General features: G+C 44.2%; 1 protein-coding gene and 1 pseudogene across 2 annotated transcripts in view; both read right to left on the minus strand.

Moving 5' to 3' along the window:
- Positions 1–12,302: 12,302 nt before the first annotated feature.
- LOC311128820 (interleukin-1 receptor type 1-like) lies at positions 12,303–36,921 on the minus strand (the record flags this gene model as incomplete). Its single annotated transcript, XM_084161051.1, has 10 exons — positions 12,303–13,106; positions 13,359–13,532; positions 15,594–15,638; positions 15,845–15,996; positions 20,151–20,286; positions 20,457–20,519; positions 26,279–26,468; positions 27,615–27,795; positions 27,924–28,176; positions 36,861–36,921. 10 exons carry the CDS (start codon positions 36,919–36,921, stop codon positions 12,655–12,657), a joined length of 1,707 nt encoding a protein of 568 aa, XP_084017177.1. The 3' UTR covers positions 12,303–12,654.
- A 6,995-nt stretch (positions 36,922–43,916) lies between these two features.
- Positions 43,917–72,089, minus strand: part of LOC311128821 (interleukin-1 receptor type 1-like) — a 35,115-nt pseudogene continuing 6,942 nt past the window's right edge. The window contains exons 2-11 of the transcript in view: positions 60,580–60,657; positions 55,841–56,093; positions 55,578–55,758; positions 54,244–54,433; positions 51,260–51,322; positions 51,002–51,137; positions 47,215–47,366; positions 46,905–47,048; positions 44,670–44,843; positions 43,917–44,398 (exon numbers count right to left, since the gene is read on the minus strand). The product of the transcript in view is annotated as an interleukin-1 receptor type 1-like (transcript). The remainder of the gene's footprint in view (positions 44,399–44,669; positions 44,844–46,904; positions 47,049–47,214; positions 47,367–51,001; positions 51,138–51,259; positions 51,323–54,243; positions 54,434–55,577; positions 55,759–55,840; positions 56,094–60,579; positions 60,658–72,089) is intronic.

A 72,089-nucleotide genomic window follows, 5' to 3' on the forward strand; every position in this document is an offset into this window, starting at 1 on the left:
GTATGACTTGTTTGTGTGACGTTTGTGTAGGTGTGTGTTTTCACTAACCTCCCAGTTTGAGAGTCACCACTGCAGATATGCATTTCTGGTCGTTTATGGCCACACACTTGATCTCTGACTGGAGGTCTTTGATAGTCACTGTGTCTATGTTCAGGATAGCCTTGAATATACTGCACCTTGAAGATACCTCCACATGTCTACAGTTACAAATACACACAAAACATTCACACAGGGAATTCTCAACTGTAAATCTGAGGTCTTGTTTTCAAGGAATTGTGTAATTTATGTTGCCTTGTTCTCAAAAACAAGTATGTGTGTACCTGGTGAGGTTCACTGAGTAGCCTTGCTGCTGCGAGTGCACATTCACGCTTCACACCTCAACTTCTTAGTGGTGTCTATGATGAACAAAATATATTATGAAGACAGATATACCAGGCAAAAAAAAACATCAAGCACAACACAAGTATTTGAAAGTATTTGAGCCCTACTCAGCTCAGAAATATATTTTTTGATACATAAAAAAAGTTATTATTGATGTTATTGATGATTGTTGCTGCCACAAAGGTCACACGTGATATGAGGGTTTCTTTTGATGTTGCTTTTGATCCTGTTTGTTTTAGATATCAAACACACACACAGACACATAGACACACACACACACACCAGACAAAAGTATATCCCCTACATCACAACATTTACATTTACATTTTACATTTTAGTCATTTAGCAGACGCTCTTATCCAGAGCGACTTACAGGAGCAATTAGGGTTAAGTGCCTTGCTCAAGGGCACATTTACGTCATTTAGCAGACGCTCTTATCCAGAGCGACTCACCAATTGGTGCGTTCACCCTATAGCCAGTGGGATAACCACGTTACAATTTTTGGGGGAGGGGGGGGGGGGGGGGGTAGAAGGATTACTTTATCCTATCCCAGGTATTCCTTAAAGAGGTGGGGTTTCAAATGTCTCCGGAAGGTGGTGAGTGACTCCGCTGTCCTGGCGTCGTGAGGGAGCTTGTTCCACCATTGGGGTGCCAGAGCAGCGAACAGTTTTGCACACACACACATAGTCTCCATCCTCCATCTCGATATTCAAAATCCAGTGTCTTACCCCACAGCAGAGTCTTTCCTGTCTCCCTGGTCAGCTCTATCCCAGTCCTTGGGTCATACCATGAGATGTTATAGGGGAACATGTTGAGGGCCACCAGGGAGGATGTTAACATGGCAGCATCACCGGAAACTGAAAACACCCGCTCAAACTCTCGTCCTTTGTCCTCACAAAGCTCTGCACACAAAGAGTATATAGAGTAAAGACAAACATGCAGCACAGGGACTGTTTGCGGACCACTATCTTATTTAATGAGGCCCCCTCTTAAAGAAAAAAATATGTTGGGGAAATGACGCACGCAAAATTAATGTGGTTTCATAAATTATGCTATTATTACGCTGTGTGTAAAAGACAGAGTTTTTACAGAGATGGTCCTTTAATCTTTATTTAAAAATCTCTCCTAAAACTTTCAGAACACCAATAAACATGCACACAGATAAGTGAAGGGTTGCTGTATCAAATACTGTAATTCCATCAACACCCAACAGAGGTAAGAGTTAAGTAATGACAAAGTGAAGGACAATGTTTCTGGTTATAGTTCAATTCAATCAGTACTTATAGCTGTCCTCATAACATGATTGATTGATTGATTGATTGATTACTGACTGGAAGTCCATGGTAAAGTTAAGCCTACTTACCTCCTACAGCCTTGGAGCAACCAGTGAGACAGAGGAATGAGAAGAGGAAGATCTGGCTCCAACCTAACAAAGAGACACAGAGAAACACTTGTGAGTTTAAGTCACACATTGCCATAGCAACACTGCATGATAGGCTCAAACAAACTATCAGAATCTGACCATCCACTGAATCACTCACTTGTCAACTGAATGACTGTTTCCCACACAAACACACCACAGAGCTAGAGGCAATCTGGGGCAGGCCTTTACGGAAACCCAATAATATTTGACTACAGGAGTCACCACGGTCGTCAACAACCACAGCCCGTGGCAGGCAGGCAGGCAGGCTAATACCTCATGCCTCATACCTGGAACAGGGCCAGACACATTCCCCATTCCACCACAGAAAGACTGACTGACATCTCCAGGGCTCTGATGTTAACTGGATGACTAAAGGTAATACATAAAACAACTGTAACGGAGAGAGAAAATGATCACCAGGGGTGAGCAACCCTAACCCTGGAGAACAACCCTGCTTCACTCAAACCCTTAACAAGTACACCTGATTCTACTAGCTCCTCACGAGGAATCAAAAATCGAATCAAAGTTTATTGGTCGCATATACAGTTTAGCAAATGTTACAGAGTCATGAGGTCAGGGTTGTGAAAGCTACGTTTCCTGTTTCCAGCTAGTCTGCATTGACTTGAGTCTAGGACTTTTCAATTCCCTCCTTCAATACAAGCTTGACGCTTTATCAAGGGGGGATGTTTGGTTGACTGGCCAGTTTATACTAATTCTGACAGACACACTTCACAGTGGAGGTGTATACCTGTTTAACTGTATAACAGCTGTTATTACAACTAAGTTATCAACTGTGAGGTGTCAAACTGTCACACGTATGTCCCCTTGTAATGAGAGTGATATCAAATGTACATTCTGCTACTACATGGAGTTTGTCTGAAGTTTAGTTCGATATCTTTGCTTTATATTATGTAACAGCATAGTGTCTATTTCTGGATGGTGTACCATTGGCGATACGCATTTACATTTCTGTCATTTAGCAGACACTCTTATCCAGAGCGATTTACAGGAGCAATTAGAGTTAATTGCCTTGCTCAAGGGAACAAATAGATTTTTCACCTAGTCGCCTCAGGGATTCGAACCAGCAATCTTTCAGTTACTGGCCCAACGCTATTAACTGCTAGGCTACAGTGATAAGGCTGTGCCTTGACAGAATCACTACAGGAGGTGGAAACAAGAATGCTAGTAGGCGCCAGAATCTAATCTACAGTGGGGGAAAAAAGTATTTAGTCAGCCACCAATTGTGCAAGTTCTCCCACTTAAAAAGATGAGAGAGGCCTGTAATTTTCATCATAGGTACACGTCAACTATGACAGACAAATTGAGAATTTTTTTTCCAGAAAATCACATTGTAGGATTTTTTATGAATTTATTTGCAAATTATGGTGGAAAATAAGTATTTGGTCAATAACAAAAGTTTCTCAATACTTTGTTATATACCCTTTGTAGGCAATGACACAGGTCAAACGTTTTCTGTAAGTCTTCAAAAGGTTTTCACACACTGTTGCTGGTATTTTGGCCCATTCCTCCATGCAGATCTCCTCTAGAGCAGTGATGTTTTGGGGCTGTCGCTGGGCAACACGGACTTTCAACTCCCTCCAAAGATTTTCTATGGGGTTGAGATCTGGAGACTGGCTAGGCCACTCAAGGACCTTGAAATGCTTCTTACGAAGCCACTCCTTCGTTGCCCGGGCGGTGTGTTTGGGATCATTGTCATGCTGAAAGACCCAGCCACGTTTCATCTTCAATGCCCTTGCTGATGGAAGGAGGTTTTCACTCAAAATCTCATGATACATGGCCCCATTCATTCTTTCCTTTACACGGATCAGTCGTCCTGGTCCCTTTGCAGAAAAACAGCCCCAAAGCATGATGTTTCCACCCCCATGCTTCACAGTAGGTATGGTGTTCTTTGGATGCAACTCAGCATTCTTTGTCCTCCAAACACGACAAGTTGAGTTTTTACCAAAAAGTTATATTTTGGTTTCATCTGACCATATGACATTCTCCCAATCCTCTTCTGGATCATCCAAATGCACTCTAGCAAACTTCAGACGGGCCTGTACATGTACTGGCTTAAGCAGGGGGACACGTCTGGCACTGCAGGATTTGAGTCCCTGGCGGCGTAGTGTGTTACTGATGGTAGGCTTTGTTACTTTGGTCCCAGCTCTCTGCAGGTCATTCACTAGGTCCCCCCGTGTGGTTCTGGGATTTTTGCTCACCGTTCTTGTGATCATTTTGACCCCACGGGGTGAGATCTTGCGTGGAGCCCCAGATCGAGGGAGATTATCAGTGGTCTTGTATGTCTTCCATTTCCTAATAATTGCTCCCACGGTTGATTTCTTCAAACCAAGCTGCTTACCTATTGCAGATTCAGTCTTCCCAGCCTGGTGCAGGTCTACAATTTTGTTTCTGGTGTCCTTTGACAGCTCTTTGGTCTTGGCCATAGTGGAGTTTGGAGTGTGACTGTTTGAGGTTGTGGACAGGTGTCTTTTATACTGATAACAAGTTCAAACAGGTGCCATTAATACAGGTAACGAGTGGAGGACAGAGGAGCCTCTTAAAGAAGAAGTTACAGGTCTGTGAGAGCCAGAAATCTTGCTTGTTTGTAGGTGACCAAATACTTATTTTCCACCATAATTTGCAAATAAATTCATAAAAAATCCTACAATGTGATTTTCTGGATTCTTTTTTCTCAATTTGTCTGTCATAGTTGACCTGTACCTATGATGAAAATTACAGGCCTCTCTCATCTTTTTAAGTGGGAGAACTTGCACAATTGGTGGCTGACTAAATACTTTTTTCCCCCACTGTACATCTGTGCTCTCATTTGTCCATGTTACTTAGAGATCATTTGAATGGTAACCTTTTGTGATACTCAACTCATCCTGTGGTATAAGCACATTCATACAGTAACTGTTTCATAACACCTAAAATTAATGTCAATATACTGAAGGTGTCTGTGCACACTTTATAAAGCCATATGACATGGTTATGCCGCTCATTATTCAATTAAATAATGGGACACAGAGGTTGGTAAATGACATAACATGTTATAACATCTGGTATGTAGACTCTTTTGTAGCATGTAATAACATATGATATAAGTTGTCATGCAGACTGTATAATAGCAGTTGTTATTAACAGTTGACATTAGAGAATATGACAACAGGATGAACATTTATCTATAAAACCCATTATAACTCGTTTTATAACATCTTATGCCGTTACTCATTACTATTTATATAACTACTTATGACAGCTTATGACAAATGGTATAATGTGTAATATAGCTGTTATAAAGGCTTTATGAATAAGGACACCTACAGTAAAGTGTTGACCGAAATGGCCACTTAACGGTTTTAGTCAACCAGCTACAGTAACAATGTCGACCCATTGAAATGGATGGTGGAAAAGCTCTCTGGTGAGAGAAGTAGATTATTAAGATGGTTATAGTAAGTAATTGAATTAGTGGACGATCGCCACACATAGGGGAAAATGAATGAGTTACTTTCCCACACTGTGTCAATGTAATTACTGATATCTGACATAATAATAATTGACCTCTCACAATGAACCTGATAACTGATGTTAGAGACGTGAATGATTGAGCCAAAACAAAGAGAAGATTTGGAGTGAAAAACTCTGCAGAGTGCAAAACAAGATAATGCAACTCACAAAAGAACGTAACAGAGAAGAACATCAAGACAGTACAAAATATACAATTCAAAAAACTCAAAATGTCAACTAACTGAATGAACCTTTGTCAACACTTTACTCCGAAGTCAACACCACACAACACTACACAAGACTGGAAATTCCACTCCTGGGGTCAACAGTTGACCTTTTAGCAGGTTACTCTTTAGTCATCATGCAAGGCCACAGCTCTGCACGCTCTCTCTGTAACACGTGCATGGCCCATGCATTTTACACCATGATGTGGTCCTCTGTAGCTCAGCTGGTAGAGCACGGCGCTTGTAACGCCAAGGTAGTGTGTTCAATCCCCGGGACCACCCATACACAAAAATGTATGCACGCATGACTGTAAGTCGCTTTGGATAAAAGCGTCTGCTAAATGGCTTATTATTATTATTATTACTAACCAGCAACAACTAACACATTCTTAGCACTACAGCAACGCACATGGTAAGACAGATAAGGTTAATCTTTCTGTCACTTGCACACATAGCACAACCTCCTGACTGAGAAAAATAGGAATTAATTTGTCGGTGGTTTCCAAGCCTTCAACACAATTCTCTCCAAGCATATAAATGACAACAGGAAGTGTGCTGTTTGTGATAAGAGTTACAACACCAGGAGAGGGAGTTCCTCAAAATCCTGAAACCTCAAAGAATGGATATTACAAGAAGCTAAAGGTTAAACCTGGAACCTTTAGTTGCTACATCCATTTTTACATTAGTGATATACTGTATACCCATTGATTCTTAAAGAATATAACTTATAAATGCCTAATGAGCTTAGTTCAACAGTCGTACCCCATCAAAACCCAAAATATAAGCTTGTTTTACTCCAATGTTTGTAAACAATGTAAATGTAAACAAACACTTCATAGCCTCAAAACATGGATGGTCAGTGCTTGCATCCATAGCGCTGTCTATGAATTTGAGTGCTTACATTTCTCTAGGCCCATCCCTCAGGCGGGGTGACCACTTTGATATTGTTTCAAATAAGGATTCTAGCTTTAAAGTTACTTCTCTAGTTATCACTGGTTAAAGGTGCAACACATAGGATTTTTTTGTATTTTAATTTGAGAAAATGTCCATAATATATCTACTGTAATAGTGGAATGATAGTGTTTCACAGTATTACTTACCCGCCAGTGTTGTGATTAGCTGTGAAATTCGCCTATTGTTTTCTCCCGCCGGAGTGGCATCCGTTGTCAAATTGGGAAAGCTGTTCTGACTTGGAGCCTGTCTTATCTAGTGGAAATCCCTCTGTCATTTCCTGGTTGCAAAAATCATACACTGTTCGCTCAATTTCTGTTCATGTGAGAAAACAAGCACTCAATAGTGTAGGGAATCTATAGGTATCTACTAGCATGCTAGCAGATACCCATAGACTTCCAGTCATTGCGCTAACGTAAGTTAGCATTGGCTTGCGAAACTACCTCTTAACTTCCTTCATACTGGACACATAAAAATGGTATCCAAGAGTTCATCTAACTCTGAGGAAGTAGATAAAGGGCCTCATTGCCAAAATCGCGAAGTATCCTTTTAAGGCCTGCAGTGTGAACAAGGCTTTAGAGATCCTTCAGGCAGAGCTGCATGGTGGGGACTAGTTAATGAGCCAGTGCAATTGAGACACAACATCAAATCAAATCAAATTCTATTTGCCACATGCGCCAAATACAACAGGTGTAGACCTTACAGTGAAATGCCCTTAACCAACAATGCAGTTTTAAGAAAAAAAGTGTTAAGTGAAAAATAAGTAAGTAAAAAAACAATTATAATAATAATTTAAGCAGCAGTAAAATCAAATAACAGTAGGGAGGCTATATACAGGGGATACCGGGACAGAGTCAATGTGCGGGGGCACCGGTTAGTCGAGGTAATTGAGGTAATATGTACATGTGGGTAGAGTTAAAGTGACTATGCATAGATAATAAACAGAGTAGCAGCAGCGGAAAAGAGGGGGTGGGGTGGGGTGGTGACAATGCAAATAGTCCGGATGGCCATGACTAGCTGTTCAGGAGTCTTATGGCTTTGGGGTAGAAGCTGTTAAGAAGCCTTTTGGACCTAGACTTGGTGCCCGGTACCGCTTGCCGTGCGGTAACAGAGAGAACAGTCTATGACTAGGGTGGCTGGAGTCTTTGACAATTTTTAGGGCCTTCCTCTGACACCTCCTGGTATAGAGGTCCTGGATGGCAGGAAGCTTGGCCCCAGTGATGTACTGGGCCGTACGCACTACCCTCTGTAGTGCCTTGCGGTCAGAGGCCGAGCAATTGCCATACCAGGCTGTGATGCAACCAGTCAGAATGCTCTCGATGGTGCAGCTGTAGAACTTATTTAGGATATGAGGACCCATGCCAAATCTTTTCAGTCTCCTGAGGGGGAATGGACTCTGTCGTGCCCTCTTCAAATCAAATAAAATCAAATCAAATGTTATTGGCCACATGCGCCGAATACAACAGGTGCAGACATTACAGTGAAGGGTGGGTGGAGTCTTTGACAATTTTGAGGGCCTTCCTCTGACACCACCTGGTATAGAGGTCCTGGATGGCAGAAAGCTTGGCCCCAGTGATGTACTGGGCCGTACGCACTACCCTCTGTAGTGCCTTGCGGTCGGAGGCCGAGCAGTTGCCATACCAGGCGGTGATGCAACCAGTCGGGATGCTCTCGATGGTGCAGCTGTAGAATGTTTTGAGGATCTGAGGACCCATGCCAAATCTTTTCAGTCTCCTGAGGGGGAATAGGCTTTGTCGTGCCCTCTTCACGACTGTCTTGGTGTGTTTGGACCATGATAGTTCGTTGGTGATGTGGACACTCTCAACCTGTTCCACTACAGCCCCGTCGATGAGAATGGGGGCGTGCTCAGTCCTCGTTCTTTTCCTGTAGTCCACAATCATCTCCTTTGTCTTGGTCACGTTGAGGGAGAGGTTGTTATCCTGGCACCACACGGCCAGGTCTCTGACCTCCTCCCTATAGGCTGTCTCATCGTTGTCGGTGATCAGGCCTACCACTGTTGTGTCGTCGGCAAACTTAATGATGGTGTTGGAGTCGTGCCTGGCCATGCAGTCATGGGTGAACAGGGAGTACAGGAGGGGAAAGAGCACGCACTCCTGAGGGGCCCCCGTGTTGAGGATCAGTGTGGCAGATGTGTTGTTACCTACCCTTATCACCTGGGGGCGGCCCGTCAGGATGTCCAGGATCCAGTTGCAGAGGGAGGTGTTTAGTCCCAGGATCCTTAGCTTAGTGATGAGCTTTGAGGGCACTATGGTGTTGAATGCTGAGCTGTAGTCAATGAATAGCATTCTCACGTAGGTGTTCCTCTTGTCCAGGTGGGAAAGGGCAGTGTGGAGTGCAATAGAGATTGCATCATCTGTGGATCTGTTGGGGCGGTATGCAAATTGGAGTGGGTCTAGGATTTCTGGGATAATGGTGTTGATGTGAGCCATGACCAGCCTTTCAAAGCACTTCATGGCTACAGACGTCAGTGCTACGGGTCGGTAGTCATTTAGGCAGGTTATCTTAGAGTCCTTGGGCACGGGGACTATGGTGGTCTGTTTGAAACATGTTGGTATTACAGACTCAGTCAGGGACATGTTGAAAATGTCAGTGAAGACACTTGCCAGTTGGTCAGCACATGCTCGGAGTACACGTCCTGGTAATCCGTCTGGCCCTGCGGCCTTGTGAATGTTGACCTGCTTAAAAGTCTTACTCACATCGGCTACGGAGAGCGTGATCACATAGTCATCCGGAACAGCTGGTGCTCTCATGCATGCTTCAGTGTTGCTTGCCTCGAAGCGAGCATAGAAGTGGTTTAGCTCGTCTGGAAGTCTTGTGTCACTGGGCAGCATGCGGCTGTGCTTCCCTTTGTAGTCTGTAATAGTTTTCAAGCCCTGCCACATCCGGCGAGCATCAGAGCCGGTGTAGTACGATTCAATCTTAGTGCTGTATTGACTTTTTGCCTGTGTGATGGTTCGTCGGAGGGCATAGCGGGATTTCTTATAAGCGTCCGGGTTAGAGTCCCGCTCCTTGAAAGCGGCAGCTCTACCCTTTAGCTCAGTGCGGATGTTGCCTGTAATCCATGGCTTCTGGTTGGGGTATGTACGTACGGTCACTGTGGGGACGACATCATCGATGCACTTATTGACGAAGCCAGTGACTGATGTGGTGTACTCCTCAATGCTATCTGAAGAATCCCGGAACATGTTCCAGTCTGTGTTAGCAAAACAGTCCTGTAGCTTAGCATCTGCGTCATCTGACCACTTTTTTATTAACCGAGTCTGGTGCTTCCTGCTTTAGTTTTTGCTTATATGCAGGAATCAGGAGGATAGAGTTATGGTCAGATTTGCCAAATGGAGGGCGAGGGAGAGCTTTGTATGCGTCTCTGTGTGTGGAGTAAAGGTGGTCTAGAGTTTTTTTTTCCTCTGGTTGCACATTTAACATGCTGGTAGAAATGAGGTAGAACGGATGTAAGTTTCCCTGCATTAAAGTCCCCAGCCACTAGGAGCGCCACCTCTGGATGAGCGTTTTCCTGTTGACTTATGGCCTTATACAGCTCATTCAGTGCAATCTTAATGCCAGCATTGGTTTGTGGTGGTAAATAGACAGCTATGAAAAATACTCTCTTGGTAAATTGTGTGGTCTACAGTTTATCATAAGATACTCTACCTCAGGCGAGCAAAACCTTGAGACTTCCTTAGTATTTGATTTTGTGCACCAGCTGTTGTTTACAAATATACATAGACCGCCACCCCTTGTCTTACCGGAGTCAGCCGTTCTATCCTGCCGATGTAGCGTATAGCCCGCTAGCTGTATGTTGTCCATGTCGTCGTTCAACCGCGACTCGTGAAACATAAGATATTACAGTTTTTAATGTCCTGTTGGTAGGATAACCGTAATCTTAGGTCATCCAATTTATTCTCAAATGATTGAACATTGGCTAATAGGATTGATGGAAGAGGCAGTTTACTCGCTCGCCGTCGGATCCTTACAAGGCACCCCGACCTACGTCCACGATATCTCCGTCTCTTTCTCATGCGAATGACGGGGATTTGGGCCTTGTCGGGTGTCTGTCGGATATCCTTCGCGTCTGACTTGTTGAAGAAAAGATCTTTGTCCAATACGAGGTGAGTAATAGCTGTCCTGATATCCAGAAGCTCTTTTTGGTTATAAGAGACGATGGCAGAAACATTATGTACAGACTAAATTACAAATAACGCGTAATATTATTAATACACACATAATATTACAATTGGTTAGAGGGCTGTAAAATGGCAGCCATCTTCTCCGGCGCCATTCTGGTGTTCACGACTGTCTTGGTGTGTTTGGACCATGATAGTTTGTTGGTGATGTGGACACGAAGGAACTTGAAGCTCTCATCCAGTTCCACTACAGCCCCAACCACACTTTATTTTAATCTCTGACCATTTCTTCCCATTTTCGCCTAAAATGACATACCCAAATCTAACTGCCTGTAGCTCTGTACCTGGAGCAAGGATATGCATATTATTGATACCATTCGAAAGGAAACACTTTGACGTTTTTTTAAATTTGAAATTAATGTAGAAGAATATAACACATTAGATCTGGTAAAAGATAATACAAACAATAAAACATAGAACGGCCTTCTTTTTTTATTTTTTTGGTTCCATCATCTTTGAAATGCAAGAGAAAAGCTACAATATAACATTGCAGTTTAGGCGCAATTTAGCTTTTGGCCACTAGATGGCAGCAGTGTGTGCGCAAAGTTTTAGATTGATCCAGTGAAGCATTGCAATACTGGACTATTTTGTATCAAGTCTGCCCAAATGTGCTGAATTGGTCAATTGATACATTTTCAAGTACATAACTATAGAGAACATACAAAAATGATATGGTAATACAAAATGTAAGTTAACACACTCCCAGGAATGTCATACATGATGGATCATTAGCTTATACACTAACTTTCACACATCTAGATGGCCAGGCGGGGTGGGTGTGGAGCCAGAGACACCAAGGGTTCAAACTGTAGAACCCAGTTCCTACATTTGAATATAAAAATGGATTTTATCAAACAAAACTATGCTACATTTGATCTCTGGGACCCTTAGGATGACAAATCAGAGCAAGATTACTGAATGTAAGTACAGTATTTACCTTCAGAGGTGAATGTATCAAACCAGTTGACATGATATGTTTTTTGTTGTTATGCACTCTCCTCAAACAATAGCATGGTATTTTTACACTGTAATAGCTACTGTAAATTGGACAGTGCAGTTAGATTAACAGGAATTTAAGCTTTCCGCCCATATAAGACATGTGTATGTCCTGGAAAGTTGCTGTTACTTACAACAGCCATGCTAATCCCATTAGCGCACGTTAGCTCAACCATCCCGTATACGGGACACCAATCCCGTAGAGATTAAATGTATTATTTTATTATCATATTGGATTACAGTAAAGCAGGTTACCAGTCACAGCAATAGTCCTATCTGTATGTAAGCTAGCCAAAACAAAAGAGCTAGCAAGCAACCACCTTCTGGAATGTGCTTTAATAAATAATATAAGGTATTTGTTAATAGCCAGCTCACCACTTATAAAACATTTTAATATCAAATGTCAGAAAGCTGTTCATAAATACTTTGGCCTATTAATTAATAACTGCGTTCATAAATATTAGTTTAAACACTTATAGTTTATCTCAATGTATGATTAACAAATCGAATAAAAACATTATATCAACAATCCTGAATAAATAAAGGAACATTTTGGAGGGATTTTTTAGAAAGTAGACAAACAAAGACAACAAATACATTGTATAGAATGTACTGGGCACTCTTTATTAAAGCTCTTTCACAGATGTGGTGTGTATGTACAACATGGTGGTAAATTGTGTGTGTGTGTGTGTGTGTGTGTGTGTGTGTGTGCGTGCGTGTGTGTGTGAGTGGCTCTGCCAATATGTTCAGAATGAATACACTGTTTACTGTGCATTTTCCCACCTCAAATCAATCTCACCCCAGAAGATCAGTCCTCCAAAGTCTGATTCAATAATTTTTCATGAAAATGTGTTGAGAGAGTCAGGTACCAGAAGTCCTTTCATTCAACAGATTTCCTCGTTATGTCTAACACTGTCCTCTCCAAAGCCCATCCATCCCATCACAACTTCATCAGGCTGTTCTTCTCTGGTCACCTCGTCCTCGTGCCCCTCACTGGCATATAATACCTCAGTTCCTTCCAGAAGCGTGTGGACAAGGAAAGAGAGGGTGAGGAGAGAGGGGACGAAGCCAGCTTCCCTCTCTTCTCCTCCACCTCCTCCTCTTCTCCCCACCTCCCACACCTCAACCCTCTGCTACTCTTCCACCAGCAGACGGCGCCCTGGCGCTCCCGGAGGTGGCGCACCGACTCGGGGAAGAGGGTCAGCTGTGTGGGGGAGACCTCCTCCAGCTCCACAAGGACCACCTTAAGGGAGCCCTCCAACAGGGCACGGTGCATGGCCGTCTGCCTCTCGAAAATCTGCCAGGCCTCCAGGACACCACTGCTGCTGTCACTGTGGCTTCCACTGCAGAACGTAGAGCCAGAGTAGACCAGGAGGAGACGCCGGCTTGCCAGCATGCTCTCCTCCACTGCATCTACTATGGCTAGAGAGGGAGGAGGGAGGAGAAGAGGGGGAAAGGGAGGAGAGAGGAGGGAGGAGAAGTGGGGGAAAGGGAGGAGGGAGGAGAAGAGGGGGTCAGGGAGCAGGGAAAATTGTTATTAAAACATTGTTCTACCATTGAAATGGTTTCAGAAAGGTTTCACATATTTCATCATCATGCTACTTATGTACTAATGCCAAGGCTAACTTAGTCTTCTGGAACCTGGAGCCTCAGGGTCGAGCTGAGATGTCATACCTTCCCCTGGTAGGCTGTCCCGGCCCAGTATGAACAGCCTGTAGCCACACCTCCCCTCCAGAACCTGGGGCAACATGTGGAGGGCAAACATCTCTGCCTCCCCACAGGCTCCGCCCCCATCCCCAAACAGACGGGGGTATGCCACGTACGCATCATACAACTTCCCATCAGAGTCTGCCACATGCAGGATAGGGACAGGTAAAACAAAATAGATGTGTTAGTGCTGGGCTAGAGCAAAAGCCTCCACAAACCTGCCTAACAGAGGAGGCTTGGTTATTTATGACACCATAGTTGCTTGTGTTTTATGGTTACATGGCCTATTTAGTGCCTTGTATCAAACTTCCTCTCTGTTTCCTCTGAGTCATGGAAAATGCTGTGCTTGCATAGCTGTGGGATGTGCTACAATACATTGCTACACTTGCTACTGATTTTACTTGTGGTCAGGTGGGGAGTGGGAAACAAGTGTTGGATTCTAGCTTGGAATATACTTATTCATGTTACCATATTAGAACCGGGTGTATGGAAAGTTACTGAGTGAGAAAGGGGAGTGCAGAGCTTACATTCTGTTGGAAAATGTTATTCTTAAATCTCATGTACCCTATGGAGAGAGGCAAAGGGCAACAGTCTGGTTTCAGTCACTGCTAAGGTAGGACAGCCGTGGAGTAGGGAGGAGTGAGGAATTCGGCCCGAGGTCAGGTCAGATGAAGTGAGGAGGAACAGTCAGTCCTGTCACACACATACAGTTGAAGTCGGAAGTTTACATACCCCTTAGCCAAATACATTTAAACTCAGTTTTTCACAATTCCTGACATTTAATCCTAGTAAAAATTCCCTGTCTTAGGTCAGTTAGGATCACCACTTTATTTTAAGAATGTGAAATGTCAGAATAATAGTAAAGAGAATGATTTATTCAGCTTTTATTTATTTCATCACATTCCCAGTGGGTCAGAAGTTTACATACACTCAATTCGTATTTGGTAGCATTGCCTTTAAATTGTTTAACTTGGGTCAAACGTTTCGGGTAGCCTTCCACAAGCTTCCCACAATAAGTTGGATGACTTTTGGTCCATTCCTCCTGACAGAGCTGGTGTAAGAGGCCTCCTTGCTCGCACACGCTTTTTCAGTTCTGCCCATAATGTTCTATAGGATTGAGGTCAGGGCTTTGTGGTGGCCACTCCAATTCCTTGACGTTGTTGTCCTTAAGCCATTTTGCCACAACTTTGGAAGTATGCTTGGGGTCATTGTCCATTTGGAAGACCCATTTGCGACCAAGCTTAAACTTCCTGACTGATGTCTTAAGATGTTGCTTCAATACATTCACATAATTTTCCTTCCTCATGATGCTATCTACTTTGTGAAGTGCACCAGTCCCTCCTGCAGCAAAGCACCCTCACAGCATGATGCTGCCACCCCCGTGCTTCACAGTTGGGATGGTGTTCTTCAGCTTGCAAGCCAACTTTAAAGGCACAGTCAACTTAGTGTATGTAGACTTCTGACCCACTGGAATTGCTGTGAATTATATGTGAAATAATCTGTCTGTAAACAATTGTTGGAAAAATTACTTGTGTCATGCACAAAGTAGATGTCCTAACCGACTTGCCAAAACTATAGTTTGTTAAAAAGAAATTTGTGGAGTGGTTGAAAAACAAGTTTTAATAACTGTATGTAAACTTCCAACTTCAACTGTATATTTCCATGCCCATGAAGGTTCTAGCAGGAGGCTACACCAATGAGAGGAACCAAATACGTTCCTGACTAGCAACAGAGATGTATTGGCTGTCTAGATATGCAAGGGGTTGACTCCGCCTAGTAGGAAGGTATAAATATATGTGATTGTGTAAACATCTTTGTCTTTGCAGCTGTATGACCCAGTGGGTGAATAAACTTTGTTTGAGCTTTTTCTAGTTGTCCATTTGAGTTTTTACTCAGTTTGTTCAGAACCTAACACAAGCAATGCAACATGCGTGTGTGTGTGGGTTTAAGTGTGGGCCTGGGGGTTTGTGGGGAGACATGCTGTATGTGCATTTCTGTCTGTATCTGGTGTAGGAATGTATATTTATGTTAGTGCGAGTTTCCATTTCGTGAAAGCACAGTATGCAATGAGTCTGCAGATAGTGTGTGTGTGTGCATGAGTGTGTGCATGTCTGCGTGTGCGCGCTCAGGCATGTTTCTATTAATGTTTCCATGAGTGTGCTTGCGCAGTATATGTGCGGTAAAGTGTCTCTCATTGCGTACCTGTGTTTGTGTAGAGAAGCGGGAACATCCTCCTGAGCGACAGCACTGGTCAGTAGTACCCCAATAGGGAGCAGGTAGTTTGGATCTGTGCAGAAAAAGAGAGAAGATAGCATTTATAACAGTTTTTTCAAAAGTGGTGAGGTTGCAGTTGTTATAAAACACTATCAAAACAAGGGTAAAGGGACAGGATAATATGTGTGTGATCTCTTTTGAAACACCTTTATGTTATCCTCCAGACAGTATTGTCTAACCTGTAGGCTGTAGTATGAAGAAGGCTAAAGAAATGCCTCTTTCACTGGAAACCAAACACGTGTAGTTGATGTAAAAGTCTTCCTCTTCCACCATCAAGAAATTCAAATGACGCTCCAACCATACACCCTCCTCCTCTTCTTCTCTCCACTCCCTGCTCTGGGGGGGAGACAGACAAGTTCCCCCTTGTGAACGCACAATCAAACCATCATGGCAACAGTTAACATAACATACACTGTTATTGGCGCCTGAGGGGATGGGTGCCGTTTTACAGGCTCCTAACCAACTGTGCTATTTTGTGTGGTTTTTTCCATTGTTTGTAACCTTTTTTGTACATAATGTTGCTGCTACCGTCTCTTATGACCGAAAATAGTTTCTGGATATCAGAACAGTGATTATTCACCTCGAACTGCACAAAGATTTTTTTATTTAATGAGTCTTACAGAAGGGATATACTGTTTCTCCGAGACCAGGCCCAAATCCCGTCATTCGTGTGAAGAAAAGACAGAGGTACAGGGGGCGGAGATCGGGTGCCTTGTGAGAATTATTCGGCGAGTGGGGAACCCGCCTCTACCTTCCGTTCTATTGGCCAACGTGCAATCACTGGAGAATAAACTGGATGAGCTCCGTTCTAGACTATCCTACCAACGGGACATTAATAACTGTAATAGCTTATGTTTCACCAAGTCGTGGCTGAACGACGACACGGATAATATACAGTTGGCTGGATTTCCGTGCATCGGCAGGACAGAAGCGGCGCTCCTAGTGGCCAGGAACTTTAATGCAGGCAAACTTAAATCCATTTTACCTCATTTCTACCAGCATATCACATCTGCAACCAGAGGGAAAAAAAACCCTAGACCACATTTACTCCACACACAGTGACGCATACAAAGCTCTCCTTCGCCCTCCATTTGGCAAATCTGACCATAATTCTATCCTGCTGATTCCTGCTTTCAAGCAAAAACTAAAGCAGGAAGCACCAGTGACTCTGTCAATAAAAAAGTGGTCAGATGAAGCAGATGCTAAGCTACAGGACTATTTTGCTAGCACAGACTGGAATGTCTTCCGGGATTCTTCCGATGGCATTGAGGAGTACACCACATCAGTCACTGGCTGTCACTGTTTTGCTAGCACAGACTGGAAGAAATCCCGCTATGCCATCAGACTAACCATCAAACAGGCAAAGCGTCAATACAGGACTAGGATTGAATCCTACTACACCGGCTCTGATACTCGTCAGATGTGGCAGGGCTTGCAAACTATTACGGATTACAAAGGGAAACCCAGCAGCGAGCTGCCCAGTGACGCGAGCCTATTAGATGGGCTAAATGCCTTTTATTCTCGCTTCGGGGCAAGCAACACTGAAGCATGCATGAGAGCACCAGCTGTTCCAGACGACTGTGTGATCACGCTCTCCGTAGCCTTTAAACAGGTCAACATTCACAAGGCCGCGGGGCCAGACGGATTACCAGGACGTGTACTCAGATCCTGCATGGACAAACTGGCAAGTGTCTTCACTGACATTTTCAACCTTTCCCTGAGCAAGTCTGTAACACCTACATGTTTCAAGCAGGCCACCATAGTCCCTGTGCCCAGAAAAGCGAAGGTAACCTGCCTAAATGACTACCGTCCCGTAGCACGTCGGTAGCCATGAAGTTCTTTGAAAGGCTGGTCATGGCTCACATCAACACCATCATCCCGGAAACCCTAGACCCACTCCAATTTGCATACCGCCCCCATGGATCAACAGATGACGCAATCTCAATCGCACTCCACACTGCCCTTTCCCACCTGGACAAAAGGAACACCTATGTGAGAATGCTGTTCATTGACTACAGTTCAGCGTTCAACACCATAGTGCCTACAAAGTTCATCACTAAGCTAAGGACCCTGGGACTAAACACCTCCCTCTGCAACTGGATCTTGGACTTCCTGACGGGCCGCCCCCAGGTGGTAAGGGTAGGCAACAACACATCTGCCAAGCTGATCCTCAACACTGGGGCCCCTCAGGGGTGCATGCTTAGTCCCCTCCTGTACTCCCTGTTCACCCATGACTGCGTGGCCAAGCACGACTCCAACACCATCATTAAGTTTGCTGACGACACAACAGTGGTAGGCCTGATCACCGACAACGATGAGACAGCCTAAAGGGAGGAGGTCAGAGACCTGGCAGTGTGGTGCCAGGACAACAACCTCTCCCTCAACGTGATCAAGACAAAGGAGCTATCGTGGACTACAGGAAAAGGAGGGCCAAACACGCTCCTATTCACATCGACAGGGCTGTAGTGGAGCTGGTCGAGAGTTTCAAGTTCCTTTGTGTCAACATTAATCAAATGGCCACCTGGACTATCTACATTGACACCCCGCCCTCCCTTTGTTTTTACACTGCTGCTACTCGCTGTTTATTATCTATGCATAGTCACTTTACCCCTACCTACATGTACAAATTACTTCGACTAACCTGTACCCCCGCTGATTGACCTGGTACTGGTACACCCTGTATTTAGCCTCGTTATTGTTATTTTATTGTTACTTTTTATTTGATTTTTTACTTTATTTTATTTAGTAAATATTTTCTTAACTCTATTTCTTGAACTGCATTGTTGGTTAAGGGCTTGTAAGTAAGCATTTCACGGTAAGGTCTACACCTGTTGTATTCGACGCATGTGACAAATAAAATGTGATTTGATTTGATTTTGTGAAGTTCCAAAGTTTCAAAGCAAGCACTATGTATTAAGGTATATGGAGCCTATCTTAATCTCAGTGGTATACCTGATACGATACCAACAGTTTAGATACTATACAGTAGAACATCCATCTGGATGACACAGAATACAGGCATATACAGTGCCGTGAAAAAGTATTTTCTCCTTTCTGATTTTCTCTATTTTTGCATATTTTTTATACTGAATGTTATCAGATCTTCAACCAAAACCTAATATTAGATAAAGGAACCTGAGTGTACAAATAACAAACCCAAAAATTATACTTATTTTATTTATTTAATTAACAAAGTTATGCAAGTGTGAAAAAGTAACTGCCCCCTTACACTCAATAACTGGTTGTGCCACCTTTAGCTGCAATGACTGCAACCAAATGCTTCCTGTAGTTGTTGATCAGTCTCTCACATCACTGTGGAGGAATTTGGCCCACTCTTGCATGCAACATTTTTGGGTTTTCAAGCATGAACTGCTAGTTTCAAGTCCTACCACAACATCTCAATTGGAATTAGGTCTGGACTTTGACTAGTAAATTACAAAACTTCAAATGTGTTGCTTTTTAACCATTTTCAAGTAAACTTGAATATGTGTTTTGGATCATTGTCTTGCTGCATGACCCAGCTGTGCTTCAGCTTCAGCTCACAGACAGATGGCCTTACATTCTCCTGTAGAACGTAATGGGACCCATGTCGTCCAAAAAGTTATACTTTTGACTCATCTGTCCATAGAACATTCTTCAAAGAGTCTTGATGATTCAGGTGCTTTTTGGCAAACTTGAGTCAACTTTTTGGATGAGATGGGTCCCATTATGTCTGGCGAAAAGCAAACACTGCATTACACAGTAAGAACCTCATACTGTAAGTCAAGCATGGTGGTGGTATTGTGATGGTTTGGGGATGCTTTGCTGCCTCAGGACCTGGACGACTTGACTTAATAGAAGGAACCATGAATTCTGCTCTGTATCAGAGAATTCTACAGGAGAATGTCATGCCATCCGTCTGTGAGCTGAAGCTGAAGCGCAGCTGGGTCATGCAGCAAGACAATGATCCAAAACACACTTATCTCCCTCACTAACTTTAAGCATCAGTTGTCAGAGCACCTTACCGATCACTGCACCTGTACACAACCCATCTGAAATTAGCCCGCCCAACTACCTCATCCCTATATTGTTATTTATTTTGCTCATTTGTACCCCAGTATCTCTATTTGCACATCATCTCTTGCACATCTATCATTCCAGTGTTAATACTAATTGTAATTATTTTGCACTATAGCCTATTTATTGCCTTACCTCCATAACTTGCTACATTTGCACACACTGTATATGTATTTATTTCTGTTGTATTTTTGACTTTGTTTTGTTTTACCCCATATGTAACTCTGTGTTGTTGTTTTTATCGCACTGCTTTGCTTTATCTTGGCCAGGTCGCAGTTGTAAATGAGAACTTGTTCTCAACTGGTTTACCTGGTTAAATAAAGGTGAAAAAAAAACACAATCAAGTCTACATGAAAATGGTTAAAAAGCAACACATTTGTAGAATTCTTACAGTGTGTATTGCGATACTGTTGTGTTGTCTCAACCTACCTTTGTGATTCCTGAAAGATGCGCTCTGAGACAATTTTGGAAATGGAGTTATTGCTAGCTTTCCAATTCAAATCCGTGCAACATTTATTCCCCACACTCGGCACAAACACCCGACACATCTTACTGAAGGAAGAACCTAGGGGGCAAACATTGAATTCTTTATTTGGATCATGAATGAAAATAAATAATAAACTCACGCACGCACGCACGCACGCGCACACACACACACACACACACACACACACACAAACACACACACAAACACACACACAAACACACACACACGTTCTCTAGTGGTTTACTCACCCAGATCTGCTTTGATGATCTCATTGGCAGGTTCAACCACTTTGGGCTCCAGGCAATACTGCACTGAAATTATGACAATGATTCATAAACATCATAGAAAGACACAGAAATATTCAGTCACCTGACCCTATAGAAAACAACCCTTTCTAAGCTCTCAAAGAGCAAAGTTTCAAAGCAGCCTCTATGAACTCATAACCTCTGATTCAGGGTCATATACGGTGCCTTCAGAAAGTATTCACACACCTTGACTTTTTCCACGTTTTGTTGTGTTACAGCTTGAATTTGAAATTGATGCAATTTAGATTTTTGTATCAATGGCCTACACACAATACCCCATAATGTCAAAGTGGAATGTTTTTAGAAATGTTTACAAATTAATTAAAAATGATGAAATGTCTTGAGTCAAGAAGTATTCAATGCCTTAGTAATGGCAGGCCTAAACAAGTTCAGGAGTAAAATGTTGCTTACAGTTTTTCTCAGTCGCTTTGGTGCATTTCTTAGATCAAAAGTGCAATTCTTGATACTACTTGTACAAATTCCAAATCATCTAGTCACTTGTGCACATCATTAAAGCAATTTCTTATTCCTTTGAACAAATTGCAATTGCTTTTGTACATATTGCAATTGATAATGTACAAGTGTCAGCTTTTTTCCACATTTTCAATTGCTCATGTCATGTTGATCAAAATATAGTAGATGGTTCTCTGTTGAATAGTCTTACCCCTCAAAACATCTAGGCATTAGTTCCTTGCATAAGCCATTACATGCAAAATTGTTGAACTATTTGTCATAAACTGTCAAGCATAGTTTTACACATTTCTATTAGACCTTTTGTACAAAAACGTAAATTGCTGAATCGTGCAGGTGAAATTAACCCTCACTCATGAAGGAATGTAAAGTGTTAGTTCAACCAACAATCAACCAGTTGTCTAAATTGCTCAAAGGTGCATCTCATGAAGAATCAATTGGCAAGCATATATAGACAGACCACAACACAGAGTTGCAATTTTCCAATAATGGATGGACCAGGAAACGAACAGGGTCAACAGCCAAGAGGAGGAAGAAGAGGAGCAAGGATGCGTGGTGGAAGGCAAAACAGAGGAAGAGGCAGAAGAGGACATAGGCGCATATCTGATGACATAAGGGCCACTATTGTAGACCATGTTGTCAATCATGGCCTTACAATGGCTGAGGCGGGTCGAAGGGTGCAGCCGAATATTGGGAGATCAACCGTGTCCTCAATAGTACAAACGTTTCGAAGAGAGAACAGGTATGTCCACCAATGTACAGTGCACTGTTACTGTATATAAGCAGTATACTGTATACTTCCTACAATGCTTCATATTACAGTAGTCCACTTGTATTTCACAGCATACAGAAATATACTCTATACAGATACATACTGCACCTTACATGCACCCACCTGTATGTTTTACAGTAAAATGTGTGTTCGCATAGTTTTTGTCTATGTGAAAGTGTGCGATGCATCACTGCATTTTTCCACACATAGGACTGCAAGATTACCTCAAACCGGTGGCAGAGGACGCCTTTTCACACCTCAACAGGAGGAGGCTATTTTCACCATGGTCCGAGCAAACAATGCCATGAGACTCAGGGAAATACAAAGGACCATTATAGAAGACAACGATGTCTTTGAAAACATCCATACGGTTAGCATCTCAACCATCGACAGGGTGCTGCATAGAAACCAGATGAGTATGAAACAGCTGTACCGTGTACCATTCCAAAGGAATGAGGACAGAGTTAAGGAGCTACGGTACCAGTATGTACAGGTAAAACATATATCTATGTAACTACTTTACAGCAACATTTTATAGTGTTACATAGTACAGTAAGCATAAACTGCACACATTTCCATTGCTGTGGAAGGAACATGCAATATATGTACATTTTATGTCACTCTTCCTTACCAAAACAAATTCAACTGTGTGTTCTGGGATATAGCGTATAATGAAGTTGGAATCAAGTGAACCCTCTCACAACTTTGTATACGTGGATGAGGCTGGCTTCAAACTGACCAAATGCAGAAGGCGGGGTCGGAATATCATCGGTCACAGAGCTACTGTGGATTTGCCAGGCCAACGGGGAGGAAATATCACCATGTGTGCTGCTATTTCGGAGCATGGTGTCCTAACCCATATCCCCCTTTTAGGGCCATACAACACCCAGCATCTACTCAACTTTTTAGAGACTCTCTACAGGGCTCTCATCCCTGATGATGAGAGGGGTCTGTTTAGAGAGGATTTGCCAAAGTATGTGGTCATTTGTGATAATGTGAGTTTCCATCGATCAAACATCATAAGGCAATGGTTTGTGACCCACCCGAGGATGCTCATAGAATTCCTCCCACCTTATTCACCATTCCTTAACCCAATTGAGGAGTTCTTTTCAGCATGGAGGTGGAAGGTGTACGATCGTCAGCCACACACACAGATGACCCTGCTGGCTGCAATGGATGCAGCATGTGAGGACACCACAGTAGACGCCTGCAGAGGATGGATAAGGCATTCCAAAAGATTCTTTCCACGTTGCATTGGAAGGGAAAATATCCGGTGTGATGTGGATGAGAATATGTGGGCTGACAGACAGGAACGTCTGGATGTGTAGAGACAGCACTAGAACAGTGCTGTGGGCAAAGTTGTGCCTTAGGGGTGGTTTCCTGTGTTTCTTTCTAATTTAGTTTTTTTTCCTTTGTGCCCCTTGGGTTGTCCAGTCTCTTTCAATCAATAACCCACATACAGTAATATGTAAATAGTACTGTTGAAATTGATATATGCCATAGAAGTGCAGCCTTGTGCATTTTCAATACAGTAACTGTCATCCAAACTGTAGCCTAAGTTTACATCAGGTAATACTGTCAAAGTACACAGTTCCATTGACAACATGCCTAAACATTTTGACAACCTTGTTCGTGAACAATGACTCAATGACTTATCATTCTGATGACACTGACATGATCATTGGCATGAATATTTACTTTTGAGAGATGTACTAAGGATTTTTAGTGACTGACTAGCTTTAGAAACATATCTATTGTATATTGCAGTTTGTACAAATTGTTCTGAGAAATGCACTTATTATTTTGCACATGTTAGGGATGATGTGAAAAATGCACCAAAGCGACTGAGAAAAACTGTAACAAGTCACATTATAAGTTGCATGGACTCACTCTGTGTCACGCCCTGGCTCTAGGGACTCTTTTATGTTGAGCCAGGGTGTGTAGAGTCTATGTTTTGTGTTCATTGTTTCAGTATCTAGTTCATGTGTTTCTGTGTTGGCCGGGGTGGTTCTCAATCAGAGGCAACGAGAATCAGCTGTTGCTTGTTGTCTCTGATTGGGAACCATACTTAGGCAGCCGTTTGGCAGTTGTGTTTTGTGGGATCTTGTTCCGTGTTGGTTTGTGTTTGTTACCAAGGACTTCACGTATCGTTTTGTTGTTTTTGTTCGTGTGGTGAATATAAATAAAGTATGATTGCCTTCCACGCTGCGCCTTGGTCCGCTCCTTTTGACGATCGTGACAGAAAATCCCACCATAACAGGACCAAGCAGCGTGTCCAGGAGCAGACAGCCTGGACTTGGGAGGAGATATTGGACGGGAAAGGGTCCTGGACTTGGGAGGAGATCCAGGCCGGTATGGATCGCCGTCCGTGGGAGGAGACGGTGGAGGCGCGCCGTAGAGAGGAGCAGCGGCGCCAACCGGGCCGACGTCGGACACGCAAGAGGCAACCCCAATACATTTTTAGGGGGGGGCACACGGCATGGACAACGGAGCTGCTGGAGGCAGCTACAGGGCGAGGTTGGGGATTAGGAGAGTAGGCCACCGGGTTTGGGGGGCCGGAAGGGAGGTTGGCGGAGCCTAGAGGTAGAGCAGAGCCAACTCCCCGTACTCAGGCTAGGCAGCGTGAGACTGGGCAGGTTCCGAGATATGCGGAGCTGCGTACAGTCCGGTACGTCCTGTGCGAGCACCACGCACGTGTCGTGCTAAGGTGGGCATGCAGCCAGGACGGAGTGTGCCGGCTCAACGCTCGTGGCCTCCAGTACCACTCCTCGGTCCCGGATATCCTGCGCCAGTGTCACGTGCTGTTGTGCCAGTACGTGTACACAGCCCTGTACGTCCTGTGCTGATGCCTCACACAGAGTGTGTTAAGATAGGCATTCAGCCAGGACGGGTTGTGTCAGCTCTTCGTTCCAGACCTCCAGTCCGTCTCCACAGCCCGGTCCGGCCTGTTCCTGCCCCTCGTACCAAGACTGTGGTGCGTGTCGCCAGCCCGGCCCGGCCCATTCCTGCTCCCCGCACCAAGTCAGTGGTGCGCGTCGTCAGCCCGGCCCGGCCCGTTCCTGCTCCCCGCACCAAGCCAATGGTGCGCGTTGCCAGCCCGGCCCGGCCTGTTCCTGCCCCTCGCACTAAGCCTATGGTGCGCGTCGCCAGCCCGGTCCGACCTGTTCCTGCTCCCCGCACCAAGCCTATGGTGCGCGTCGCCAGCCCGGCCCGGCCCATTCCTGCTCCCCGCACCAAGTCAGTGGTGCGCTTCGTCAGCCCGGCCCGGCCCGTTCCTGCTCCCCGCACCAAGCCAGGGGTGCGCGTCTTCAGCCCGGTCCGGCCCGTTCCTGCTCCCCGCACCAAGTCAGGGGGGGGGGGGGGGTACTGTCACGCCCTGGCTCTAGGGACTCTTTTATGTTGAGCCAGGGTGTGTAGAGTCTATGTTTTGTGTTCATTATTTCAGTATCTAGTTCATGTGTTTCTGTGATGGCCGGGGTGGTTCTCAATCAGAGGCAACGAGAATCAGCTGTTGCTTGTTGTCTCTGATTGGGACCCATACTTAGGCAGACGTTTGGCAGTTGTGTTTTGTGGGATCTTGTTCCGTGTTGGTTTGTGTTTGTTACCAAGGACTTCACGTATCGTTTTGTTGTTTTTGTTCGTGTGGTGAATATAAATAAAGTATGTTCGCATTCCACGCTGCACCTTGGTCCGCTCCTTTTGACGATCGTGACACTCTGTGTGCAATAACAGTGTTTCAAATGATTTTTGAATGACTACCTCATGTCTGTACCCCACACATACAGTACAATTATATGTAAGGTCCCTAAGTCAAGCAGTGAATTTCAAACACAGATTCAACAACGAAGACCAGGGAGGAAAACCTGGTTCCGTCTGCTTTCCACCAGGTACTGGGAGATGAATTCACCATTCAGCAGGTCAATAACCTTAAACACAAGGCCAAATCTACACTGAAGTTGCTTACGAAGAATACAGTGAATGTTCCTGAGTGGCCGAGTTACAGTTTAGACTTAAATCTGCTTGAAAATCTATGGCAAGACCTGAAAATGGTTGTCTAGCAATGATCAACAACCAACTTGACAGACCTTGAAGAATTTTGAAAAGAATAATGGGGAAATGTTGCACAATCCAGGTGTGGAAAGCTCTTAGACACTTACCCAGAAATACTCACAGCTGTAATCTCTGCCAAAGGTGATTCTAACATATATTGACTCAGGGAGTTGAATACTTATGTAATCAGATATATTAGTGTTCTATTTTTCTATTTTTTTCTTTTTTTAATGTTAGACTTTTTCTTACACTTTGACATTACAGGGTATTTTGTGTAGATTGTTAACAAAAAATGACTATTAAATCCCTTTTAATCCCACTATGTAACACAACAAGATGTGGAGAAAGTCAACGGGTGTGAATACTTTCTGAAGGCACTGTATCTCTGTAATGGCTGTGGTAAGGATTGGGGGTATATGGTAATAATCTGTGGTTAGGGACAACCTTTATGAGCTGTGCCAACAAAACTCACCGTCCACCATACCGTTGATGGTCTCTGAGATCCTGCCGCTGAGCCCTTCCAAGTTAAAGGTCATGGTGCAGGTGTAGAACGCATGGTCCTCAGGAATGACCGCTTCTTCTCGGAGTAACTCCGTAACACTGTTATTGACATAGCTAAACCTGTTCCACAATGGGTCATCTTTCACAATGGGTTCACAGCCCTGAAAGGTTTAAAGTAGAAATCCACACTGAAAGGTAGTGGTAATGGAATGGAATATCATAGTAATGGAATATGGCTAATAAAACAAAATGAATACACAATTACAGATAAGTTGTGATAATGTCTTACCTTAGAATACCTACTCTCAGAACTATTCAATGCAGTACAATGTGTGAGAGCAATGAACAATGTCAAGAGTATATACCGTATCTGATGGAACATTGTTCAAATGTAGTCACTAGTAGTAATAACCCCACATTCCTATAGTTTTAAACACAAATTAAGAATACATAGAGACAGACTGAATGACTGAAAAGAAAGAGTTCAAACAGGCTTTCCAGCACTGTCAGGCAGGGGCAGACTGGGACCAGAAATCCGCCATGGCATTTCTGACACACCAGACCATTTTTCCCTTGAGGACCCGACATTGGCCCATTTTCTTTCCTTGAGGCCCCCAAAAGGCCCATTTTTGTCACTGTGGACCCCGTTATTACATTTAAATTTTTTACATTTTAGTCATTTAGCAGATGCTCTTATCCAGAGTGACTTACAGTTAGTGAGTGCATACATTTTCATACTGGCCCCCCGTGGGAAACGAACCCACAACCCTGGCGTTGCAAGCGCCATGCTCTACCAACTGAGCTACAGGGGACTACATCATGTCCAAATGTATCTCAAATTGATTTGAACATGATTACATTTTACGTTTTAGTCATTTAGCAGACGCTCTTATCCAGAGCGACTTACAGTTAGTGAGTGCATAAATGTTTCATACTGATGCGCGACAAATGCCAATATCGGTCAAATGACTTGAATGAGATTTGTGCCACAAATGCCAAAATGCTTCCATGTGACAACAGTGCAAGGGAAACCAAACCAAAGCACGTTGTTGTTATACCTTGTCCATAGACTGGCCTACAGGGTAAGGAAACCAATGTCATTGTAATTTGGGTGAACTTTGGGTGAACTAATTTGGTTATTAGCCAGATAATTATAATTATGTAAAAATAATGTAAATAAATGACAATCCCATTGGGCTAAATATGTACCAGCCCATCCGGCATGGCCAGTCCACCCCTGCTGTCAGGCGTTCCCTCTCAACACTCTCCCATTGCACTGCACTGTCTGTTTACCCCATAGGACTCACCTTGTACCACTGAATGGAGTAATTGTCCACTTCCCTGATATGGTCACTCAATGGGCAGTTCAGAAAACCGGTGGCTTTGTTGGTCAGGACCTGGTGGGCCTTTTCTGGTCGACCGCATTCTTCTGGGTTGGTGTGGTTCACAATCAGTAAGGCCGGTTTCTTATAGCACTGGGAGGGTAGTCTGTTTATCAAAGGTAACAGAAAAGATTTACAGCACACACACACACACACACACACACACACACACACACACACACACACACACACACACACACACACACACACAGCAGACAAAAGTATTGCCCCTACCTCACAACACACTCATAGTTTCCAGCATCCTCCATCGCGATGTTAAAAATCCACAGTGTCTTTCCCCGCGGCAGAGTCTTTCTTGTCTCCCTGGTCAGCTCTCTCCCAGTCCTTGGGTCATACCATGAGATGTTATAGGGGATGCTGCGGTAGTCAGACATATTGAGGTCCACCAGGGTGGATGTTAACATGGCAGCATCACCGGAAACTGAAAACACCCGCTCAACCTCTCGTCCTTTGTCCTCACAGAGATCTGCACACAAAGAGTATATAAAGTAAAGTAAAGACAAACATGCGGCACAGGGACTGTTTGCGGACCACCATCTTTTTTATTGAGGCCACCTCTTAAAGAAAAACACGTTGGAGAAATGATGCACGGCAAAGAAATTATGCAATTATTACGCGTGTCATGTAGTATGCATAGACAGAGTTTTTACAGAGATGGTCCATTCAAAATATATCTCTTCACAACAAATTCTCCACAAAAAATTAATTAAATAAAAGAACACTGATGGTGTTAAATCAATACTGAAAGTGTTGAGTCTGTGGACCCATATAGACACCAGAACAGTGTTAAATTAACACACTGATTAGTGTAAAGCCTTTTTCAAATATTCCCACAGTGCCTTGCCTTTCAAGCAAATTGTAGAGTTACCACCATTGTATTTGTTAGTGACAGAGAGATGGTTGTTGCATTCATCCATTTTTGGTCCTACGGACTTCGAAAAGTGAGATCCTAAGTGAATATGTTGTCATAAAAAAAATATATATATTTAACACTATGCCATACAGTGCATTCGGAAAGTATTCAGACCCCTTCACTTGTTCCACATTTTGTTACGTTACAGCCTTAAATAAATGTGTTTTTTTCCTTATCAATCTACACAAAATACCCCATATTGACAAAGCAAAAACAGGTTTTACATTTTTTTTGCAAATCAATTAAAAACTGAAATACCACATTTACATAAATATTCAGACCCTTTACTCAGTACTTTGTTGAAGCACCTTTGGCAGCGATTACAGCCTCGAGTCTTCTTGGGTATGGCGCCACAAGCTTGGCACACCTGTATTTGGGGAGTTTCTCCCATTCTTCTCTGCAGATCTTCTCAAGCTCTGTAAGGTTGAATGGGGAGCATCACTGCAAAGATATTTTCAAGTCTCTCCAGAGATGTTCGATCGGGTTCATGTCCGGGCTCTAGCTGGGCCACTCAAGAACATTCAGAGGCCTGTCCCGAAGCCACTCCTGCGTTGTTTTGGCTGTGTGCTTAGGGTCGTTGTCCTGTTGGAAGGTGAACCTTCGCCCCAGTCTGAGGTCCTGAGCGCTCTGGAGCAGGTTTTCATCAAGGATCTCTCTGTACTTTGCTCCGTTCACCTTTCCTTCGATCCTGACTAGTCTATAAGTCCCTGCCGCCTAAAAACATCCCCACATCAAGATGCTGCCACCACCATGCTTCACCGTAGGGATGGTATTGGCCAGGTGATGAGTGTTGCCTGGTTTCCTCCAGACGGGACGCTTGGCATTCAGGCCAAAGAGTTCAATCTTGGTTTCATTAGACCTGAGAATCTTGTTTCTCATGGTCTGAGAGTCCTTAGGTGCCTTTTGGCAAACTCCAAGCGGGCTGTCATGTGCCTTTTACTGAGGAGTGGCTTCCGTCTGGCCACTCTACCATAAAGGCCTGATTGGTGGAGTGCTGCAGAAATGGTTGTCCTTCTGGAAGGTTCTCCCATCTCCATAGAGGACCTCTGGAGCTCTGTCAGAGTGACCATCAGGTTCTTGGTCACCTCCCTAACCAAGAACTTTCTCCCCCGATTGCTCAGTTTGGCAAGGCTGCAAGCTCTGGTAAGAGTATTGGTGGTTCCAAACGTCTTCCATTTAAGAATGATGGAGGCCACTGTGTTCTTGGGGACCTTCAACGCTGCAGAAAGGTTTTGGTACCCTTCTCCATATCTGTGCCTCGACACAATCCTTTCTTGGAGCTCAACGGACAATTCCTTTGACCTCATGGCTTGGTTTTTGCCCTGACATGCACTGTCAACTGTGGGACAGGCGTGTGCCTTTCCAAATCATGTCCAATCAATTGAATTTACCACAGGTGGACTCCAATCAAGTTGTAGAAACATCTCAAGGATGATCAATGGAAACAGCATGCACCTGAGCTCAATTTCGAGTCTCATAGCAAAGGGTCTGAATATTTATGTAAATACTTGTTTATTTTTTTTGAGTAAACATTTCTAAAAACCTGTTTTCGCTTTGTCATTATGGGGTATTGTGTGTGGATTGATGAGGAAAAATGTGCATTTAATCAATTTTAGAATAAGGCTGTAACGTAACAAAATGTGGAAAAGGTGAAGGGGTCTGAATAGTTTCCGAGTGCACTGTATTTATTTCATAAGGCTTTATTTTGTGGGCATAGTTTTAACCTAATAAAGGAGCCTGAAACTCATACACGTCACTTTGAACTAAAACCATGCCCATCATTATTATATTTCCCAGCTTGCTCTATCGCAGGATGATTGTTTTTAGAATTGTTTGTTTCAATATCTATATTTGTGCAGGTGCATTGATTGATTGATTAATCTTATGCTACACAAAGACAAATAAGTGTTTGTATCCCTTTAGTCACAAATGTAAACCTTTTATTCTGAGAGTGTAACACAAGGGCCTGAAACCCATGGTTTACACGCCATATCAGGCCTGCAAGTCACATTATGCTAGCTTGCAAGGTGATATGTAATTCCTATTGGAATCCAATCAGTGGGTGGAGATCCAACAGTTGGAATAATTATTTACCTGAAACCTGCATTCAGAATGACTGCCTGTCTTTTTCAACTTCCTGATTTGAACTAACTGATTGGATTAGTTTAGAAAAATGTATGTCATTTATCTTTGTGTAGCATAAGATTAATCAGTCAATCAATGTACGTGCACAAACATAGATATTTTAACAAACAATTCTGAAATATCAACCTGCAATAGAGCATGCTGGGAAATATGATAATAATGACGTGGTTTTGGTTCAAAGTGATATGTATGAGTTTCAGGCCCCTATAAAAGGGTAAAACTTGGCCCCCAAAATGACGTGTGGTATTGTGTTAAACATATATATTTTTAATGATAACATTCACTTAGGATCTCACCTAATACTGGGTGAAGTCCATAGGACCGAAAATGGATGAATACATCAACCATGTCTCTGTCAATAACATATATAGTCATTGGTGATAACTCTACAATTTACTCAAAAGGCAAGGCACTCTGGGAAATATTTGAATAAGGCTTTACACTAATCTGTAAATTAATTTAACACTGTTCCGGTGTTTATATGGGGTCCATAGACAACACTTTCAGTGTTGATTTAAAGGTCATGAATAGTTAAAATGTTGTTTTTCATGAAATGTGATGATATTTGAAGGAAACCAGATCAAAGTATGATGACTAAAGTATGATAAGTTATACATTGATAAAGTTTGATCATAAAGTTACTGGTCCCCTCCCCCATGTCAAATACTTGGATTCATTATTTAGGGGACAACGTGACATCACCTTAACTCTCATTTTAATACACCACTGGTACTGTAACATGATATTCTCTTACCTAATTTAAATAAGTACCGCCTTTTAACCAACATCGGAGAAGACATGTTTGCAGAGGGGCATGGTTTATACAGCTGGATAGCTACTCTACTGGCGCCAAAATGTGACTGAATGGTGTCAGCAAATATAATTACAAGTTTACCCTATCAATCTATGGCAAATATTCTTATATGTTTCCCATTTCATCTGTGTCTGGTGTTAGCTAGATACTGGCTAGAGAGGTCTTCATCCAGCATGGAACAAAAGGGGGGGAAGGGTCATTCAAAACTCTGACTCAGTTGTCATGTCAACACATCCGTCAGTGCTGCTGTGAAACACATCACAAAAGACATGCCAAACGGGAGATGTATATATATATATACACTGCTCAAAAAAATAAAGGGAACACTAAAATAACACACCCTAGATCTGAATGAATGAAATAATCGTATTAAATACTTTTTTCTTTACATAGTTGAATGTGCTGACAACAAAAGCACACAAAAATTATCAATGGAAATCAAATTTATCAACCCATGGAGGTCTGTATTTAGAGTCACCCTCAAAATTAAAGTGGAAAACCACACTACAGGCTGATCTAACTTTGATGTAATGTCCTTAAAACAAGTCAAAATGAGGCTCAGTAGTGTGTGTGGCCTCCACATGCCTGTATGTCCTCCCTACAACGCCTGGGCATGCTCCTGATGAGGTGGCGGATGGTCTCCTGAGGGATCTCCTCCCAGACCTGGACTAAAGCATCCGCCAACTCCTGGACAGTCTGTGGTGCAATGTGGCGTTGGTGGATGGAGCGAGACATTATGTCCCAGATGTGCTCAATTGGATTCAGGTCTGGGGAACAGGCGGGCCAGTCCATAGCATCAATGCCTTCCTCTTGCAGGAACTGCTGACACACTCCAGCCACATGAGGTCTAGCATTGTCTTGCATTAGGAGGAACCCAGGGCCAACCGCACCAGCATATGGTCTCACAAGGGGTCTGAGGATCTCATCTCGGTACCTAATGGCAGTCAGGCTACCTCTGGCGAGCACATGGAGGGCTGTGCGGCCCCCCAAAGAAATGCCACCCCACACCATGACTGACCCACCGCCAAACCGGTCATGCTGGAGGATGTTGCAGGCAGCAGAACGTTCTCCACGGCGTATCCAGACTCTGTCACGTCTGTCACATGTGCTCAGTGTGAACCTGCTTTCATCTGTGAAGAGCACAGGGCGCCAGTGGCGAATTTGCCAATCTTGGTGTTCTCTGGCAAAAGCCAAACATCCTGCACGGTGTTGGGCTGTAAGCACAACCCCCACCTGTGGACGTCGGGTCCTCATACCACCCTCATGGAGTCTGTTTCTGACCGTTTGAGCAGACACATGCACATTTGTGGCCTGCTGGAGGTCATTTTGCAGGGCTCTGGCAGTGCTCCTCCTGCTCCTCCTTGCACAAAGGCGGCGGTAGCAGTCCTGCTGCTGGGTTGTTGCCCTCCTATGGCCTCCTCCACGTCTCCTGATGTACTGGCCTGTCTCCTGGTAGCGCCTCCATGCTCTGGACACTACGCTGACAGACACAGCAAACCTTCTTGCCACAGCTCGCATTGATGTGCCATACTGGATGAGCTGCACTACCTGAGCCACTTGTGTGGGTTGTAGACTCCGTCTCATGCTACCACTAGAGTGAGAGAACCGCCAGCATTCAAAAGTGACCAAAACATCAGCCAGGAAGCATAGGAACTGAGAAGTGGTCTGTGGTCACCAACTGCAAAACCAGTCCTTTATTGGGGGTGTCTTGCTAATTGCCTATAATTTCCACCTGTTGTCTATTCCATTTGCACAACAGCATGTGAAATTTATTGTCAATCAGTGTTGCTTCCTAAGTGGATAGTTTGATTTCACAGAAGTGTGATTGACTTGGAGTTACATTGTGTTGTTTAAGTGTTCCCTTTATTTTCTTGAGCAGTGTATATATACACAGTGGGGAGAACAAGTATTTGATACACTGCCGATTTTGCAGGTTTTCCTACTTACAAAGCATGTAGAGGTCTGTAATTTTTATCATAGGTACACTTCAACTGTGAGAGACGGAATCTAAAACAAAAATCCAGAAAATCACATTGTATGATTTTTAAGTAATTAATTTGCATTTTATTGCATGACATAAGTATTTGATCACCTACCAACCAGTAAGAATTCCAGCTCACACAGACCTGTTAGTTTTTCTTTAAGAAGCCCTCCTGTTCTCCACTCATTACCTGTATTAACTGCACCTGTTTGAACTCGTTACCTGTATAAAAGACACCTGTCCACACACTCAATCAAACAGACTCCAACCTCTCCACAATGGCCAAGACCAGAGAGCTGTGTAAGGACATCAGGGATAAAATTGTAGACCTGCACAAGGCTGGGATGGGCTACAGGACAATAGGCAAGCAGCTTGGTGAGAAGGCAACAACTGTTGGCGCAATTATTAGAAAATGGAAGAAGTTCAAGATGACGGTCAATCACCCTCGGTCTGGGGCTCCATGCAAGATCTCACCTCGTGGGGCATCAATGACCATTTTGTATACATCTGGCCCTTCATTGGACACTGTGTTAACAAACCTCCAAACGAGCTTCAATTCCATACAACACTCCTTCAGTAGCCTCCAACTGCTCTTAAACACTAGTAAAACTAAATGCATGCTCTTCAACCGAACGCTGCTTGCACCCGCCCACCCGACTAGAATCACTACTCTAGACGGGTCTGACCTAGAGTATGTGGACAACTACAAATATCTAGGTGTCTGGTTAGACTGTAAACTCTCCTTCCAGACTCACATTAAGAATCTCCAATCCAAAGTTAAATCTAGAATCGGTTTCCTATTTCGCAACAAAGCCTCCTTCACTCATGCTGCCAAACATGCCCTCGTAAAACTGACTATCCTACTGATCCTTGACTTCGGCGATGTCATTTACAAAATAGCCTCCAACACTCTACTCAGCAAATTGGATGTTGTCTATCACAGTGCCATCCGTTTTGTCTCCAAAGCCCCATATAATACCCACCACTGTGACCTGTACGCTCTTGTTGGCTGGTCCTCACTACATATTCGTCGCCAAACCCACTGGCTCCAGGCCATCTATAAATCACTGCTAGGCAAATCCCCGCCTTATCTTAGCTCATTGGTCACCATAGCAACACCCACCCGTAGTCTGCGCTCCAGCGGGTATATCTCACTGGTCATCCCCAAAGCCAACACCTCCTTTGGCCGCAATTCCTTCCAGTTCTCTGCTGCCAATGACTGGAACAAATTGCAAAAATCTCTGAAGCTGGAGACACTTATCTCCCTCACTAACTTTAAGCATCAGTTGTCAGAGCACCTTACCGATCACTGCACCTGTACACAGCCCATCTGAAATTAGCCCGCCCAACTACCTCATCCCTATATTGTTATTTATTTTGCTCATTTGTACCCCAGTATCTCTATTTGCACATCATCTCTTGCACATCATTCCAGTGTTAATACTAAATTGTAATTATTTTGCACTATAGCCTATTTTATTGCCTTACCTCCATAACTTGCTAAATTTGCACACTGTATATTAATTGTATTTCTGTTGTATTTTTGACTTTGTTTTGTTTTACCCCATATGTAACTCTGTGTTGTTGTTTTTATCGCACTGCTTTGCTTTATCTTGGCCAGGTCGCAGTTGTAAATGAGAACTTGTTCTCAACTGGTTTACCTGGTTAAATAAAGGTGAAATAAAATAAAAAAAATAAAAAATAAAATAAATGAGGAAGGTGAGGGATCAGCCCAGAACTACACGGCAGGACCTGGTCAATGACCTGAAGAGAGCTGGGACCACAGTCTCAAAGAAAACCATTAGTAACACACTACGTGTCATGGATTAAAATCCTGCAGCGCACGCAAGGTCCCCCTGCTCAAGCCAGTGCATGTCCAGGCCCGTCTGAAGTTTGCCAATGACCATCTGGATGATCCAGAGGAGGAATGGGAGAAGGTCATGTGGTCTGATGAGACAAAAATAGAGCTTTTTGGTCTAAACTCCACTCGCCGTGTTTGGAGGAAGAAGAAGGATGAGTACAACCCCAAGAACACCATCCCAACCGTGAAGCATGGAGGTGGAAACATCATTCTTTGGGGATGCTTTTCTGCAAAGTGGACAGGACGACTGCACCATATTGAGGGGAGGATGGATGGGGCCATGTATCGCGAGATCTTGGCCAACAACCTCCTTCCCTCAGTAAGAGCATTGAAGAAGGGTCGTGGCTGGGTCTTCCAGCATGACAACGACCCTAAACACACAGCCAGGGCAACTAAGGAGTGGCTCCATAAGAAGCATCTCAAGGTCCTGGAGTGGCCTAGCCAGTCTCCAGACCTGAACCCAATAGAAAATATTTGAAGGGAGCTGAAAGTCTGTATTGCCTAGCGACAGCCCCGAAACCTGAAGGATCTGGAGAAGGTCTGTATAGAGGAGTGGGCCAAAATCCCTGATGCAGTGTGTGCAAACCTGGTCAAGACCTACAGGAAATGTATGATCTCTGTAATTGCAAACAAAGGTTTCTGTACCAAATATTAAGTTCTGCTTTTCTGATGTATCAAATACTTATGTCATGCAATGTGATTTTCTGGATTTTTGTTTTAGATTCCGTCTCTCACAGTTGAAGTGTACCTATGATAAAAATTACAGACCTCTACATGCTTTGTAAGTAGGAAAACCTGCAAAATCGCCAATCAAATACTTATTCTCCCCACTGTGTATATATATATATATATATATATATATATATATATATATATATAAATAAATAAAAATGACATCATTGATGCAATTTCAATGTTGTTTGAGTTGCTTTTTGTGTCACCAAATTTGCTTGAGATGATTTTACTGCAACACTGCTCACTGCATCCAAGTTGCTTGACATAGGCGTTTCAAAGAGCTGTCAGTCAAGGCGAACTAATTAATATAAGCTCACCCCCCACTCAGCCTGTCTTTTTCAACTTCCTGGTAGTTAGCCATGAGAGAAAAAGTACTTTTCAGAATGACTGTTCAGGACCTTTAAAACTATTTTTTTTTTAACACTGGAGAATTTGCTGTGTGCTAAACCTTTCAGAACAACAAGAAACATGCACACAGATATTTACAGGGTTGCTATATCAAAGGATATAATTCCATCAACACCCACCAGAGGTCAGAGTTAAGTCATGACAAAGTGAAGGTTATGTTTCTGCCTATAGAGCTATTAAATTGATACAGTTTAATTCAATCAGTACTTCTAGCTGTCCTCGTAACATGATTGATTGATTGATTGATTAATTAATGGCTGATGAATTCTGTTGGTAAAGTTCATGCTACTTACCTCCTACTGCCTTGGCGCTGCCAGTGAGACAGAGGAGTGAGAAGAGTGAGAGCTGCAACATCTGACTCATTTACATTTTAGTCATTTAGCAGACGCTCTTATCCAGAGCGACTTACAGGAGCAATTAGGGTTAAGTGCCTTGCTCAAGGGCACATTTACGTCATTTAGCAGACGCTCTTATCCAGAGCGACTTACAAATTGGTGCATTCACCCTATAGCCAGCCATAGCTGAAACAAAGAGACACACAGAATCACTTGTGAGTTTTAGTCAGGCATTGCCATAATAGGCTCAAACAAACTATCAGAATCAAGGGTCACATCACACTGTCCAAAATCTTCAGCAAGCGAAATGATCTCACACACAAAAGTATCATGCTTTCTTCTGACCATCCACTGAATCCCTTACACACCCCAGAGCTACACAGCAAATTATCCAGTGTTAAATCAGCACTGAGTGTTAAATTAACACTGAAAGTGTGGACCCCTATAGACACTGGAAAGTGTTCAATTAGCACACTGCTTGGTATAAGAATATATATATATATTTTTTTTATTGTATTATTTGTTTCCCAGAGTGCCTTGCCTTTCAAGTGAATTGTAGAGTTACAGTACTATCCATGACTGTATTTGTTAGAGACAGAGACATGGTTGTTGCATTCATCCATTTTTTGTCCTAGGGACTTCAACAAGTGAGATCCTGAGCGAATATGTTATCATTAATAGTTTATTATTTAACACAATGCAATATGTATTTCATATGGCCTAATGTTAAGGGCCTACACTGACCAAAACAAATGTTGAATTAACACTCATTGTTAATGTTAATAACCAGAGTTGAAACAAAACCACGCCCATCATAATCATATTTCAAAGCGTGCTCTATTTCAGGTTGATTTTAGGAATTTTTGTTTCAATATCTATGTTTTTGAATTGAATTGATTAATTAATGTTATGCTTCTCAAATATAAATGTCATACATTTTCTAAACTAATTCGGTACGTTACTTGTATTTATTGCACCCGTTACTGAAATGGTTGTTCCAGTTTAGATGCTTCAGGTAGTCTCATAATATTATTTAAGTTTTCCCAATCCTGGCAGTCATTCTGAATGCAGGTTGCGGGTGATATAAAATTCAGAAGGTTGGATATCCCCATTCCGGCTGGATTTCTATCGGAATTAGACATAATTCTGCAAGCCAGCATAATGTGACAGGTTGCGTGAATAACCCAACATGTTGGATATTTTGGATTATCCAAACATGGTTCAATTTAACCATCATTTGGGTGTTTATTCACTTTCTTTTTGGGTTGACCAAGCAGCTTGGTCTTTTTAATATAATCCATAGGTTATTTTCAGGGGGTGTGGCTTTTAGATAGTTATTTTTGGCCATCTGTGAGAGTAAGTATAATTCCTGTTGATCATGTTAATTCTGTACACTGCAATGTTACATTTCCATTTAATATTATTGCACATCACATATTCTAATACATTATTATTTACGTATTGCACTAAAGTGGTTACTATCCCATTGGGGACATCGCATTATGATTTGCATAGGCTTTTAAGGAGCTCATATTCTTCTGCAGGCATAATTAAAGCTACAAAAAAGTCAGCGTTCAACCGTAATATGTGCTAACAATTCAACAGAACAGATTAACATCATTTACATTTACTCTCACGGGTGGCCAAAAATAACTTCCTGAAAGCCACGCCCCTACTGCGCCATGCCTCCATCATTCTGATTTGACCCACTGGGTCATATCTCAATAACCCAGCATCACCAAACAAACCTTGCTCTTTTAAAAAAACAACCAAACTAAGTGACCCAATGCCTGCAACCCAATAGTTCGGTCATCCAAACAACCCTGAGTGTACGGGGAGCTTATAGTCATGAGCTCGCCTTGACTGACAGATCTGTGAAACTTCTATGTCAAGCAACTTCGATGCAGTGAGCAGTGTTGCAGTAAAATCATCTCAAGCAAATTTGGTGATACACTCAAACAACATTGAAATTGTGTCAATGATATCAACATTTTTTTTTATACATGTCCCGTTTGGCATGTCTCTTGTGACGCAGTTCACAAGAGCACTGATGGATGAGTTGACTTGACAACTGCGTCAGAGCTTTGAACGACCCTTCCCCTTCTTTTGTTCCATGCTGGCTGAAGACCTAGCTAGTCAGTAACTAGCTAACACCAGACAGAGATGAAATGGGAAACATAAAAGTATCTTTGCCATAATTATATTTGCTGACACCCAACAGTCAAATTTTGGTACCAGTAGAGTAGCTGTCTAGCTATATAAACCACGTCCCTATGCAAACATACCTTCTCCGATGTTGGTTACAAGGCGGTCCTTAAATTAGGTAAGATAATATCATGTTGCCATTGGTGTGTTAAAATGGGAGATAAGGAGATGTCAACTTGTCCCGTTAATAATGAATCCAAGCGTTTGACATGGGGCACGAGTCCAGTAACTTTATGATCAAACGTAATCAATGTAGAATCTACAGTCATTTTTCATACTTTGGTCATCATAGTTTGATCTGGTTTACTTCAAATATCATCAAATTTCATGAATAACATGATTTTGACTGTTCATGACCTTTAAATAGTTACATTTGAATGATAACATGTTCACTTAGGATCTCACTTGGTGAAGTCCATAGGGGAATTTGCTGTGTAGAGGCAATTTGGGTAAGGCCTTTACGGAAAACAAATAATATTTGACTACAGGAGTCACCACGGTAGTCAACAACCACAGCCCGTGGCGGGCAGGCAGGCAGGCTAATACCTCATACCTCATACCTGGAACAGGGCCAGACACATTCCCCATTCCACCACAGGAAGACTGACTGACTGACTGACTGACTGGTAACATCTCCAGGGCTCTGCTGTTAAATGGATAACTAAAGCTAAGACATAGAACAACTCTAACGGAGAGAGAAAATGATCACCAGGGGTGAGCAACCCTAACCCTGGAGAACAACCCTGCTGCACTCAAACCCTTAATAAGAACACCTGATTCTACTTGCTGCTCACCAGGACGTTGATTAGTTGAATCAAAAATCAAATCAAAGTTTATTGGTCGCATATACAGTTTAGCAAATGTTATAAAGTCATGAGGTCAGGATTGTGAAAGCTACGTTTCCTGTTTCCAGCTAGTCTGGATTGACTTGAGTCTAGGACTTTTCAATTCCCTCCTTCAATACAAGCTTCACTCTTTATCAAGGGGGGATGTTTGGTTGACTGGCCAGTTTATACTAAGTCTGACAGACACACTTCACAGTGGAGGTGTATACCTGTTTAACTGTATAACAGTTGTTATTACTAAGTTATCAACTGTGAGGTGTCACACTGTCACACTTATGTCAACTTGTAATGAGAGTGATATCAAATGTACATTCTGGAGTTTGTCTGAAGTTTAGTTCGATATCTTTGCTTTATATTATGTAACAGCATAGTGTCTATTTCTGGATGGTGTACCATTGGCGATACGCATTTACATTTCTGTCATTTAGCAGACGCTCTTATCCAGAGCGATTTACAGGAGCAATTAGAGTTAACTGCCTTGCTCAAGGGAACAAACAGATTTTTCACCTAGTCGGCTCAGGGATTCGAACCAGTGATCTTTTAGTAACTGGCCCGTGCTGTTAACCGCTAGGCTACAGTGATAAGGCTGTGCCTTGACAGAAGCACTACAAAATGTTGAGACAAAAGTGCTAGTAGGCACCAGAATCGAATCTACATCTGTGCTCCCATTTGTCCATGTTTCTTAGAAATCATTTGTATGGTAACATTTTGTGATACTCAACTCATCCTGTGGTATAAGCACATTCATACAGTAACTGTTTCATAACACCTCAAATTAATGTCAATATACTGAAGGTGTCTGTGCACACTTTAGAAAGCCATATGACATGGTTATGACGCTCATTATTCAATTAAATAATGGGACACAGAGGTTGGTAAATGACATAACATGTTATAACATCTGGTATGTAGACTCTTTTGTAGCATGTAATAACATATGATATAAGTTGTCATGCAGACTGTATAATAGCAGTTGTTATTAACAGTTGACATTAGAGAATATGACAACAGGATGAACAGTTATAACTCGTTTTATATCATCTTATGCCGTTACTCATTACTATTTATAACTACTTATGACAGCTTATGACAAATGGTATAATGTGTAATATAGCTGTTATAAAGGCTTTATGAATAAGGACACCTACAGTAAAGTGTTGACCGAAATGGCCACTTAACGGCTTTAGTCAACCAGCTACAGTAACAATGTCTACCCATTGAAATGGATGGTGGAAAAGCTCTCTGGTGAGAGAAGTAGATTATTAAGATGGTTATAGTAAGTAATTTAATTAGTGGACGATCGCCACATCCGGCATAGGGGAAAATGATTGAAAGTTACTTTCCCACACTGTGTCAATGTAATTACTCATATCTGACATGATTGACCTCTCACAATGAACCTGATAACTGATGTTAGAGACGTGAATGACTTGAGCCAAAACAAAGAGAAGATTTGGAGTGAAAAACTCTGCAGAGTGCAAAACAAGATAATGCAACTCACAAAAGAACGTAACAGAGAAGAACATCAAGACAGTACAAAATATACAATTAAAAAAACTCAAAATGTCAACTACCTGATTGAACCCTTGTCAACACTTTACTCCGAAGTCAACCACACACACCACTACACAAGACTGGAAATTCCACTCCTGGGGTCAACAGTTGACCTTTTAGCAGGTTACTCTTTAGTCATCATGCAAGGCCGCAGCTCTGCACACTCTCTCTGTAACACGTGCATGGCCCATGCATTTTACACCATGATCATACAGAGTACTAACCAGCAACAACTAACACATTCTTAGCACTATAGCAATGCACATGGTAAGACAGATAAGGTTAATCATTCTGTCACTTGCACACATAGCACAACTTCCTGACTGAGGAAAGGAGGAATTAATTTGTCGTCGTTTCAAAGCCTTCAACACAATTCTCTCCAAGCATATACATGACAACAGGAAGTGTGCTGTTTGTGTTTCAACACCAGGAGAGGGAGTTCCTCAAAATCATGAAACCTCAAATAATGGATCTTACAAGAAGCTAATGGTTAAATCTGGAACCCTTAGTTGCTACATCCATTTTTGGACTTATAAATTTGTGATTTACTGTATACCCATTGATTCAGTGCTTGCATCCATAGCTCTGTCTATGAATTTGAGCACTTACATTTCTCCAGGTCCATCCCTCAGGTGGCATGACCACTTTGTTATTGTTTCAAATAAGGATTCTAGCTTTAAAGATACTTCTCTAGTTATCACTGGTTAAAGGTGCTACACATAGGATTTTCTTTGTATTTTAATTTGAGAAAATGTCCATAATATATCTACTGTAATAGTGGAATGATAGTGTTTCACAGTATTACTTACCCGCCAGTGTTGTGATTGGCTGTGAAATTCGCTTATTGTTTTCTCCAGCCGGAGCGGCATCAGTTGTCAAAATGGGAAAGCTGTTCTGACTTGGTGGCTGTGTTATCTAGTGGAAATGCCTCTGTCATTTCCTGGTTGCAAAAATCATACACTGTTCGCTCAATTTCTGTTCATGTGAGAAAACAAGCACTGAATAGTGTAGGGAATCTATAGGTATCTACTAGCATGCTAACAGATACCCATAGACTACCTCTAGCTTCCTTCATACTGGACACATAAAAATGGTATCCACAAGTTCATCTGACTAGGGAAGTAGATAAAGGGCCTCATTGCCAAAATTCCAAAGTATCCTTTTAAGGCCTGCAGTATGACAAGGCCTTAGAGAGCCTCCAGGCAGAGCTGCATGGTGGGGACTAGTTAATGAGCAAGTGCAATTGAGACACAACATGAGCCCCATGGTGAAGGTGCTTCTCCGTGGGGACCACAAACCTTACCGAAGACAGTGTGTTGTGGTAGCCAGGTGGACCTCATGACTTAGCTGCTGGACCATTCACAAATCTACAACGTTTTACTCTTTTATCATAACTAACTTAAAACCTGCTGTTAATCCTTCCTAATGGCTACCTTCATGCTACATAATAAGCCCAATTGTACCAACAGTTTGCAGTAACAATTACAATACTTACATGAATCCATGTACCTTCTTAGAGACGATAAACCCAAGGTGCTCCTCTTCTCTTCGTTTCACACCGAGTGTGGTTTCAGGCTCCCTGAAGAGTGATTTTAAGGAAGATACTTCAGGTTGACAAGACGATGCTGCAGAAGGTTTTCTTGAGGTGTAAAACAACCTCAGCTGGATGTGAGAATCCCCAGTCCTAACCACACTTTATTTTAAATGGCTTATTTTATGATCCCATTGGATTACAGTAAAGCAGGTTACCAGTCACAGCTATAGTCCTACCTGTATGTAAGCTAGCCATAACAAAAGAGCTAGCAAGCAACCACCTTCTGGAATGTGCTTTAATAAATAATATAAGGTATTTGTTAATAGCCAGCTCACCACTTATAAAACATTTAATATCAAATGTCAGAAAGCTGTTCATAAATACTTTGGCCTATTAATTAATAACTGCGTTCATAAATATTAGTTTAAACACTTATAGTTTATCTCAATGTATGATTAACAAATCGAATAAAAACATTATATCAACAATCCTGAATAAATAAAGGAACATTTTGGAGGGATTTTTTAGAAAGTAGACAAACAAAGACAACAAATACATTGTATAGAATGTACTGGGCACTCTTTATTAAAGCTCTTTCACAGATGTGGTGTGTATGTACAACATGGTGGTAAATTGTGTGTGTGTGTGTGTGCGTGCGTGTGTGTGTGAGTGGCTCTGCCAATATGTTCAGAATGAATACACTGTTTACTGTGCATTTTCCCACCTCAAATAAATCTCACAGCAGAAGATCAGTCCTCCAAAGTCTGATTCAATAATTTTTCATGAAAATGTGTTGAGAGAGTCAGGTACCAGAAGTCATTCAACAGATTTCCTCGTTATGTCTAACACTGTCCTCTCCAAAGCCCATCCATCCCATCACAACTTCATCAGGCTGTTCTTCTCTGGTCACCTCGTCCTCGTGCCCCTCACTGGCATATAATACCTCAGTTCCTTCCAGAAGCGTGAGGACAAGGAAAGAGAGGGTGAGGAGAGAGGGGACGAAGCCAGCTCCCCTCTCTTCTCCTCCACCTCCTCCTCTTCTCCCCACCTCCCACACCTCAACCCTCTGCTACTCTTCCACCAGCAGACGGCGCCCTGGCGCTCCCGGAGGTGGCGCACCGACTCGGGGAAGAGGGTCAGCTGTGTGGGGGAGACCTCCTCCAGCTCCACAAGGACCACCTTAAGGGAGCCCTCCAACAGGGCACGGTGCATGGCCGTCTGCCTCTCGAAGCTCTGCCAGGCCTCCAGGACACCACTGCTGCTGTCACTGTGGCTTCCACTGCAGAACGTAGAGCCAGAGTAGACCAGGAGGAGACGCCGGCTTGCCAGCATGCTCTCCTCCACTGCATCTACTATGGCTAGAGAGGGAGGAGGGAGGAGAAGAGGGGGAAAGGGAGGAGGGAGGAGGGAGGAGAAGAGGGGGAAAGGGAGGAGGGAGGAGAAGAGGGGGTCAGGGAGCAGGGGAAATTGTTATTAAAACATTGTTCTACCATTGAAATGGTTTCTGAAGGTCTTTATGATTTCAGAAAGGTTTCACATATTTCATCATCATGCTACTTATGTACTAATGCCAAGGCTAACTTAGTCTTCTGGAACCTGGAGCCTCAGGGTCGAGCTGAGATGTCATACCTTCCCCTGGTAGGCTGTCCCGGCCCAGTATGAACAGCCTGTAGCCACACCTCCCCTCCAGAACCTGGGGCAACATGTGGAGGGCAAACATCTCTGCCTCCCCACAGGCTCCGCCCCCATCCCCAAACAGACGGGGGTATGCCACGTACGCATCATACAACTTCCCATCAGAGTCTGCCACATGCAGGATAGGGACAGGTAAAACAAAATAGATGTGTTAGTGCTGGGCTAGAGCAAAAGCCTCCACAAACCTGCCTAACAGAGGAGGCTTGGTTATTTATGACACCATAGTTGCTTGTGTTTTATGGTTACATGGCCTATTTAGTGCCTTGTATCAAACTTCCTCTCTGTTTCCTCTGAGTCATGGAAAATGCTGTGCTTGCATAGCTGTGGGATGTGCTACAATACATTGCTACACTTGCTACTGATTTTACTTGTGGTCAGGTGGGGAGTGGGAAACAAGTGTTGGATTCTAGCTTGGAATATACTTATTCATGTTACCATATTAGAACCGGGTGTATGGAAAGTTACTGAGTGAGAAAGGGGAGTGCAGAGCTTACATTCTGTTGGGAAATGTTATTCTTAAATCTCATGTACCCTATGGAGAGAGGCAAAGGGCAACAGTCTGGTTTCAGTCACTGCTAAGGTAGGACAGCCGTGGAGTAAGGAGGAGTGAGGAATTCGGCCCGAGTTCAGGTCAGATGAAGTGAGGAGGAACAGTCAGTCCTGTCACACACATACAGTTGAAGTCGGAAGTTTACATACCCCTTAGCCAAATACATTTAAACTCAGTTTTTCACAATTCCTGACATTTAATCCTAGTAAAAATTCCCTGTCTTAGGTCAGTTAGGATCACCACTTTATTTTAAGAATGTGAAATGTCAGAATAATAGTAAAGAGAATGATTTATTCCGCTTTTATTTATTTCATCACATTCCCAGTGGGTCAGAAGTTTACATACACTCAATTAGTATTTGGTAGCATTGCCTTTAAATTGTTTAACTTGGGTCAAACGTTTCGGGTAGCCTTCCACAAGCTTCCCACAATAAGTTGGATGACTTTTGGTCCATTCCTCCTGACAGAGCTGGTGTAAGAGGCCTCCTTGCTCGCACACGCTTTTTCAGTACTGCCCATAATGTTCTATAGGATTGAGGTCAGGGCTTTGTGGTGGCCACTCCAATACTTTGATGTTGTTGTCCTTAAGCCATTTTGCCACAACTTTGGAAGTATGCTTGGGGTCATTGTCCATTTGGAAGACCCATTTGCGACCAAGCTTAAACTTCCTGACTGATGTCTTAAGATGTTGCTTCAATACATCCACATAATTTTCCTTCCTCATGATGCTATCTACTTTGTGAAGTGCACCAGTCCCTCCTGCAGCAAAGCACCCTCACAGCATGATGCTGCCACCCCCGTGCTTCACAGTTGGGATGGTGTTCTTCAGCTTGCAAGCCAACTTTAAAGGCACAGTCAACTTAGTGTATGTAGACTTCTGACCCACTGGAATTGCTGTGAATTATATGTGAAATAATCTGTCTGTAAACAATTGTTGGAAAAATTACTTGTGTCATGCACAAAGTAGATGTCCTAACCGACTTGCCAAAACTATAGTTTGTTAAAAAGAAATTTGTGGAGTGGTTGAAAAACAAGTTTTAATGACTGTATGTAAACTTCCAACTTCAACGGTATATTTCCATGCCCATGAAGGTTCTAGCAGGAGGCTACACCAATGAGAGGAACCAAATACGTTCCTGACTAGCAACAGAGATGTATTGGCTGTCTAGATATGCAAGGGGTTGACTCCGCCTAGTAGGAAGGTATAAATATATGTGATTGTGTAAACATCTTTGTCTTTGCAGCTATATGACCCAGTGGGTGAATAAACTTTGTTTGAGCTTTTTCTAGTTGTCCGTTTGAGTTTTTACTCAGTTTGTTCAGAACCTAACACAAGCAATGCAACATGCGTGTGTGTGTGGGTTTAAGTGTGGGCCTGGGGGTTTGTGGGGAGACATGCTGTATGTGCATTTCTGTCTGTATCTGGTGTAGGAATGTATATTTATGTTAGTGCGAGTTTCCATTTCGTGAAAGCACAGTATGCAATGAGTCTGCAGATAGTGTGTGTGTGTGCATGAGTGTGTGCATGTCTACGTGTGCGCGCTCAGGCATGTTTCTATTAATGTTTCCATGAGTGTGCTTGCGCAGTATATGTGCGGTAAAGTGTCTCTCATTGCGTACCTGTGTTTGTGTAGAGAAGCGGGAACATCCTCCTGAGCGACAGCACGATGTCGATCTTGAAGCGATGGTAAATAACAACACTAACAGTAAACACCAATACCAGACTGGTCAGTAGTACCCCAATAGGGAGCAGATAGTTTGGATCTGTGCAGAAAAAGAGAGAAGATAGCATTTATAACAGTTTTTTCAAAAGTGGTGAAGTTGCAGTTGTTATAATACACTATCAAAACAACGGTAAAGGGACAGGATAATATGTGTGTGATCTCTTTTGAAACACCTTTATGTTATCCTCCAGACAGTATTGTCTAACCTGTAGGCTGTAGTATGAAGAAGGCTAAAGAAATGCCTCTGTCACTGGAAACCAAACACGTGTAGTTGATGTAAAAGTCTTCCTCTTCCACCATCAAGAAATTCAAATGACGCTCCAACCATACACCCTTCTCCTCTTCTTCTCTCCACTCCCTGGTTTGGGGAGGGGGGGGGGGGGGAAGACAGACAAGTTCCCCCTTGTGAACGCACAATCAAACCATCATGGCAACAGTTAACATAACATACACTGTTATTGGCGCCTGAGGGGATGGGTGCCGTTTTACAGGCTCCTAACCAACTGTGCTATTTTGTGTGTTTTTTTGCATTGTTTGTAACCTTTTTTGTACATAATGTTGCTGCTACCGTCTCTTATGACCGAAAATAGTTTCTGGATATCAGAACAGTGATTATTCACCTCAAACTGCACAAATATTTTTTTTTTAATGAGTCTTACAGAAGGGATATACTGTTTCTCCGAGACCAGGCCCAAATCCCGTCATTCGTGTGAAGAAAAGACAGAGGTACAGGGGGCGGAGATCGGGTGCCTTGTGAGAATTATTCGGCGAGTGGGGAACCCGCCTCTACCTTCCGTTCTATTGGCCAACGTGCAATCACTGGAGAATAAACTGGATGAGCTCCGTTCTAGACTATCCTACCAACGGGACATTAAAAACTGTAATAGCTTATGTTTCACCAAGTCGTGGCTGAACGACGACACGGATAATATACAGTTGGCTGGATTTCCGTGCATTGGCAGGACAGAAGCGGCACTCCTAGTGGCCAGGAACTTTAATGCAGGCAAACTTAAATCCATTTTACCTCATTTCTACCAGCATATCACATCTGCAACCAGAGGGAAAAAACCCTAGACCACTTTTACTCCACACACAGTGATGCATACAAAGCTCTCCTTCGCCCTCCATTTGGCAAATCTGACCATAATGCTATCCTGCTGATTCCTGCTTTCAAGCAAAAACTAAAGCAGGAAGTACCAGTGACTCGCTCAATATCAGAAGACGCGGATGCTACGCTACAGGACTGTTTTGCTAGCACAGACTGGAAGAAATCCCGCTATGCCATCAGACTAACCATCAAACAGGCAAAGCGTCAATACAGGACTAGGATTGAATCCTACTACACCGGCTCTGATACTCGTCAGATGTGGCAGGGCTTGCAAACTATTACGGATTACAAAGGGAAACCCAGCAGCGAGCTGCCCAGTGACGCGAGCCTATTAGATGGGCTAAATGCCTTTTATGCTCGCTTCGGGGCAAGCAACACTGAAGCATGCATGAGAGCACCAGCTGTTCCGGACGACTGTGTGATCACGCTCTCCGTAGCCTTTAAACAGGTCAACATTCACAAGGCCGCGGGGCCAGACGGATTACCAGGACGTGTACTCAGATCCTGCGTGGACAAACTGGCAAGTGTCTTCACTGACATTTTCAACCTTTCCCTGAGCAAGTCTGTAACACCTACATGTTTCAAGCAGACCACCATAGTCCCTGTGCCCAGAAAAGCGAAGGTAACCTGCCTAAATGACTACCGTCCCGTAGCACGTCGGTAGCCATGATGTTCTTTGAAAGGCTGGTCATGGCTCACATCAACACCATCATCCCGGAAACCCTAGACCCACTCAAATTTGCATCCCGCCCCCATGGATCCACAGATGACGCAATCTCAATCGCACTCCACACTGCCCTTTCCCACCTGGACAAAAGGAACACCTATGTGAGAATGCTGTTCATTGACTACAGTTCAGCGTTCAACACCATAGTGCCTACAAAGTTCATCACTAAGCTAAGGACCCTGGGACTAAACACCTCCCTCTGCAACTGGATCTTGGACTTCCTGACGGGCCGCCCCCAGGTGGTAAGGGTAGGCAACAACACATCTGCCAAGCTGATCCTCAACACTGGGGCCCCTCAGGGGTGCATGCTTAGTCCCCTCCTGTACTCCCTGTTCACCCATGACTGCGTGGCCAAGCACGACTCCAACACCATCATTAAGTTTGCTGACGACACAACAGTGGTAGGCCTGATCACCGACAACGATGAGACAGCCTAAAGGGAGGAGGTCAGAGACCTGGCAGTGTGGTGCCAGGACAACAACCTCTCCCTCAACGTGATCAAGACAAAGGAGCTATCGTGGACTACAGGAAAAGGAGGGCCAAACACGCTCCTATTCACATCGACAGGGCTGTAGTGGAGCTGGTCGAGAGTTTCAAGTTCATTTGTGTCAACATTAATCAAATGGCCACCTGGACTATCTACATTGACACCCCCCTCCCTTTGTTTTTACACTGCTGCTACTCGCTGTTTATTATCTATGCATAGTCACTTTACCCCTACCTACATGTACAAATTACTTCGACTAACCTGTACCCCCGCACATTGACTCGGTACCGGTACACCCTGTATTTAGCCTCGTTATTGTTATTTTATTGTGTTACTTGTTATTTGATTTTTTACTTTATTTTATTTAGTAAATATTTTCTTAACTCTATTTCTTGAACTGCATTGTTGGTTAAGGGCCTGTAAGTAAGCATTTCACGGTAAGGTCTACACCTGTTGTATTCGACGCATGTGACAAATAAAATGTGATTTGATTAGATTTTGTGAAGTTCCAAAGTTTCAAAGCAAGCACTATGTATTAAGGTATATGGAGCCTATCTTAATCTCAGTAGTATACCTGATACGATACCAACAGTTTAGATACTATACAGTAGAACATCCATCTGGATGACACAGAATACAGGCATATACAGTGCCGTGAAAAAGTATTTTCTCCTTTCTGATTTTCTCTATTTTTGCATATTTTTTATACTGAATGTTATCAGATCTTCAACCAAAACCTAATATTAGATAAAGGAACCTGAGTGTACAAATAACAAACCCAAAAATTATACTTATTTTATTTATTTAATTAACAAAGTTATGCAAGTGTGAAAAAGTAACTGCCCCCTTACACTCAACAACTGGTTGTGCCACCTTTAGCTGCAATGACTGCAACCAAATGCTTCCTGTAGTTGTTGATCAGTCTCTCACATCGCTGTGGAGGAATTTGGCCAACTCTTGCATGCAACATTTTTGGGTTTTCAAGCATGAACTGCTAGTTTCAAGTCCTACCACAACATCTCAATTGGAATTGGGTCTGGACTTTGACTAGTAAATTACAAAACTTCAAATGTGTTGCTTTTTAACCATTTTCAAGTAAACTTGATTATGTGTTTTGGATCATTGTCTTGCTACATGACCCAGCTGTGCTTCAGCTTCAGCTCACAGACAGATGGCCTTACATTCTCCTGTAGAACGTAATGGGACCCATGTCGTCCAAAAAGCAATACTTTTGACTCATCTGTCCATAGAACATTCTTCAAATAGTCTTGATGATTCAGGTGCTTTTTGGCAAACTTGAGTCAACTTTTTGGATGAGATGGGTCCCATTATGTCTGGCGAAAAGCTAACACTGCATTACACAGTAAGAACTTCATACTGTAAGTCAAGCATGGTGGTGGTATTGTGATGGTTTGGGGATGCTTTGCTGCCTCAGGACCTGGACGACTTGCCTTAATAGAAGGAACCATGAATTCTGCTCTGTATCCGAGAATTCTACAGGAGAATGTCATGCCATCCGTCTGTGAGCTGAAGCTGAAGCGCAGCTGGGTCATGCAGCAAGACAATGATCCAAAACACACAATCAAGTCTACATGAAAATGGTTAAAAAGCAACACATTTGTAGAATTCTTACAGTGTGTATTGCGATACTGTTGTGTTGTCTCAACCTACCTTTGTGATTCCTGAAAGATGCGTTCTGAGACAATTTTGGAAATTGAGTTTTTGCTAGCTTTCCAATTCAAATCCGTGCAACTTTTATTCCCCACACTCGGCACAAACACCCGACACATCTTACTGAAGGAAGAACCTAGGGGGCAAACATTGAATTCTTTATTTGGATCATGAATGAAAATAAATAATAAACTCACGCACGCACGCGCACACACACACAAACACACACACACACACATTCTCTAGTGGTTTACTCACCCAGATCTGCTTTGATGATCTCATTGGCAGGTTCAACCACTTTGGGCTCCAGGCAATACTGCACTGAAATTATGACAATGATTCATAAACATCATAGAAAGACACAGAAATATTCAGTCACCTGACCCTATAGAAAACAACCCTTTCTAAGCTCTCAAAGAGCAAAGTTTCAAAGCAGCCTCTATGAACTCATAACCTCTGATTCAGGGTCATATACAGTGCCTTCAGAAAGTATTCACACTCCTTGACTTTTTCCACGTTTTGTTGTGTTACAGCTTGAATTTGAAATTGATGCAATTTAGATTTTTGTATCAATGGCCTACACACAATACCCCATAATGTCAAAGTGGAATGTTTTTAGAAATGTTTACAAATTAATTAAAAATGATGAAATGTCTTGAGTCAAGAAGTATTCAATGCCTTAGTTATGGCAGGCCTAAATAAGTTCAGGAGTAAAATGTTGCTTAACAAGTCACATAAGTTGCATGGACTCACTCTGTGTCACGCCCTGGCTCTAGGGACTATTTTATGTTGAGCCAGGGTGTGTAGAGTTGGGAGGAGATCCAGGCCGGTATGGATCGCCGTCCGTGGGAGGAGACGGTGGAGGCGCGCCATAGAGAGTAGCAGCGGCGCCAACCGGGCCGACGTCGGACACGCAAGAGGCAACCCCAATAAATTTTTAGGGGGGGGGGGGGGGCACACGGCATGGACGACGGGGCTGCTGGAGGCAGCTACAGGGCGATGTTGGGGATTAGGAGAGGAGGCCACCGGGTTTGGGTGGCCGGAAGGGAGGTTGGCGGAAACTAGAGGTAGAGCAGAGCAAACTCCCCGTACTCAGGCTAGGCAGTGTGAGACAGGGCAGGTTCCGAGATATGCGGAGCTGCGTACTGTGCCGCGAGTGGTCCGGCACAGTCCGGTTCGTCCTGTGCGAGCACCACGCACGTGTTGTGCTAAGGTGGGCATGCAGCCAGGACGGAGTGTGCCGGCTCAACGCTCGTGGCCTCCAGTACCCCTCCTCGGTCCCGGATATCCTGCGCCAGTGTCACGTGTTGTTGTGCCAGTACGTGTACACAGCCCTGTACGTCCTGTGCTGATGCCTCACACAGAGTGTGTTAAGATAGGCATTCAGCCAGGACGGGTTGTGTCAGCTCTTCGCTCCAGACCTCCAGTCCGTCTCCACAGCCCGGTCCGGCCTGTTCCTGCCCCTCGTACCAAGACTGTGGTGCGCGTCGCTAGCCCGGCCCGGCCCATTCCTGCTCCCCGCACCAAGTCAGTGGTGCGCGTCGTCAGCCCGGCCCGGCCGGTTCCTGCTCCCCGCACCAAGCCAATGGTGCGCGTCGTCAGCCCGGCCCGGCCCGTTCCTGCTCCCCGCACCAAGCCAGTGGTGCGCTTCGTCAGCCCGGCCCGGCCCGTTCCTGCTCCCCGCACCAAGCTTGTGGTGCGCATCGTCAGCCCGGTCCGGCCCGTTCCTGCTCCCCGCACCAAGCCAGGGGTGTGCGTCGTCAGCCCGGTCCGGCCCATTCCTGCTCCCCGCACCAAGCCTGTGGTGCGCGTCGTCAGTCCGGCACAGCCCGTGCCCGTTTCACCGGTGCCTGGTCAGGTACCGGTCAGCTGCTCCACACCGGAGCCTAAGCAATCCGCTCCACCGATGTCCAGTCCAGCTCCAGCCAGCGGGGCCAGACCAGACCAGGGGCACTACGGGGGGGTTATTAGAGGGTGGTGGTCACGCCTGGAGCCGGATCCGCCTCCGAGGAGGAATGCCCACCCGGCCCTCCCCTGTTCGGTTTATGTTGGCGCGGTCGCAGTCCGCGCCTTTGGGGGGGGGGTACTGTCACGCCCTGGCTCTAGGGACTCTTTTATGTTGAGCCAGGGTGTGTAGAGTCTATGTTTTGTGTTCATTGTTTCAGTATCTAGTTCATGTGTTTCTGTGTTGGCCGGGGTGGTTCTCAATCAGAGGCAACGAGAATCAGCTGTTGCTTGTTGTCTCTGATTGGGAACCATACTTAGGCAGCCGTTTGGCAGTTGTGTTTTGTGGGATCTTGTTCCGTGTTGGTTTGTGTTTGTTACCAAGGACTTCACGTATCGTTTTGTTGTTTTTGTTCGTGTGGTGAATATAAATAAAGTATGTTCGCATTCCACGCTGCGCCTTGGTCCGCTCCTTTTGACGATCGTGACACTCTGTGTGCAATAACAGTGTTTCAAATGATTTTTGAATGACTACCTCATGTCTGTACCCCACACATACAGTACAATTATATGTAAGGTCCCTAAGTCAAGCAGTGAATTTCAAACACAGATTCAACCACGAAGACCAGGGAGGAAAACCTGGTTCCGTCTGCTTTCCACCAGGCACTGGGAGATGAATTCACCATTCAGCAGGTCAACAACCTTAAACACAAGGCCAAATCTACACTGAAGTTGCTTACGAAGAATACAGTGAATGTTCCTGAGTGGCCGAGTTACAGTTTAGACTTAAATCTGCTTGAAAATCTATGGCAAGACCTGAAAATGGTTGTCTAGCAATGATCAACAACCAACTTGACAGACCTTGTAGAATTTTGAAAATAATAATGGGGAAATGTTACACAATCCAGGTGTGGAAAGCTCTTAGACACTTACCCAGAAATACTCACAGCTGTAATCTCTGCCAAAGGTGATTCTAACATATATTGACTCAGGGAGTTGAATACTTATGTAATCAGATATATTAGTGTTCTATTTTTCTATTTTTTTCTATTTTTAATGTTAGACTTTTTCTTACACTTTGACATTACAGGGTATTTTGTGTAGATTGTTAACAAAAAATGACTATTAAATCCCTTTTAATCCCACTATGTAACACAACAAGATGTGGAGAAAGTCAACGGGTGTGAATACTTTCTGAAGGCACTGTATCTCTGTAATGGCTGTGGTAAGGATTGGGGGTATATGGTAATAATCTGTGGTTAGGGACAACTTTTATGAGCTGTGCCAACAAAACTCACCGTCCACCATACCGTTGATGGTCTCTGAGATCCTGCCGCTGAGCCCTTCCAAGTTAAAGGTCATGGTGCAGGTGTAGAACGCATGGTCCTCAGGGATGACCGCTTTTACTAGGAGTAACTCCGTAACACTGTTATTGACATAGCTAAACCTGTTCCACAATGGGTCATCTTTCACAATGGGTTCACAGCCCTGAAAGGTTTAAAGTAGAAATCCACACTGAAAGGTAGTGGTAATGGAATGGAATATCATAGTAATGGAATATGGCTAATAAAACAAAATGAATACACAATTACAGATAAGTTGTGATAATGTCTTACCTTAGAAGACCTACTCTCAGAACAATTCAATGCAGTACAATGTGTGAGAGCAATGAACAATGTAAAGAGTATATACCGTATCTGATGGAACATTGTTCAAATGTAGTCACTAGTAGTAATAACCCCACATTCCTATAGTTTTAAACAGAAATTAAGAATACATAGAGACAGACTGAATGACTGAAAAGAAAGAGTTCAAACAGGCTTTCCAGCACTGTCAGGCAGGGGCAGACTGGGACCAGAAATCCGCCCTGGCATTTCTGACACACCAGACCATTTTTCCCTTGAGGCCCCGACATTGGCCCATTTTCTTTCCTTGAGGCCCCCAAAAGGCCCATTTTTGTCACTGTGGACCCCGTTATTACATTTACATTTTTTACATTTTAGTCATTTAGCAGACGCTCTTATCCAGAGTGATTTACAGTTAGTGAGTGCATACATTTTCATACTGGCCCCCCGTGGGGAACGAACCCACAACCCTGGCGTTGCAAGCGCCATGCTCTACCAACTGAGCTACAGGGGACTACATCATGTCCAAATGTATCTCAAATTGATTTGAACATGATTACATTTTACGTTTTAGTCATTTAGCAGACGCTCTTATCCAGAGCGACTTACAGTTAGTGAGTGCATACATTTTTCATACTGATGCGCGACAAATGCCAATATCGGTCAAATGACTTGAATGAGATTTGTGCCACAAATGCCAAAACGCTTCCATGTGACAACAGTGCAAGGGAAACCAAACCAAAGCACGTTGTTGTTATACCTTGTCCATAGACTGGCCTACAGGGTAAGGAAACCAATGTCATTGTAATTTGGGTGAACTTTGGGTGAACTAATTTGGTTATTAGCCAGATAATTATAATTATGTAAAAAAATAAAATAAATGACAATCCCATTGGGCTAAAAATGTATCAGCCCATCCGGCATGGCCAGTCCACCCCTGCTGTCAGGCGTTCCCTCTCAACACTCTCCCATTGCACTGCACTGTCTGTTTACCCCATAGGACTCACCTTGTACCACTGAATGGAGTAATTGTCCACTTCCCTGATATGGTCACTCAATGGGCAGTTCAGAAAACCGGTGTCTTTGTTGGTCAGGACCTGGTCGGCCTTTTCTGGTCGACCGCATTCTTCTGGGTTGGTGTGGTTCACAATCAGTAAGGCCGATTTCTTATAGCACTGGGAGGGTAGTCTGTTTATCAAAGGTAACAGGAAAGATTTACAGCACACACACACACACACACACACACAGCAGACAAAAGTATTGCCCCTACCTCACAACACACTCATAGTTTCCAGCATCCTCCATCGCGATGTTAAAAATCCACAGTGTCTTTCCCCGCGGCAGAGTCTTTCTTGTCTCCCTGGTCAGCTCTCTTCCAGTCCTTGGGTCATACCATGAGATGTTATAGGGGATGCTGCGGTAGTCAAACACATTGAGGTCCACCAGGGTGGATGTTAACATGGCAGCATCACCGGAAACTGAAAACACCCGCTCAACCTCTCGTCCTTTGTCCTCACAGAGATCTGCACACAAAGAGTATATAAAGTAAAGTAAAGACAAACATGCGGCACAGGGACTGTTTGCGGACCACCATCTTTTTTATTGAGGCCACCTCTTAAAGAAAAACACATGTTGGAGAAATGATGCACGGCAAAGAAATTATGCAATTATTCCGCGTGTCATGTAGTATGCATAGACAGAGTCTTTACAGAGATGGTCCCTTCAAAATATATCTCTTCACAACAAATTCTCCAGTAAAACAAATAATAACTAAGAACACTGATGGTGTTAAATCAATACTGAAAGTGTTGAGTCTGTGGACCCATATAGACACCAGAACAGTGTTAAATTAACACACTGATTAGTGTAAAGCCTTTTCCAAATATTCCCACAGTGCCTTGCCTTTCAAGCAAATTGTAGAGTTACCACCACTGTAAGTGACAGAGACATGGTTGTTGCATTCATCCATTTTTGGACCTACGGACTTCAAAAAGTGAGATCCTAAATGAATATGTTGTCATAAAATATATATATATATATTTAACACAATGCCATACAGTGCATTCGGAAAGTATTCAGACCCCTTCACTTGTTCCACATTTTGTTACATTACAGCCTTAAATAAATGTGTTTTTTTCCTTATCAATCTACACAAAATACCCCATATTGACAAAGCAAAAACAGGTTTTACATTTTTTTTGCAAATCAATTAAAAATTAAAAACGGAAATATCACATTTACATAAATATTCAGACCCTTTACTCAGTACTTTGTTGAAGCACCTTTGGCAGCGATTACAGCCTCGAGTCTTCTTGGGTATGATGCCACAAGCTTGGCACACCTGTATTTGGGGAGTTTCTCCCATTCCTCTCTGCAGATCCTGTCAAGCTCTGTAAGGTTACATGGGGAGCATCGCTGCACAGCTATTTTCAGGTCTCTCCAGAGCTGTTCGATCGGGTTCATGTCCGGGCTCTGGCTGGGCCACTCAAGGACATTCAGAGGCCTGTCCCGAAGCCACTCCTGCGTTGTCTTGGCTGTGTGCTTAGGGTCGTTGTCCTGTTGGATGGTGAACCATCGCCCCAGTCTGAGGTCTGGAGCAGGTTTTCATCAAGGATCTCTCTTCTGTACTTTGCTCCGTTCACCTTTCCACATCAAGATGCTGCCACCACCATGCTTCACCGTAGGGATGGTATTGGCCAGGTGATGAGTGGTGCCTGGTTTCCTCCAGACGGGACGCTTGGCATTCAGGCCAAAGAGTTCAATCTTGGTTTCATTAGACCAGAGAATCTTGTTTCTCTTGGTCTGTGAGTCCTTAGGTGCCTTTTGGCAAACTCCCGAGTGGCGCAGTGGTCTAAGGCACTGCATCGCAGTGCTAGCTGTGCCACTAGAGATCCTGGTTTGAATCCAGGCTCTGTCGTAGCCGGCCGCGACCGGGAGACCCATGGGGCGGCGCACAATTGGCCCAGCGTCGTGCAGGGTAGGGGAGGGAATGGCCGGCAGGGATGTAGCTCAGTTGGTAGAGCATGGCGTTTGCAACGCCAGGGTTGTGGGATTGATTCCCACGGGGGGCCAGTATTATCATATATTTTTTTTATTAACTGTAAGTCGCTCTGGCTAAGAGCGTCTGCTAAATGACTAAAATGTAAAATGTAAACGTAAGCGGGCTGTCATGTGCCTTTTACTGAGGAGTGGCTTCCGTCTGGCATCTCTACCATAAAGGCCTGATTGGTGGAGTGCTGCAGAGATGGTTGTCCTTCTGGAAGGTTCTCCCATCTCCATAGAGGACCTCTGGAGCTCTGTCAGAGTGACCATCAGGTTCTTGGTCACCTCCCTAACCAAGAACCTTCTCTCCTGATTGCTCAGTTTGGCCAGGCTGCAAGCTATAGTAAGAGTCTTGGTGGTTCCAAACTTCTTCCATTTAAGAATGATGGAGGGCACTGTGTTCTTGGGGACCTTCAATGCTGCAGAAAGGTTTTGGTACCCTTCTCCATATCTGTGCCTCGACACAATCCTTTCTTGGAGCTCAACGGACAATTCCTTTGACCTCATGGCTTGGTTTTTGCTCTGACATGCACTGTCAACTGTGGGACAGGTGTGTGCCTTTCCAAATCATGTCCAATCAATTGAATTTACCACAGATGGACTCCAATCAAGTTGTAGAAACATCTCAAGGATGATCAATGGAAATAGGATGCACCTGAGCTCAATTTCGAGTCTCATAGCAAAGGGTCTGAATATTTATGTAAATACTTGTTTATTTTTTTGGGTAAACATTTCTAAAAACCTGTTTTCTCACTTTGTCTTTATGGGGTATTTTGTGTAGATTGATGAGGAAAAATTTGCATTTAATCAATTTTAGAATAAGGCTGTAACGTAACAAAATGTGGAAAAGGTGAAGGGGTCTGAATAGTTGTGCACTGTATTTATTTCATAAGGCTTTATTTTGTGGGCATAGTTTTAACCAAATAAAGGAGCCTGAAACTCATGCACGTCATTATCATATTTCCCAGCTTGCTCTATCGCAGGATGATTGTTTTTAGAATTGTTTGTTTCAATATCTATATTTGTGCAGGTGCATTGATTGATTGATTAATATTATGCTACACAAAGATAAATAAGTGTTTGTCTCCCTTTAGTCACAAATGTAAACCTTTTATTCTGAGATTGTAACACAAGGGCCTGAAACCCATGGTTTACAAGCCACATCAGGCCTGCAAGTCACATTATGCTAGCTTGCAAGGTGACATGTAATTCCTATTGGAATCCAATCAGTGGGTGGAGATCCAACAGTTGGAATAATTATTCACCTGAAATCTGCATTCAGAATGACTGCCTGGGTTAGGAACATTAGGAACTAACTGATTTGAACTAACTAATTGGATTAGTTTATAAAAATGTATGTCATTTATCTTTGTGTAGCACAAGATTAATCAGTCAATCAATGTATGTGCACAAACATAGATATTGAAACAAACAATTCTGAAATATCAACCTGCAATAGAGCCTGCTGGGAAATATGATAATAATGACGTGGTTTTAGTTCAAAGTTATATGTATGAGTTTCAGGCCCCTAAAAAAGGGTAAAACTAGGCCCTCAAAATGGCGTGTGGTATTGTGTTAAACATATATATTTTTAATGATAACATTCACTTAGGATCTCACTTAATACTGGGTGAAGTCCATAGGACCGAAAATGGATGAATACATCAACCATGTCTCTGTCAATAACAAATATAGTCATTGGTGATAACTCTACAATTTACTCAAAAGGCAAGGCACTCTGGGAAATATTTGAATAAGGCTTTACACTAATCCGTAAGTTAATTTAACACTGTTCCGGTGTTTATATGGGGTCCATAGACAACACTTTCAGTGTTGATTTAAAGGTCATGAATAGTTAAAATGATGTTTTTCATGAAATGTGATGATATTTGAAGGAAACCAGATCAAAGTATGATGACTAAAGTATGATAAGTTATACATTGATAAAGTTTGATCATAAAGTTACTGGTCCCCTCCCCCATGTCAAACACTTGGATTCATTATTTAGGGGACAACGTGACATCACCTTAACTCTCATTTTAACACACCACTGGTACTGTAACATGATATTCTCTTACCTAACTTAAATAAGTACCGCCTTTTAACCAACATCGGGGCAGAGGGGCGTGGTTTATACATCTAGATAGCTACTCTACTGGCGCCAAAATGTGACTGAATGGTGTCAGCAAATATAATTACAAGTTTACCCTATCAATCTATGGCAAATATTCTTATATGTTTCCCCTTTCATCTGTGTCTGGTGTTAGCTAGTTACTGGCTAGCGAGGTCTTCAGCCAGCATGGAACAAAAGGGGGAGAAGGGTCATTCAAAACTCTGACTCAGTTGTCATGTCAACACATCCGTCAGTGCTGCTGTGAAACACATCACAAAAGACATGCCAAACGGGAGATATATATATATATATAAATGACATCAATGATGCAATTTCAATGTTGTTTGAGTTGCTTTTTGTGTCACCAAATTTGCTTAAGATGATTTTACTGCAACACTGCTCACTGCATCCAAGTTGCTTGACATAGGTGTTTCAAAGAGCTGTCAGTCAAGGCGAACTAATTAATATAAGCTCACCACCCACTCAGCCTGTCTTTTTCAACTTCCTGGTAGTTACCCATGAGAGAAAAAGTACTTTTCAGAATGACTGTTCAGGACCTTTAAAACTCTGTTTTTTTTAAACTGGAGAATTTGCTGTGTGCTTAACCTTTCAGAACAATAAGAAACATAGATATTTGCAGGGCTGCTGTTTCAAAGGATTTAATTCCATCAACACCGACCAGAGGTCAGAGTTAAGTCATGACAAAGTGAAGGACCATGTTTCTGCCTATAGAGCTGTTCAATTGATACAGTTTAATTCAATCTGTACTTCTAGCTGTCCTCGTAACATGATTGATTGATTGATTGATTAATTAATGGCTGATGAATTATGTTGGTAAAGTCCATGCTACTTACCTCCTACTGCCTTGGCGCTGCCAGTGAGACAGAGGAGTGAGAAGAGTGAGAGCTGCAACATCTGACTCCAATCCATAGCTGAAACAAAGAGACACACAGAATCACTTGTGAGTTTTAGTCAGGCATTGCCATAATAGGCTCAAACAAACTATCAGAATCAAGGGTCACATCACACTATCCAAAATCTTCAGCAAAAGAAATGATCTCACACACACAAACGTATCATGCTTCTTTCTGACCATCCACTGAATCCCTTACTTGTCAACTGAATGTCTGTTTCCCACACAAACACACACACCAGAGCTACACAGCAAATTATAGACTGAGAGTTTTAAATTAACACTGAAAGTGTGGACCCCTATAGACACTGGAAAGTGTTCAATTAACACACTGCTTGGTGTAAAGCCTTATTTTGTAGACTGCAATGTCAAATTTTCCTTGAAAATTATTGCACGTCACATAATCTAATACAAAAATATGAACATTATTATTTACATATTACACTAAAGTGGTTACTATACCATTGGGGATATCACATTATGATTTGCATAGGCTTTTAAGGAACTCATATACTATTTTTTTTTTTTTTTGGTATACTTCTGTAGGCTTAATTATAACTACAAATATGTAAGTGTTCAACCGTGACATGTGCTAACAATTCAACAGAACAGATTAACCGGAATTACATTTACTCCCATGGGTGGACAAAAATAACTTCCTGAAAGCCACGCCCCTACTACGCCAAGCCTCCAGTCTTATTATGATTTGACCCCCTCTGTAAAATCACAATAACCCAGCATCACCAAACCAACCTTGCTCTTTTTAAAAAACAACCAAACTAAGTGACCCAATGCCTGCAACCCAGCAGTTGGGTCATCCAAACAACCCAGGATGTTTTAGAGTGTAAGCCCTCATGAGGCCTTAAGAAATACATATTGTATTGTGTTAAAGGTATTGAACAGTAATTCTGAAAAGTACTTTTTCTGTCATGGCTAACTACCAGGAAGTTTGAAAAGAGGCTGAGTGGGCAGGGAGCTTATATTCATGATCTCGCCTTGACTGACAGCTCTTTGAAACTCCCATGTCAAGCAACTTGGATGCAGTGAGCAGTGTTGCAGCAAAATCATCTCAAGCAAATTTGGTGATACACAAAGCAACTCAAACACTGAAATTGCATCAATGATATCAATTATTTTTTATACATCTCTTGTTTGGCATGTCTCTTGTGACGCAGTTCACAAGAGCACTGATGGATGTGTTGACTTGACAACTGCGTCAGCGTTTTGAATGACCCTTCCCCCCTTTGTTCCATGCTGGCTGAAGACCTAGCTAGCCAGTAGCAAGCTAACACCAGTCACAGATGAAAGGGGAAACATATAAGTATCTTTGCCATAGATAAACAGGGAAAACTTTTATTTATATTTGATGACACCCTAAAGTCAAATTTGGCACCAGTAGAGTAGCTTTCTGGCTATATAAACCACGTCCCTATGCAAAGATGCCTTCACTCCGGAGCCAGAGCAATCCGCTTCACCGGGGTCCAGTCCAGCTCCGGTCAGCGGCTCCACTCCGGAGCCAGAGCAGTCCGCTCCACCGGTGCCTGATCCAGCTCCGGTCAGCGGCTCCAGTCCAGAGCCTGAGCAGTCCGCTCCACCGGTGCCCGGTCCAGCTCCGGTCAGCGGCTCCAGTCCAGACCCAGACGTCAGCCCCTCTCCAGGTTCGGGGTCTCCCACACCAGGGTCCAGACAGGGCTTGGAGTGTAGTGGGAGGAAGGAGAGGGGAAGCAACGCGCCAAGGTCTAGACCAGACCAGGGGCGCAACTGGGAGGCGAAGAGTGAGAGGTCGTCATGGCCTGAGCCGGATCCGCCTCTGAGGCAGAATGCCCACCCGGCCCCTACCCTGTTATGTTCATGTTGTGCGGTCGGAGTCCGCACCTTTGGGGGGGGGGTACTGTCACGCCCTGACTCAGGGGACGCTTATATGTTGAGTCAGGGTGTGTATATTCCTTGTTGTGTTTGTTCTATGTTGTAGGATCTAGTATGTCTAGATCTATGTTGGCAGGTGTGGTTCCCAATCAGAGGCAGCTGTCGCTCATTGTCTCTGATTGGGGACCATACTTAGGCAGCCTATTGGCACTAGTGGGTTGTGGGATCTTGTTCCGTGTGAGGTTTGTTGTGTGTACCGTAGAACGTCACGTATCGTTGGTTTATTGTTTTGTCGTTGTGTTTATTCATTTAATAAACATGTATGCATATCACGCTGCGCCTTGGTCTGACCCGTCTATGAACGAACGTGACATTCCCTCAGGAATTTCCCTGTATTTAGCGCCATTCATCATTCCTTTAATTCTGACCAGTTTCCCAGTCCCTGCCAATGAAAAACATCCCCACAGCATGATGCTGCCACCACCAGGGATGGTGGTCTCGAGGTGATAAGAGGTTTTGGGTTTGCGCCAGACATAGCATTTTCTTTGATGGCCAAAAAGCTCAATTTTAGTCTCAACTGAACAGAGTACCTTCATCCATATGTTTGGGGAGTCTCCCACATGTCTTTTGGTGAACACCAAACATGTTTGCTTATTTTTTTCTTTAAGCAATGGTTTTTTTTCTGGTCACTCTTCCGTAAAAAGCCCAGCTCTGTGGAGTGTACGGCTTAAAGTGGTCCTATGGACAGATACTCCAATCTCCGCTGTGGAGCTTTGCAGCTCTTTCAGGGTTATCTTTGGTCTCTTTGTTGCCTCTCTGATTAATGCCCTCCTTGCCTGGTCTGTGAGTTTTGGTGGGTGGGCGGCCCTCTCTTGGCAGGTTTGTTGTGGTGCCATATTCTTTAAACATTTTTATAATGGATTTAATGGTGCTCCGTGGGATGTTAAAAGTTTCTGATATTTTTTTATAACCCAACCCTGATCTGTACTTCTCCACAAATGTGTACCTGACCTGTTTGGAGAGCTCCTTGGTCTTCATGGTACCCCTTGCTTGGTGGTGCCCCTTGCTTAGTGGTGTTGCAGACGCTGGGGCCTTTCAGAACAGGTGTATATATACTGAGATCATGTGCCAGATCATGTGACACATACAGTGAGGGAAAAAAGTATTTGATCCCCTGCTAATTTTGTACGTTTGCCCACTGACAAAGACATGATCAGTCTATAATTTTAATGGTAGGTTTATTTGAACAGTGAGAGACAGAATAACCAAAAAAAAATCCAGAAGAACGCATGTCAAAAATGTTATAAATTGATTTGCATTTTAATGAGGGAAATAAGTATTTGACCCCCTCTCAATCAGAAAGATTTCTGGCTCCCAGGTGTCTTTTATACAGGTAACGAGCTGAGATTAGGACCACACTCTTAAAGGGAGTGCTCCTAATCTCAGCTTGTTACCTGTATAAAAGACACCTGTCCACAGAAGCAATCAATCAATCAGATTCCAAACTCTCCACCATGGCCAAGACCAAAGAGCTCTCCAAGGATGTCAAGGACAAGATTGTAGACCTACACAAGGCTGGAATGGGCTACAAGACCATCGCCAAGCAGCTTGGTGAGAAGGTGACAACAGTTGGTGCAATTATTCGCAAATGGAAGAAACACAAAAGAACTGTCAATCTCCCTCGGCCCGGGGCTCCATGCAAAATCTCACCTCGTGGAGTTGCAATGATCATGAGAACGGTGAGGAATCAGCCCAGAACTACACAGGAGGATCTTGTCAATGATCTCAAGGCAGCTGGGACCATAGTCACCAATAAAACAATTGGTAACACACTATGCCGTGAAGGACTGAAATCCTGCAGCGCCCGCAAGGTCCCCCTGCTCAAGAAAGCACATATACAGGCCGGTCTGAAGTGTGCCAATGAACATCTGAATGATTCAGAAGAGAACTGGGTGAAAGTGTTGTGGTCAGATGAGACCAAAATCGAGCTCTTTGGGATCAACTCAACTCGCCTTGTTTGGAGGAGGAGGAATGCTGCCTATGACCCCAAGAACACCATCCCGACCGTCAAACATGGAGGTGGAAACATTATGCTTTCTGGGTGTTTTTCTGCTAAGTGTCACGGATTCTGCCGAGGCTGCTCCTCCTCCTTGCTCGGCAGGCTTCGGCGTTCGTCGTCCCCGGAGTACTAGCTACCACCATTAGATGTTTCGATGTTTGATTGGTTTGGTCTGTCTGTTGCACCTGTGTCCGTTTGTGTCTGATTATGTGTCCTATAAGTTTCCTGCTTTGTGTTTGTTAGTTTGTGTGTTATTTTCCGCCTGTCAGTTGGTGTCGCTTGTGCTGTACTCTGGACTTTGTGTATAGTGACGCACTGTATTTGCGTTGTCGCTCGCCTCCTTGTTGTTGAGGTCCTTTATTTTGTATTGTTATACAGTTAGTAAAGTCTTGTTTGACTCAGCCTATGCGTCCTGCGTCTGACTCCTCAACCGCATCCACGCTGACGGAATAACACACCTGCTGTGGAGTCAGCAGGAGCAGCGGCGGCACCCAAGTCGCTGGAGGAACGGATCAGCGATCAAGACACCATGATCCGGCAACTTGGGGCCGCCATGAACGAGGTGTCCAACACTCTGCGCCGTTTGGTCATTGGAGAGGTGCCCACACCTTACCATCACCATCGGCCAGTCCTCCTCTCCCAGCACCGGAACCCAGTGGCATTCGGCTCTCGCTCCCGAGGGCATATGATGGTACCGCAGCCGGGTGTCAGGGGTTCCTCCTGCAGGTGGAACTCTACCTGGCCACCATACACCCGGCGCCCTCGGGATACGAGAGCGTCTCCGCCCTCATCTCCTGTCTATCCGGCAAGGCGTTGGAGTGGGCCAACGCCGAATGGAGGGGAATAGACGCCGCCACCATCACCTACGCGGAGTTCTCCCGCCGCTTCAGGGCTGTGTTCGATCATCCACCTGAGGGGAAGGCGGCGGGGGAGCGTCTGTTCCACCTCCGACAGGGGAAGAGGAGTGCACAGGAGTTCGCCCTGGAGTTCCGGACTTTAGCGGCGGATGCGGGGTGGAATGAGAGGGCCCTCATCGACCATTATCGGTGCAGCCTACGAGAGGACGTTCGTCGTGAGCTGGCCTGCAGGGACACCAACCTATCCTTCGACCAGTTGGTGGACATTTCCATCCGTCTCGACACCCTGCTGGCTACCCGCGGATGTCCATTCCACCCTCCAGCACCTCCGAGCCGATTCCCATGGAGCTCGGGGGTGCTGGCGCTAGAGAGAGGAGGAGAGTGAACCCGAGGGGGGCCGTCCCCTGCACCAACTGTGGCCGTGGAGGGCACACTGCGGCTAGGTGCTGGGGAGGGTCTCCTGGGAGAGGGGACAACAGGTCACGCACTGGGGAGTCATTTCAGGTGAGTAGGCGCCCCACTTACCCAGAGCTCTCTGTTGGTCACCTGTGTATACCTGTGAGATTTCCACAGGTGGCACCTCATTCCCAGCATAAGGCGCTAGTAGATTCAGGCGCAGCTGGGAATTTTGTTGATCGGGAATTTTGTTTTAGGTTAGGAATTCCCCTTCGGCCGGTGGAAGCCCCCTTCCCTGTTCATGCTCTAGACAGCCGGCCGCTGGGGTCGGGGTTGATTAGAGAAGTCACAGCACCACTTAAGATGACTACGCAGGGGGGTCATGAGGAGATCATTCAGTTTTATCTGATCGAATCTCCTGCGTATCCCATGGTGCTGGGGCTTCCCTGGTTAAGCGCCCATGATCCTACCATTGCGTGGCAACAGAGGGCTCTTATGGAGTGGTCTGCCCAGTGTGTGGGGAGATGTCTAGGTGTTTCCTTAGGGGCGACCTCGGTGGAGAGTCCGAACCAAGTGCCCGCAATGCGCATTCCCCCTGAATATGAGGATTTAGCACTTGTGTTCAGCAAGACTAGGGCATCACGGCTGCCACCTCATAGACAGGGGGATTGTGCGATAGATCTCCAAACAGGAGCGGCACTTCCGCGGAGCCGTGTGTATCCCGTCTCAAGAGGAGACAGCGGCTATGGAGACTTACATAGCCGAGTCCTTGGAACAGGGATACATACGGTCCTCCACTTCCCCGGTTTCCTCGAGTTTCTTCTTTGTGAAGAAGAAGGACGGGGGTTTGCGCCCGTGTATTGATTACCGTAGTCTCAATCAGATCACGGTTAAGTACAGTTATCCTCTTCCTCTGATTGCGACTATGACTGAGTCATTACGCGGAGCGCGGTTCTTCACAAAGTTGGATCTCAGGAGCGCGTACAATCTGGTGCGCATTAGGGAGGGAGATGAATGGAAAACAGCATTTAGCACCACCTCGGGTCATTACGAGTATCTCGTCATGCCATACGGGTTAATGAATGCTCCTTCAGTCTTCCAATCCTTTGTGGACGAGATTTTCCGGGACATGCATGGGCAGGGTGTGGTAGTATACATCGACGACATCCTAGTGTACTCTTCTACACGAGCCGAGCATGTAGCCCTGGTGCGCCGAGTGTTGAGGAGGCTGTTGGAGCATGACTTGTATGTCAAGGCAGAGAAATGCTTGTTTTTCCAGGAGTCCATCTCCTTTTTGGGTTATCGATTGTCCGCGTCTGGTGTGAAGATAGAGGTTGACCGTGTGTCGGCCGTGCGTAATTGGCAAACTCCAACCACTGTAAAGGAGGTGCAGCAGTTTTGGGGTTTTGCTAATTACTACCGGAGGTTTATCCGGGGCTTTGAACAGGTGGCAGCTCCCATTACGTCCCTGCTGAAGGGGGGCCCGGTGCGTTTGCAGTGGTCAGCTGAAGCGGACAGGGCATTTGTTAAACTGAAGAACCTGTTCACTTCGGCTCCGGTGCTGGCGCATCCGGACCCCGCTTTACCATTCCAAGTTGAGGTAGACGCGTCAGAGGCCGGTATTGGGGCAGTTCTGTCGCAACGGTCCGGCACGCCACCTAAACTCCGCCCCTGTGCGTTCTATTCTAAGAAGCTCAGCCCGGCGGTGCGTAATTATGACGTAGGGGACAGGGAGCTGTTAGCCGTGGTTCAGGCCCTAAAGGTGTGGAGGCATTGGCTTGAGGGGGCTCAACACCCTTTCCTCATTCTGACTGACCACCGTAACCTGGAGTACATCCGGGCAGCTAGGAGATTAAACCCTCGTCAGGCTAGGTGGAACATGTTCCTGACCCGGTTTGTTTTTAAGATCACATACATCCCAGGGTCCCAGAACGGTAAGGCAGACGCCCTGTCCCGGCGGTATGACACAGAGGAGAGGTCCATTGAGCCTACTCCCATACTGCCGGAGTCTTGTCTGGTGACTCCGGTGGTGTGGGAGGTCGATGCGGAGATCGAGCGGGCATTGCGTACCGACCCTACTCCCCCAGAGTGTCCTGTGGGGCGGACGTACGTTCCGCTCGAGGTTCGTGATCGCCTTATTTATTGGGCTCATACATCACCCTCCTCTGGACATCCAGGTATTGGCCGGACAGTGCACTGCCTTAGCGTGAAATACTGGTGGCCAACGTTAGCTAGGGATGTGAGGGTTTATGTCTCCTCCTGCTCGGTGTGCGCCCAGTGTAAGGCGCCTAGACACCTGCCCAGGGGAAAGTTACATCCCCTGCCCGTTCCACAACGACCATGGTCCCACCTCTCGGTGGATTTTGTGACCGACCTTCCCCCCTCCCAGGGGAATACCACCATTTTGGTCGTTGTGGATCGGTTTTCCAAGGCCTGTCGTCTCCTTCCAATGCCGGGTCTTCCTACTGCCCTACAGACCGCTGAGGCCCTATTTACCCACGTTTTCCGGCACTATGGGGTTCCCGAGGATATAGTGTCTGACCGAGGTCCCCAGTTCACCTCCAGAGTCTGGGGGGCATTCATGGAACGCTTGGGGGTCTCGGTGAGCCTTACCTCGGGTTACCACCCAGAGAGCAATGGGCAGGTAGAACGAGTCAACCAGGATGTGGGTAGGTTTCTGAGGTCCTATTGCCAGGGCCGGCCAGAGGAGTGGTCAAGGTATATCCCCTGGGCAGAGATGGCACAGAACTCTCTCCGCCACTCCTCCACCAATCTAACCCCTTTCCAGTGTGTGTTAGGGTATCAGCCGGTTCTGGCACCTTGGCACGAGAGCCAGATCGAGGCTCCTGCGGTGGATGAGTGGATTCGGAGCTCGGAGGAGACGTGGAACGCTGCACATGTCCATCTGCAGCGGGCCATCCGTCGACAGAAGGCGAGCGCCGATCGCCACCGCAGTGAGGGACCGGTGTACGCACCGGGAGATCGAATCTGGCTCTCGACTCGAAACCTGCCCCTCCGCCTGCCCTGCCGGAAGCTGGGTCTGCGGTTTGTGGGGGCTTTTAAAGTCCTGAGGAGATTGAACGAGGTGTGTTACAGGTTACAACTGCCTATTGATTATAAGAATATTAACCCCTCGTTCCATGTGTGTCTTCTCAGGTCGGTGGTAGCTGGTCCACTCCAGGAAGGTGAGATAGGAGAGACCCCTCCGCTCCCACTGGACATCGAGGGAGCTCCGGCGTACACGGTCAGGACCATCTTGGACTCGAGACGTCGGATGGGGGGGTCTCCAGTATCTCGTGGAGTGGAAGGGGTACGGCCCGGAGGAACGGTGCTGGGTGCCTAGGAGGGATATCCTAGATCCATCCCTCCTGACTGAGTTCCACCGTGGTCATCCCACGCGCCCGGCTCCGCGTCCTCCTGGTCGTCCCTGAGGCCGGGGTCGGCGCACGGCTGGAGCCGCGCGTCAAGGGGGGGGGGGGGTACTGTCACGGATTCTGCCGAGGCTGCTCCTCCTCCTTGCTCGGCCAGGCTTCGGCGTTCGTCGTCCCCGGAGTACTAGCTACCACCATTAGATGTTTCGATGTTTGATTGGTTTGGTCTGTCTGTTGCACCTGTGTCCGTTTGTGTCTGATTATGTGTCCTATAAGTTTCCTGCTTTGTGTTTGTTAGTTGTGTGTTATTTTCCGCCTGTCAGTTGGTGTCGCTTGTGCTGTACTCTGGACTTTGTGTATAGTGACGCACTGTATTTGCGTTGTCGCTCGCCTCCTTGTTGAGGTCGTTTATTGTGTATTGTTATACAGTTAGTAAAGCCTATGCGTCCTGCGTCTGACTCCTCAACCGCATCCACATCAACGCTGACACTAAGGGGACAGGACAATTTCACCACATCAAAGGGACGATGGACGGGGCCATGTACCGTCAAATCTTGGGTGAGAACCTCCTTCCCTCAGCCAGGGCATTGAAAATGGGTTGTGGATGGGTATTCCAGCATGACAATGACCCAAAACACACGGCCAAGGCAACAAAGGAGTGGCTCAAGAAGAAGCACATTAAGGTCCTGGAGTGGCCTAGCCAGTCTCCAGACCTTAATCCCATAGAAAATCTGTGGAGGGAGCTGAAGGTTCGAGTTGCCAAACGTCAGCCTCGAAACCTTAATGACTTGGAGAAGATCTGCAAAGAGGAGTGGGACAAAATCCCTCCTGAGATGTGTGCAAACCTGGTGGCCAACTACAAGAAACATCTGACCTCTGTGATTGCCAACAAGGGTTTTGCCACCAAATACTAAGTCATGTTTTGCAGAGGGGTCAAATACTTATTTCCCTCATTAAAATGCAAATCAATTTATAACATTTTTTACATGCATTTTTCTGGATTTTATTGTTGTTATTCTGTCTCTCACTGTTCAAATAAACCTACCATTAAAATGATAGACTGATCATGTCTTTGTCAGTGGGCAAACGTACAAAATCAGCAGGGGATCAAATACTTTTTTCCCCTCACTGTAGATTGCACACAGGTGGACTTTTTTAACTAATTATGCGACTTCTGAAGGTAATTGGTTGCACCAGATCTTATTTAGGGCCTTCATAGCAAAGGGGGTGAATACATATGCACGCACCACTTTTCCGTTATTTATTTCTTAGAATTTTTTGAAACAAGTTATTTTTTTCATTTCACTTCACCAATTTGGACTATTTTGTGTATGGCCATTATATGAAATCCAAATAAAAATCAATTTAAATTACAGGTTGTAATGCAACAAAATAGGAAAAACGCCAAGGGGGAAGAATACTTTTGCAAGGCACTGTACTTTGGTCATCATACTTTGATCTGCTTTCCTTCAAATATCATCAAATTTCATGAAAAACATGATTTTGAATAGTCTTAAATAGTTACATTTGAATGATAACATGTTCACTTAGGATCTCACTTGGTGAAGTCCATAGGGGAATTTGCTGTGTAGAGGCAATCTGGGGCAGGCCTTTAAGGAAAACAAATTATATTTGACTACAGGAGTCACCACGGTAGTCAACAACCACAGCCCGTGGCAGGCAGGCAGGCAGGCTAATACCTCATACCTCATACCTGGAACAGGGCCAGACACATTCCCCATTCCACCACAGAAAGACTGACTGACATCTCCAGGGCTCTGGTGTTAACTGGATGACTAAAGGTAAAACATAAAACAACTGTAACGGAGAGAGAAAATGATCACCCGGGGTGAGCAACACTAACCCGGGAGAACTACCCTGCTGCATTCAAACCCTTAACAAGAACACCTGATTCTACTAGATGCTCACCAATATATTGATTAGTTGAATCAAAAAAATCTAATCAAAGTTTATTGCTCGCATACACAGTTTAGCAGATGTTATAGTGGGCGCAGCGAAATGCTTGCATTACTAGATCCTAACAGTTCAGTAAAATGTCAAACATCAGGTGTGTTATAGCAAAAGTGCATACTCAGTAGCTGTCCAGGAGCAGGGTTGGCCATCCCTGGAGTGATGATACTGTGCAGCACAAGAGTCTTGAGGTCAGTGTTTTGAAAGCTAAGATTTCTGTTCCCAGCTGGTCTGGATTGACTCACTGCATGACTTGAGTCTTGGAGTTTTCAATTCCCTCCTTCAATACAAGCTTGACTCTTTATCAAGGGTGGATGTTTGGTTGACTGGCCAGTTTATACTAAGTCTGACAGACACACTTCACAGTGGAGGTGTATAACTGTTTAACTGTATAACAGCTGTTATTACAACTAAGTTATCAACTGTGAGGTGTCACACTACCTTTGTCCACTTGTAATGAGAGTGATATCAAATGTACATTCTGCTACTACATGGAGTTTAGTTCGATATCTTTGCTTTATATTGGGTAACATCAGTGTCTATTCTGGATGATGTGCCATTGACGATATGCATTTAAAAATATATATTTTAGACATTTAGCAGACACTCTTATCCAGAGCAATTAGGGCTAAGTGCCTTGCTCAAGGGCACATCAACAGATTTTTCACCTAGCCGGCTCAGGGATTCGAACCAGCGATCTTTCAGTTACTGGCCCAGCGCTGTTAACTGCTAGGCTACAGTGATAAGGCTGTGCCTTGACAGAAGCACTAAAGGATGTGGAAACAAGAGTGCTAGTAGGCGCCAGAATGAAATCTACATCTGTGCTCCCATTTGCCCATGGTTATGACGCCCATCAAACAAGAGTGCTAGTAGGCGCCAGAATCGGATTGATGTTGAGTCGACCATAATGACTGCTTGTGCGATACAGGAA

Source organism: Coregonus lavaretus, assembly GCF_964263955.1.
Source record: "Coregonus lavaretus genome assembly, chromosome: 5".
Classification (NCBI taxonomy): Eukaryota; Metazoa; Chordata; class Actinopteri; order Salmoniformes; family Salmonidae; genus Coregonus; species Coregonus lavaretus.